This window comes from Mytilus trossulus, chromosome 14, assembly GCF_036588685.1.
Source record: "Mytilus trossulus isolate FHL-02 chromosome 14, PNRI_Mtr1.1.1.hap1, whole genome shotgun sequence".
NCBI classification, from domain to species: Eukaryota; Metazoa; Mollusca; class Bivalvia; order Mytilida; family Mytilidae; genus Mytilus; species Mytilus trossulus.
Genome location: NC_086386.1, coordinates 15,104,919 through 15,177,007, shown reverse-complemented (window position 1 = coordinate 15,177,007; position 72,089 = coordinate 15,104,919). Strand labels below are relative to the sequence as shown.

The 72,089-nt window shown below is 32.6% G+C and overlaps 1 protein-coding gene and 2 long non-coding RNA genes across 3 annotated transcripts; 1 reads left to right on the top strand and 2 right to left on the bottom strand.

Moving 5' to 3' along the window:
* Positions 1-38,841: 38,841 nt before the first annotated feature.
* On the top strand, positions 38,842-43,928 carry LOC134697013 (uncharacterized). The gene is made up of 3 exons (XR_010103052.1): positions 38,842-39,056; positions 41,566-41,658; positions 43,466-43,928. It is a non-coding gene; the product is annotated as an uncharacterized LOC134697013 (long non-coding RNA).
* Positions 43,929-44,976: 1,048 nt separating this feature from the next.
* Positions 44,977-46,416, bottom strand: LOC134696796 (uncharacterized). Its single transcript, XR_010103018.1, has 3 exons — positions 46,084-46,416; positions 45,654-45,731; positions 44,977-45,089 (listed from the first exon to the last, which is right to left on the bottom strand). It is a non-coding gene; the product is annotated as an uncharacterized LOC134696796 (long non-coding RNA).
* A 15,866-nt stretch (positions 46,417-62,282) lies between these two features.
* LOC134696407 (uncharacterized) lies at positions 62,283-64,217 on the bottom strand. The gene is made up of 2 exons (XM_063558186.1): positions 63,259-64,217; positions 62,283-62,991 (listed from the first exon to the last, which is right to left on the bottom strand). Exons 1-2 carry the CDS (start codon positions 63,944-63,946, stop codon positions 62,288-62,290), a joined length of 1,392 nt encoding a protein of 463 aa, XP_063414256.1. The 5' UTR covers positions 63,947-64,217; the 3' UTR covers positions 62,283-62,287.
* Positions 64,218-72,089: the final 7,872 nt, after the last annotated feature.

Genomic DNA, 72,089 nt, shown 5'->3' with positions numbered 1-72,089 from the left:
TAGCTTCAAGGTGTATTGCGTCAAAGTGAATGTTACTATCTTGTTAATTTTTACGAATTGAATAATTTTGTTGTTCATAGTACAATAATAGAAGTGCAAACGTATAGTCATACCAAACACTTATCAAAGCTGGTTTATATAAAAAATAGAGAGACAAGTATTAAAGCTAAGTAAATAAGCATCAAATAACAGAAAAAATCATTACAAATTGTAATAACAGTTTTTCAAACGATAAAGACTTTGCTTTCGCTATTCAAAGAAAAAAAATCAAAATTCATTTACATCTACCGCGTGTAATGTTGCACGTTGAAATCACGATCTTCAGTGGGGAATATGATGTTTTGTTCGATGACATGTTGAATATTCTCAACCAATCAAACATTAATGTAGCTTTCAATATATACATACATTGAAATAATATAATAATACTTATATTATCTAAATAATTTTAGTGGAGACTAATCTTTGATCTCGGTATCTTTTCAATTCTTGATGGATTGTTGGCTGGTCTAAGAGACATATACTTTCATATATCTATAGATCGTGTGTACAAAATGTAAAATTAACTTTAAGCTAGGTTCACACTGCCGATCAGATCCACTCGATGAACTCGATTGTCTAAATTTCCACGACCAAGCTCAACCAAAATCTTGATCGGGCCTGTTTACGACTTCTATCCGACCGCCATCCGACTGTACACGACCTTTACTCGACAATTCACGACCCCATCAGGACTCCATCCCGATAACAAATCGATAAATCCGATCCATTCACGATCTTTACTCGACTAGCTAGACCAAATCAACTTTTTCACGATCACAGTCTGATCTTGACCAGACTAGATCGACATGATCGTATATGAGTCGTAGGGATAATCGGGTATGCACAATTTTAGTATAAAAACGTCCGAAACATTTATTCTCCACCGCTTTAGAGTCACCATTACGTATTATCCTTGTCCGTTCGTACGTATATGTGCGTACGTCCCAACAATATTAGTTTCCATTCGCTAATTTTATTTTTCCTAAATCAAATTTTATGAAACGCCGTATACAGAATGATGTTTAACCATAAAACACAGTTCAAAAGCGAATTTGTGTGACCGTTCTAGAGTTATTACCCTTTATAATGTTATATATGATAGCTGGGGTATTTCAGTGTCCTATGGACACATTTCCGTATATTTGGTTATATTCAGTAGGGGGTCCGATTAAAAACATACATTTAAAATATCTACATAGAAATAAAGCAATTGGATTTGTGGGCAAGGTGGTAAGAGCTCAGAGACAGATTAATAGCTGTAACGGAGCGTAGTGAGTAAAATGAAGACGAACAAGAAGGTGTAGACAGCAACGGGCGCCTAGAAATCTAGGTGAGGCAGTGGCTGACACGCCGACCACATGTGGGCAGTATGAGAAGCTTGCACCAACTTAACAAAGAGGAACTCAATGCTTATGACAACTTCCTCGTAGTGGACACTGATATGAAATGATAGTTGTATTGCTTTTGTTTTTAATTGACCCCACAAAATGAGATTTGTCACTAGATTAGTACTTATGTTAGATAGCAATATACCTAAAATTTACCATCCTCTTTTACTTGCTTTCTTACAAATAAAGCATACTGTTTGTGTAATATATGTGCATAAGTATGTAATCAGTATTTTTCATAGATTTGATATCAAGTAGTTGAATGGTTAAAGATACTTATTTTCTTTTTTCTGTATGGCAACAACCTCCATGTATTTGCTTAGACATTTTACATTTTTTTTTACCCAAAGTTGAATTTCAATCCCCTGGAGCGATACCTTTTCTGAAACTATTAACAGCTTGACATATATCTATCAAGGGATTACGAGTGCATTTCTATCCAACCAAAGTTTAGTAAAATATAAACGTTGAGTGCCAATTGTTATAGTTTGTTTAACGTTATCTTTATTTTTTTTATTTTTAGTAGAAACACAAATAATCGGAATTTGCTGACCCTGTTTGAACTGTCAAAAACACTTGCACAGTTTGTTGTTATTTGAACTTATTACGCGGGGAAATAGGTTTATGCAAACTTTGCAAAAGTATGTAAGAAACAAATAATCAAAACATGTACACGCTGAACTGTTTGTAAGAACGAAATTCCCTCCAAATAAAAAAAAAAAATTGTCTTTCGTCTTCTATTTGTGTGAAATAACGTAAAATAGCTGGAATGAAAACAGTAATGTAACTGACCTATAGTTGTTATTAACCCTTTCACGTTCAGCCAAATTGGACTTAAACTTAAGAAAATATACTATCAAAATTCAATCGCATATAGCATTCGCACTGAAGCTCACACAAAGGTCGTTTTGGGTCCATTTGAAAGATAATGGATCAACTATTTCACAAAAATGAGGTTCAAACATGCAATCTTCAAGCTGTTGAGTTGAGTTAAGTAACATTTAATATAGGAAGTTATTTTTTCACCTCCGGCTTTGAGATTTGAACATGCAATCTTTCTGCTGTGGGCTAGTTCAACTTTCCGCTGAACCACTGGAGTACCAGTTTAAAGTATCGAAATTTTAGTTGTTAACTCTTCCATTAACGAAGAGAGTAAACAAAAAATAAGCCCGTTTTCGTTTAGAAATTAAGTCTCGATATAACAAATAATTGTTGTAAATCCCATCATTTTGAGCAAATATAGGATGATATCATACTTAAGTCTGTCATGATTTTATAAACTTTTACTGGTTCCTATATTTCAACAAAAGTGTTTTTGGCATTTCCATAACCAGGGACTTCAGAAACAATGTTCTGTTACATCAATTATAACTTCTCGTCATAAATCATGATATTTGTCTTTTTTGCCTCTTTTTAATTAGTTTGGTAAGAACTGACTACACACTGAGAACTACAGTAACGTCACGCACGCTGTTCCTACAACCCCTATAATTTAAAACAGAAACTTCGAAATTTCCTCCGCAAAACAAAATAAAATGTTAACAAACACTAACCACTATAAAAACTTATTCAGTATATGTTTCCCTTTATGTTCTTATAGCTCTTGGTCATATGCTTAGTAATATCTAGTATATTTGAGGATTAAAACAACAAAGCTATATGAAAAAAACGGATGTCCAACGTTACATTTTAGAACAACTGTTTTATCTCTTATGTATAGTGATCCTATTTATTATTCTCTGATCTTCCTGAAACTTGGCAGAAGCAACGAAGTGTGTCAGTTCTTGGTTAGATTAAAGCCGTTCTTTTGTCGAATTTCGTTTGACTCGGTGGCTACATATTAAGCTGGAATAAGAAAAATGTCCAATGACGTTTTTCGTTGACTTAACGACTAAAAGGTAGTTTTAAAAGTAGACATAGCTAAAAATGTCTGAAAAATATGAGATAATTATAACATCTACCGAAAGAACAAACATTTGCCTCATTGTTCGTGAGTTCAAAAATTGTAGATTCTATAAAAACATCTCTACACAGTCGTTTTTCAAGCGGTAGCCATTTTGTCCAAGTTGGTATTTCATTTGTCCAAGCAATTATTGCGGGTTTTTTACTTGATATTTCAGTAAGTAATTTATAATTTACCAAAACAAAAGTTAGATACACGAAAAGAACATAAAGTCTAGATTCTTTTTTTATTAACTGCATGTTTGAGTCTTATAGGAATAAAATGCTACGAAACATTACAAAACGGTAGCCATTTTGTCCAAACGTCGAAAAACGTCGAAAAATCCAAACAAACGTTTTTTTTCGACGTTACATGTGCAAAATTTGTTCCATTGTATATTCCTGATACTTAAAAAGAATCGCGTGGTGAAACTTAAAAAAAAATGCTGGTTGCCGAAAAAATCGTTTCCACGTGTATAAAAAACGATCAAAAAGTCGATTTTTTTTATAAATCAAAATAACAGCATAACATAACACAGACAACTACTGACGAGACTCTTGACTTAGGACATCTATATGAGTATGACTCTCCATCAAAAATCACAATTTGTAGAAGTTAATCATTATATATCAAAGTATGGTCACATTTTATTTCAGTAAATCATTATAAGTCAAATAACGGTCTTCAATACGGAGCCAAGGCTCACACCAAACAGCAAGCTATAAAGGGCACACAACATGACTAGCATAAAATCATTATAACATGATATAAGGATCCACTTTGTACAAAACAACGAATGAACAACAGGTCCCTATTAATCTATTGAACCCGCTGCATTTGTTTGCACCTATCCTAAGGCAGGATTATGATGTGAAGTTGTTTTCGTTTGATGATAGGGTTCATAAGTGTTCTCGTTTCCCGTTTTTTTTTTTAAATTAGACTGTTGTTTTTTTCCGTTTGAACGGTCTAAACATAGCCATGTGTGGGCCATTGATAGCTTGCTGTTTGGTGTGAGCCGATGCTCCGTTTTGAAAACCGGTCTTTGACCTATAATGGTTTCCTTATACAATTTTTTATTTGGATGGAGTGTTGTCTCATTGGCACTCATACCATATCTTCTTATATTTTATTAGAAAACTGTTTGTTAGAGGTTTATGACAATTTTCATTCCGTGAATTTTACTATAAATGACAGTTGAGATGATAGGATGGATAGCCTTGTGTTCACAAATATTATTATTTTTATTTGCCATGTGTTCCCGTTTGTAAAATACGTTTGTGAACACCTTTGATAAAGGAATGACTTTTTGCAGGATCGATTAATTATGAAATAACCAGTACAAGAATTGGACAAATATTCAACGAGGGAACGCAAAATCAATTATTTTATAAACGAACGCGCAGTGGTTAAATAATTTTGTCGATATTTTAATTCTTAGATTTTCTTTTCTTTTCTGGTTTGTTTTTACATGGACCATGGATTTTTAAAGACAAATAAGAAAACAAAACAAGGATCTTTATCTTATCTTTGTATTCGCAATTTAGGACTGCTGAGACGTTATCGATATTGATTTGACTACACATATTGTTGTATGAAATCCGAAAAGATAACTAATCGTATTTATTACATCCGTCAAATCTTAGTTTTTTTATTCAATTAGACAATAACGCTGTATTTCATTGTATTTGATCTGGAATCGAATTAAATTTACTATAATTGTTCATTATAACGCCGACAACACTTCTTTCGAACCGCAAAATTCTATGTAATTTGAAACTATCAACTTGCTTATAAATGTTTGGTTTATGTTTCAGTAAAGGATCTTCGTTTTCGTAAATCCTGCTGTTACATGTCTAATATGTAATATTGTTAGTAAAAGAACACTTATAAATGGCATGCTTCAACAGCGCTTCTCGGTTTTTAGCTAACTCTGCTTAACTTGAAACGGGTGAAGAGCTATACGACCACAATAGGAGTCTAACTTAGCCTCGTAATTTCCTGGCATATATAGAAATTGTGTTTTCATATATAAAATAAGAAGGCATTGGTCTCATTTGTTTCTTATGGAGTTTATTTTAACATGAGATGTCAGATGTATTTTTCAGTATGTATTTATGATATATATATATTAGAGCTCCTTTTGATGTGACGCTTGTAGATGCTTTTAATCTGGGTTTAATCAAATGACTTTTTTTCACCAATTAAATATATGCCTATCAAAAACAGTTCTAAAATGTCAATATTTCAGTCTATACTCACTATTCTGATTACCATTCGCAGTTGTTATTTTCTCCCCTACGGAAACCAAACAAAAAACTTTAATAATTATAAATAATAAGTCCTTTTCCTTATTCTGTTGTATGTTTTCATCTTAAATCGAAGAGTGTCATTTAAATGTAAGCCGTTGGTAGGTCTTTGTGTGATATTACTTCGATAAGATAGTCTTAGGCTATGGATAAGTTGATAGTACCCGATTATAGAAGTTAATAGTACAATAACATTTGTCTTCTTTATGCATTCGTTTAAGCCAAATTTCGGCATTCAATGTCGACATACGGAGATTCAGTTAACTAACCAAACATGATAATTGCATTTAACAACAGAGCAAGGGATATAAACAAACAGATCACCACGCGATCTCCAACATTATATTGTATAGCAAGTAATAAACTACCCAGGATACCAAAATGTGAACAGATTACGCGATTGTCGTTTATAACATTACAGAGCTCTTTAAAACCAGCAACATGTTGCCTAAAGGCTTCCGAAATTGGAAGATACGCATATAAATGTAGCATTTGTAGCTTTTAAAACAGCAGATCAGTAATAAGCATATAAAATCTAAAAACATAAAACTATGCCATAAGACAAAACGTTTTCATAATTATTATTGTACTGAAACCATATTTGCCGAATAAAAATTGTATTTCTAATGGACTACTGTATATGTTTCTCATACTATCATTATAAAACGTTTGACACTTTCTCGAGTCCTTGTTTATCTCTTGCTCAAGTTTTATTCATAGATATGATGTGGTTTCGATACTTGTTATCTGAGTATTCTTCAAGTTAGTGATTATAACTTTTCAGCAAAACTAATAGGGTTTTCTTTTGTTCGAACGATACCGTTCAACTTTCAGCCATTTTTTTTTCAATTTAATCTGATCTTAATTTACACTGATAACCAGTTGTCCGACGATCAATGGTTCTCATGCTTCCTTAACCAATGACAAATATCTACGATAGCAAACAAACAAAGTAGACATATATCAAGCCACTGCACTAGCAAAATGATCAATTCAAAAAAGTAAAAACACGTTGTTTGATTATAATCAATGTTGTAAAAAAAAGTTTTATGGCTTATGCAAAACCCAATCTATAATTAAACAAGCCCCACGTCCAAAAACAAAATTGAAACATTATAGCCAACAAGATATACGTACACAGCTTGTCCTCAGTGGGGATTTCTACACATCCAAGTACATTGTCACAACTATAAATATTAAATTAAGCAAAGTCTTTCATGAACAAAATAAGAATTATTTTAGCAGTATGAAACATGAACATCAATACACGTGTTTTATGATAAAGAACAAAAATGGTTGAGTTAAAAGTATTATATATTGAATCATAAAGCCCTTTGACCTACTGTGTTATATACGCTAAATGTAGACAAAATAAATGTGTGTGTGCATAATCTCCAGAAAACACGGATATGTACATACCGAAAAAAGGCCTGCAGTGGAATTAAAATTAAACTAGAGGCTCTAAAGAGCCTGTGTCGCTCACCTTGGTATATGTGAATATTAAACAAAGGAAGCAGATGAATTCATGACAAAATTGTGTTTTGTTGATGGTGATGTGTTTTTAAATCTTACTTTACTAAACAGTCTTGCTGCTTACAATTATCTCTATCTATAATGAAATTGGCCCAGTAGTATCAGTGGAAATGTTAATTAAAAATTTACAAATTTTATGAAAATTGTTAAAAATTGACTATAAAGGACAATAACTCCTTAGGGGGTCAATTGACCATTTCGGTCATGTTGACTTATTTATAGATCCTACTTTGCTGAACATTATTGCTGTTTACAGTTTATCTTTATCTATAATAATATTCAAGATAATAACCAAAAACAGCAAAATTTCCTTAAAATTACCGATTCACGGGCAGCAACCCAACAACAGGTTGTCAGATTCATCTTCCAATTACAGGGCAGATAGATATTGATCTGATAAACAAATTCACCCCAAGTCAGATTGCTCTAAATGCTTTGGTTTTGAGTTATAAGCCAAAAACTGCATTTTACCCCTATGTTCTATTTTTAGCCTTTGTGGCCATCTTGTTTGGTTGCCCTGGTCACGCCACACATTTTTTAAACTAGATACCCCAAAGATGATTGTTGTCAAGTTTGGATTAATTTGGCCCAGTAGTTTCAGAGGAGAAGATTTTTGTAAAGATAACTAAGATTTATGAAAAAAATGGTTAAAAATTGACTATAAAGGGCAATAACTCCTAAACGGGTCAACTGACCATTTCGGTCATGTTGACTTATTTGTAGATAATACTTTGTTGAACATTATTGCTGTTTACAGTTTATCTCTATCTATAATAATATTCAAGATAAAAACCAAAAACAGCAAAATTTCCTTAAAATTACCAATTCAGGAGCAGCAACCCAACAACCAATTGACTGATTCATCTGAAAATTTCAGGGCAGATAGATCTTGACCTGATAAACATTTTTATCTCATGTCAAATTTCCTCAAAAGGTTTTGGTTTTTGAGTTATAAGCCAAAAACTGCATTTTACCCCTTTGTTCTATTTTTAGCCGTGGCGGCCATCTTGGTTGGTTGACCAGGTCACGCCACACATTTTTAAAACTAGATACCCCAAAGATGATTGTGGCCAAGTTTGGATTAACTTGGCTCATTAGTTTCAGAGGAGAAGATTTTTGTAAAAGATTACTTTAATTTACGAAAAATGGTTAAAAATTGACTATAAAGGGCAATAACTCCTAAACGGGTCAACTGACCATTTTAGTCATGTTGATTTATTTGTAGATCTTACTTTGCTGAACATTATTGCTGTTTACAGTTTATCTCTATCTATAATAATATTCAAGATAAAAACCAAAAACAGCAAAATTTCCTTAAAATTACCAATTCAGGGGCAGCAACCCAACAACCGATTGTCCGATTCATCTGAAAATTTCAGGGCAGATAGATCGTGACCTGATAAACATATATACCCCATGTCAGATTTGCTCTAAATGCTTTGGTTTTTGAGTTATAAGCCAAAAACTGCATTTTACCCCTATGTTCTATTTTTAGCCCTGGCGACCACCTTGGTTGATTGACCGGGTCACGCCACACATTTTTTGAACTAGATACCCCAATGATGATTGTGGCCAAGTTTGGTTTGATTTGGCCCAGTAGTTTCAGAGGAGAAGATTTTTGTAAAAGTTAACAACGACGACGGACGACGGACGCAAAGTGATGGGAAAAGCTCACTTGGCCCTTCGGGCCAGGTGAGCTAAAAACAAAGAACAGATTCAAGTCCATGGTGGCTGATCCTATATCAGACTAGGTCTACAACTCATTTGGTCTCTAACAAAGTCGGCCACACAAATTGCACCTTTTAAGAAATCGGCAGTTATATATTTAAAGAAAAAAATCAGCGTATAAAAAATCCTCAAACTATTAAATGTACCATTAAGCAAGATGCATTACGAATTTTTGATTTTAATCTGCAACTCAAAACATATGTTTTATTATGTAGGTGATGAACCAACACGGAAAATAATGTCTTACCTCCACCTAATAGCGCTCCATTTAGGCTGCGCAGTTGTGTGATTGTGCATAATAACTCCAAAAAGGTATATTGTCATATATCAGTTTAAACGAGAAATATATCAATGATTTGAACAAGCTAACATTTTGTCTTGGTTGTGTTTGACTAAGTAATACATATGCAAGAAAGTAGCGATATTCGCTATGATAACATTATAAATTAAGTGCTATTCTTATCCATTATGTCATTGCTGTGTTTATAAGCATCGAGTTTCTTTCTTTTTTTTTTTTTATAGAAAACCTTTCAATAAAGATATTTTCGTCAGCTTTTTCTTAAAAAAGCACGACGAATCCAATTCAAACCGAACGGACAATTCACATTTACCTACTGTGTAGATGACTACTTTATTCAACAAAGCGCACACAATATATCTTTTCTATTTACTCATTAAAGCAATGTGTGTTTTTCTTCTACGAATTGCATTTCCATACAATGCATCGTCAGAACCCGGTTACGCGATCTAACGGATTTACGTTATTGATATCTTTACTGTTAGTATTCATAAGCTTTTGCATTTTATTACCGTTCATTTCCTGAGCAGTAACATTGATATCCACAATTTTCACCGTATTGATTTTCCGTACATTGAAAACAACTTTCTGTCTTTTCATCTGTAGTATAACCTTCTGGACATGCTGCAACAAATGAATAAATCTTACTAAAAAGTAATGCATTGTGATCTATTTAAAATACACTAATCCGTGTTCATATATCATTTAAAGTCATATGAAACGAGTAACCGGTGTACAATAATGTATTTCAATTCTTGAACCAATGCATACAAACATCATAAACTTAGTCATCTGTGCACGATTTTATCATTTTTTCGCATAAATTTCGTATAATCGTCACCTTTTTTTCATTCGGTCTGTGTTGTTGTGAAAATATGGCAGGTAGTTAAATTTGTGTTTTGTACCCGAAGTTTAACGTTTGTCACCTGTTTGTCAACAATCAACAAAAAAACATGGATATTGAGCACGTGTTTAACATGTATAATCAGATAAAAGCTTATTTAAGGACATCCATGCGTATTGTGATCACCGGATTTTTACGGGATGGGTTGGTCACACTTAAATCGCTTTGCATACGGAAAATATGTCGGGGAATTGCTTCCTGGAAGGAAGCAATTAAAATAAAGTAAACTTCTTCTAAATACGAACAAATAAAACAATGTACATAAGTGTTATAATGAAAACTATTTATAGAGTTATAAAAAAACATATGCATTATTTTTTTTAATTTGAGGTTCTTATAACTTTAAAACATGATCAATCAATACATTCTTTTCCACCAAATTCGAGTTGCAAATGAAAAACAAATATAACGAAAACATGTATGTAACAAAACAGTTTGTGTACAAGTTCGAGGAGTGGTTTTGCCCAATGAAGTATTCTTTTTTTTTTAATTTGAAGACGTGAGATTCGATCTGGTTATTTTAACGTCATCAAAAAGACCATTCTAAAAATATGTTATTATGTGTTATTATCAAACTTTAAAAAAACATAATGATTATTACTGACACAAGGGATACAAATAACAGAGGTAAAAAAAGAGGAAAATTGAACCCTGTGCAATACTACTTGTTCATAGTTCAATACAGAATAATTCAATATGGGGACGAAGTCCCCAATAACAGTAGAAAATTCAATAAAGAAAATATTCAAATTTCCCGAATTTTTCATTGTACTAATGATCTCAAAATCGTTCAATTTTTGTATGTCATGTTTTGAAACCCCGGACCTGCGCAGACATCTACAATGTACGTCCTTTTTCCGGTCTCGTTTGTATGAAACTTTGAGTAAAATATATATTTATCAGTCTAGTATAAAATAGGAAGGAACTAAATACCAATTTAATTTTATAATAATTCCTTAATATGAAAAAAACGTTACCTGATGAAAGCGTTCCTTGGTTTACATTGCATATGACGTCATAACTTAAATAACATCACAACTAAAATCCCTATTAACAGAACCATAATCGGAAACGTTACGGTATTTCTGTTTCTTCTTTTTTTTTTACAAATATTTAAGTTACAAACAAATAATTCATACAGACTTCGTCCCCATTTACAGGTAATGCCTGCCTTATATTATTTACATTACATGTATATGATATGGATCATATGCGTATGGTCATAAGTATATGCGAATATGTCGTGTACACGTTGTGACTTTGTACATATCATAACATGTACAAATATCAATTGTACGTGTTATATAATGTACAATCCACAAAAACAAGTTATAGTACCTCGCACAAGTTATAATAATAGTACAAAATATATGTTTAAATTTGTTTTAACTTGTATAACATTTGAAAATAAAAATATATTTATATCATTGCAATACATGTCATTAACCTCAATAATACTTTTATTTTTTCATTGAGCATTCGTGTTAGTGTGTTTTGTCAATTAAAATACAGTTATTGACCAGATGATTAGTTTTAAAGACTATCTATCAAGTTTTGAAAAACACATCGCAGTCAACAAATATTTATTATGAGTGTCTATGAAACAACTCTCAATCCAAGTTATCATTAGTAAAATGCAAACCATTATAGGTCAAGCTATGGTCTCCAACACGACACATTGGCTCACACAAACTGCAAACTATAAAGCGCATCACCACGACTAGTGTAAATTCATTCAGTTACTGAAAGCTTGGTAAAAGCCAATAATAATGTATAATAAAAAGTCATGCATCAGAGACTAAAATCAACTAAAGCACATCAATTTATAAATGATGCAAACGCTGTCTATTGTTGATTAATCCATAAACTTTTGTTGCGATTACGAGATGCAGGTAATGCTACATTAGTCGGTATCTTCTTTTACCCTATATCGACTCCCCTAAATGAAATGGAATTCGCTTAAACTTTTAAATAAAATTCGAATCACCGCCTCAGAGCTTTATGAGTACTTTATATTAGGGTCCGTTTTACAGATATGTGTGGAGTAAATACCGTCATCATTGTTATGCCATCATTTCAAAACACTGGTTTGTCTAATGAAAACAAAAACTTTTAATTTTGATTTGTTTTTAGATCTTATACTATACCTTATACTGTCGTACTTACGTTCACACGTTCCTTTGCTTTGGATGGCATTATTACAGCAATAATATTGAACTCTGAATTGTGTTCCTCCAATGGTATCAACCCTAAATGATGCAAAGTATGACAATACATAACTTCTCTATAATATTGGGATGTATCGGGTAACAACTTTGTGTGTTCAATTGTTCTTCTGTACAGATAGTTCATCAACCAGAACCACCCTACAAGTCTGTTTTAATATCCCAGTAGATAACTCTACACTGTTCAAGGTACAAAAATTAATACACAATTGACAAAATGTGCTTATAAAAACATTTTGTTCTCCTGATAATCACGAATGATTTGGGACGATGGTTTTTGTTAGTAATGAAGATCTGGGACAACACAGTAAATTCACACAAGCAAGGAATTTTTCAAACCAAGTTATTTAAATACAAATACAAAATCAACATGAACAATATCAAAAATTTACATTTAAATGTTCAATGCATACATCAAAAATTAAAAAAAGTCTATTTGAACATTAATATATTTTGGAAGTATTAAAGATAGAGCAATAAGAAAGAAGCTGTGGTATGATTTCCAATGGGATATATCTACTCTAGAGACTAACAGACAAGGGTATAAAAATATATAAGTCACAAGAAGATCTCTAACGACAAACCAAATGTTTACGGTATAAAAGCTATGGTGAAGGACTATCATTACAAAATATGAAATAAATCGAGCAACAAAACCAACATACTGGTCTATCGTTTATGGGCACTAAAATGTTGTCAATTTTACTCTTCACAATAGGGTTATTCGCCTTTTCAGAATATAAAGGACAATAGGTAATCTCGTTGTTCGTACATCAAAAAAATATAACTTTATGTCATTGGTTGAATTTTAATTGTTTATGACGTTTTAACTTATCACGACGAGTTGGTGAATATATTTTCCAGAATGCATTACATTCTGATACGGCGAATTGCGCAACCGTAACACATGCGTTGTTAGAATAATAACACCTTATGTAAGAATCCTGGGTTTTGATTGGTTGATAGCCAGTGTATTTTTCACCAATTCACCGTTATCAAATGAATATCGTTCATTATTTAACGTCGCCGGTGTATTTGCCAAAAGGATATGCCTTTTTACCCTTTCTGTTGTGGTATTTGCCAAAAAATACTCTATCCGACTGGACGCTTGTAACGTCATGATCATCAATGCGTTTTGGAATATTAACATTCGGTGTAATTAAACAGATATATCATGTTCTTGAGGGGTATTTGCGAAAAATACCAGTCTTGAGAATGAATTTCTCTCGCCTCACGGCTCGTGAAAATTAACATTCTATCGACTGGTATATTTCGCAAATACCCCTCCTTAACATGATATATCTGTTTAGAAACTGTTAAAATGATAAGTTGAAAAATGTATGACTAACAATAAATAAAAGGAGCTTAGTTAGTATAAATTTTGAAAATTCTAATTATGCTGGTGTAGCAAGTTCAATGTCAATTGCAAAAAATACATGAAAAACGTTTTCCTCTGTTAGTGCTTTTGTTAAGAAAATTTGCTTACTAAAAATTCGTATTTGAAAAATGTCTTTAATAAAGCTAATAAATTTTATTGTAAAAACAATGTATAAGATAGTGACGTTTGTCTTTCGTTGTATCTTATATTAAATGGTTATTGTATTTGAAAATGGTTCAAAAGAGTGTAATTATAATAAACTATCCATAGTTAATTAATTGTCCTATATATTTCTTTTTTTATGATATTGAACAGACAACCTGATCGACAAACATTGGTGCTACTATATCGTTTATAATCATTGTAGTTACGTTCTTTGTTATATATCGTAACAATTCTAGCAAAACAAAAAAACAGGTATTCTAGTAAACGTATTATTTCTTCATTTGTTTTCATTGCGGATTATAAATCAGAATTTGCAAACAATTTCGCGTCATCTTTAATAAAACTTGAGAATGGAAATGGGGAATGTGTCAAAGTGACAACAACCCGACCATAGAGTAGACGAAGATTGAAAAATGCAAAAACCGATATCAGTTGATGCCATTTCTTCCACGTTAATTTTTCCAAAATAAAAAATAAAAACATACCTTTTCCGTCTATTGCAAATGTCTGAATTGTTTTCATATACAATTAAAAAGGATATCAATAAAAAGAACACATGATGTAAAGCCATCCTCAATCATATGATAAGGAAATATACAAAGGTGAACAAATGCCAATTTATTTGGCATATACATTTATATTAAAGGAAATACAAAGTGTGTCATAGCACTTAAACTTTTGTAAATTGATAACAATTTCCTTTCCCATGGACTTTGTTGAAAATTTATACCTTCACAGTCAACAATCAAATACAGTGTCAATAAAAAATTCTGGCATACTGGTCAAGTGTTCCTCTGTGTAGCATGTTTTACCAATTGATAAAATATGCTGCCATTATAATATTGAAAAGCATTGTAAATTATTTCTTTTATGCGATGTTTTTTTTCAAAATTTTACATGGGGAATGGTGGTAAACCGTGTTAAAAAAAATCAAATTTGACAGAATTCATTTCAGATAATGATTAATATTGGAAATAATTCGAGCAGGCGAGTTGAAAAATATACACGACATACACACGGTTTACTAGAAATGATCGGGGTCGAAAATATCGAACAATAGGGAACGGAATATTTCCCGTTTCTTAACAAGAGTTTTCCATGGAAAACTGGATTATCAATTTTTGCCAAAAGAACAATTAGAGATAAATATTTCGAAGGATTTAATTAGGTAAATCTCTTTGTATAAAGTGTCAGTATATAATGTCGGTAATAAAGCAAGATTAACGGCACGTGTAATTCATATAATTAAATTGATCTTTCCAGCGTTTAACAATAAACGATTCATACATGATTTTTACAAATCTTCTATTAACGGTGTTCATATCAATAAATTACAGTAATCGAAGATAGAGTTTTTTGGGTTTTGTTTTTCGTTGTATTAGACAAAAACACCCATGATTGAGGTTTGGGCATGACTTAAATACTACCGTATATAGTTTTTATATTGTATTGTATTGTTAAACATGTAAATTTAAACATAAATGTAAATGACTGACGGAGCATATCCATGTATAACAAACAAAAATAGACATTTTACTAGTAGGATGTCTTTCTCTTTTAAAAATCACAAAAATACTAAAATCCGAGTCAAATCTTAAACGGGAAGTCCCTATTCAAATGTAAAATCAAATGATAAAACACATCAAACGAATAGACAAAAACTATCATATTCCGGACTTGAACAGGCATTTTCAAATGTAGAAAAGGGTGGATTGAACCTGGTTTAATAGCGCTCAACCTAGCACTCAGACGACAGTTACATACCATTTCATTACGTTGACAACATGAACAAAATGTCACAAAAAGTGGTACAATAAAAACACGAGTCCCACCAAAAACTAGTGGTGATTCCAGGTGTTGCTTCACATGTGGCACCCTCGTGTCTCTTATGTTATCACACAGCGGGTAAATAGTCTTAGGCTCCATGTTGAAGGCCGTACATTAACCTATAATGGTTTACTTATTTTTAAATTGTAACTTGGATGAAGAGTTGTCTCATTGGCACTCACACCACATCTTCCTATATTTAAATATTCGGTAGGTCACATTCTTGTATATTTACAACGATGCGTGACTAAAAATCAGACATAATAGGTAAAATATTCACAATTTGGTTACAGCTGTCATCACAGTGTCACATGTACAATCGCAAAACAAACAAATATTAAACTTTTAAAAGCACAAAAAAGCATCTATTAAATTTAAACACCACATGCATTACTTCGCGGGTTTGATGTCAGAAAATGTTAACGTCACAAGGAAGAACTATAAAATAATTTTGTCGTTCGAAGTATTTTCTAAACAATTATAGTTATACATGGGGAATGGTGGTATACAGGGTTAAAACATCAAACGTTTAAAACATCAAACGTTATATTATAATTATTTTCAAAAACAAACCGAGATTAAAAATTGTTAAGAAGTTCTTTAGAATTTGTAAGAATCCACATATTGGTAATACCAGTACGCGAGTAAAATAGTTTCGATGTTCAAAGTATATTCAAGTTTATAATAGAACAATTACATAATGGCATATAATAGAACAATAACATATGGCGAAAAAAATCAGAGTCACGTCATATGAACCAAAGAAACACGTACAAAACACACCAGCTAAACACAAAATAATACAAACACATTGGCGGGATGTATAAGTACCAAGCCACGTCAAATGGATATCTCAGATAACAGACCAAATAGTAAAATTAATATTAATAAAAGAACAAAGACAAATGAAAGAACAATATAACACGTTGCTAAGATGATAAACAACGTCAGACGCAGAATCTATACATCAAGACTATCATGTATCATTTGTTAAGTTGATATGGAATATTTATCAACAAAGTCTTGGTACCTTCTGATGATCTTTTTTAAGAACAGAGACGAGACGTTCTTTGACATACTCCTGTTCTTTCAACTTTCTAATTAGACACTGGTGACGTTTTACAAAGTCTAAGTAAAATCTGAAAGCTTTTGATTATCGAATAAGTTGGAAAATGTATATTCAATATACAGGTGAAGTTAATAAATTGCTACTAAGGTGGCTGAAACTGATTTAAAATTTAAATCGTCTCGTTTGTCATAGATTCTGGTACTGAGATGACTGTGTATGTCAAATTCGACGTATAAATCTACAAATGAGGAGGAGGAAGCCGTGTATGTTGTTTCTTTAATTTCTAGTTCGGGGGATATATTAATGGAACCCAAACAGAAAAGTCTGATTGTTGATGAAAAGAACATCATCAATATATCTGAAAGTGAAATTAAATAATATAGTTTCATTTGAAAATAAGAGGAGTTCGGCAGGAGAGGCACACAGTTCGTTTCCATAAGAATGCCGACAATTTATTGAAAATGTTTACCTCCAAATTCAACAAATATGTTGTCTATAAGAAACTTCAGCATACTGATCACTTGTTTCTCTGTGTAGCATGTTTATCCTTTTGTTCAATATTAACAAAATATGCCTGACAATATCACAAAGTAATTAATGTATAGTGTTTGCTACTGTTTTTATACTGAAAGGCGTTGTGGATTATTTTTACCGGTATATAGGGTTAAAAATCAAAAGGTTTGATAGAACTTATTTCTGAAAAGACAGACATTAAAAATTTTCTGGAAGTTCTTTAGAATTTTTAAGAATCCACATATGATTAAAAAGACTTTTACATTTTTTCTGGAGACCCTCTGTTACTGCGGACATAATTTTAGTCATTCTAAGGGACAATTTTTTAGTGGAACATGCACATGAGCCGGCAATGTACCGTTGTTTGTACGGAATTTTGTGCGGCTTAGGTATCTATTAACAACAAGGTAAGTCCTCCGATTTGTTTTGTAATGGTAATATGTTCATTGAACCAATGAAGGACTTATAATTTGCAAAAATCGCATCCTTGTCAATTGATATGTCTTTGTATGTTGGATTACCTGAGTGCTCATTTATTCATATTATTTTACAAGACATTCGTAGTAATACGATTTGCATACAAAGACAATAGTATTTGAAGCTTTGTCAGAAGGAAAAAACAACATACTTATCATGCACAAAATGATAGACACTTTGTCTCTGAAAACGGACTTTGGTCGATCATTCACAAAGTTCTTCAACATATGAATGCAACGTTTTATCAAAGACCTGATAGTTCTGATGGAGTGGTAATACAATTGAAGTATTTTACTTTATTTAACATAATTTAAAAAATCATTTGTGTAAATATCGTTTTAAATGCGATTAATTTTAATTCAATTTTTAGACTAACACGGCTGGTAATCTACACATGCAGAACATTTGGTTCTGCAATGAAAACCGTGAGAGGATTTTCCGTTTGTGCTTGAGTGGAGTAATAGTCACCGCTTTAAACGGTATGTACATTTCTAAATCGCAATTTTCTTACATTTATTCGACTGATCAAAATATTGGAAATCGGAGAATGCTATGCTGTGGTGAATACTTTAACGAAGAGATACATGTATCATTTACTGTTGTACCTGGAGTTGAACTCCCACAAAATCAGTTGCCGCACGAGAATTTGCCCAAAAAAGTGACATTTAAATTTTGAAATGGTTCTAATTACAGACCCTCAAGTTCAAATTTACTTTTTATTCGGTCAATAGGTATGAATGTCGTTTTGGGCGGCGTGTACGCTGTCCGGTGTTGATCGACGTCTTGAAAAATCCAAAAACCTCATATTTTCATTATGTCATGCGTGAGGGGATCGGTTCTGATTGAGGACATCGTGAATGCGTGAGGGGACATGAAATCATATTATATCCAAACTATGAGTATTTGAAAGTTGCCTAAATGTGGTCAGATTGTTCATGAAAAAACACATTTGTGTGCATAAACAAAATTAATAAGATAGAACTTTGAAATACATTGTAGGAAAACAGGTTTTACGAGCAATAAAATGACAAATTTTGTCAACGATTTGTTTCTAGCTACATATAAAACCTAAAAAAAAATACACATCAGCCCAGTATATATTTTTTACGAATAGAGTTAACTCCCCTTGTATCGCGTATTTTTTTTAAAATTGGATTGCGAAAACACAAATTTTGATATTTGTTAAAATATATTGATTTATACAATACATCATAAAGTTTTCTGTATATGAATAAACAGTCTAACTAATAAATTGCAAATATGTCTCCAATAAAGGCAACAGTAGTAAACCGCTGTTCGAAATTCACAAATCGATTGAGAAAAAAAACAAATTCGGACTACAAACTAAAACTGAGGAAAACACATCAAATATAAGAGGAAAACAACGACACAACAGAAACACAACATTAAAATTTAACAAACACAGAAACGAATTACAATTTAACAATGGCCATTTTCCTGACTTGGCACAGGCTATTTTAAGAAAAACTGGTGGGATGAACCCGGTTTTGTGGCATGCCAAACCTCCCGCTTCTGTGGCAATGATGAATATAACATTTAAATGACAACATTACATGACAGGACTACAATACAAATACTTTTTTCTACTCGCAAAAGTCACAAAAATAAAACGCTCGCAAAAATAAGTTGGTTTACAGTAAATGAGAGAACATATAGGACAGATACACATTCCAATTATAGCTAATAAAAATGACCAGGTTTAAAAAAAATTATACGTCAAACGCGTCCTTCGTCCACACAAGGCTTACCAGTGACGCTCAGATGAAGAAAAAAATCGAAAGCCAAGACAAGTACATTGAGGACAAAAAGTTCCAAAAAGTTGTGCCTTATACGGCTAGGGTTTCTGCCTGGAATAAAAACATCCTTATTATTTCGAATAATTCATAATTTTGCAATCAAAGTTGTTTTATAAAATGACTATATAATAGATATACATGTACACGATAAAATCGAAGTGGTGACTAACAACACAATAAAAATGGATACATAAAGCAACCTTAACCAGCAAATAAAAATCCACAGCCGAGTTTGCCAAAACCATCAACGCACAACGTGACGTCACATATCAATTTCTTAAAACAATATCCCAAAAATAGGATAGACAAAATTTAGGATTAGATTTGCAATACTGGTATAACATTGATCAATAACAATGAAAATTACAATATTAATTAATATCAAATTGTGGTAGTAAACTTTACCGATTATTTGCCCAAATCCACGAATTTGGAGACATATTTGAAATTTATTTGTAAGACTTTTATTCATAAAAAGAAAAGTTGGTGATTTATTGTTATTTCAAAATTCTATCTCATAACTTTTATTTATGCATACAAATTTGTTTTTTCATAAACAATCTAACTATATTAAGGCAACTTTCAACGAATGATAGCTTGTATATAAAGATATGATTTCAAGTCCCCTCACGCATTCACGATGTCCTCAATCAGAACCGATCCCCTCACGCATGACATAATGAAAATATGAGGTTTTTGGATTTTTCAAGACGTCGATCAACACCGGACAGCGTACACGCCGCCCAAAACGACATTCATACCCATTGACCGAATAAAAAGTAAATTTAAACTTGAGGGTCTGTAATTAGAACCATTTCAAAATTTAAATGTCACTTTTTTGGGCAAATTCTCGTGCGGCAACTGATTTTGTAGGATTTCAACTCCACGTACAACAGTAAATGATACATGTATCTTTTCGTTAAAGTATTCACCACAGCAAAGCATTCTCCGATTTCCAATATTTTGATCAGTCGGATAAGAAAATTGCGATTTAGAAATGTACATTCCTATTGAAGCGGTGACAATTACTTTACTCAAGCACAACCGGAAAATCCTCTCACGGTTTTCATTGCAGAACCAATTGTTCTGCGTGTGTAGATTACCAGCCGTGACTAAATGCAAAGTTATGAAACAATCAATAAATGTCGCTAATAATATTTAAAAATTCTGAACATGTTACTGACTTCTGTGTTGTCAAAAAAGATATGACATGTAAGATAAGCATTTTTTTTTTATGAAAACAGATATCTCAATTAATTGTACACACTCTGTTGATCGAGCAATCAAAACAAAAGACTTATTTTATTTAAAAAGTAGAATTTCAACTTTAGAGTTAAAAGAGTGGACATAAAGTTTTACATTTTGGTGAAAACTCGATAATTAGCAGTTTTATCGATGAAACGTTCAAAGGACAGCTGTAAATCTAGGAATTGGCAGGGACATTTGAGCGAGTCTTTTTTTCGCGTTTCAGGAGGTACCGCTAACAAAGCGAACATGAAAGGTAAGCAACAAAATCTTAAAAGTTCTTTTAAATCAAATTATATATTATTCTACACAACAGAGAGTTAAATAGTAAGTAGTCATTTCATGTCATTGTCTTATTTCAGCTTAAGTATCCTACATAGCGCTTTTCATCTGGAACGCTAAAAGCCGAATATTATAAAGCCACAAATGTAAAAACGAAAGAGTTCAATATCTACGTCAACATGCGCTATTCGTTCAGGTAGTCTCTATTGATGTCCCTTTCCTCAATTCCTTTAGATCTGCCAATATGAGAAACTTTAATTAACAGCGCATCGATCTTGACTTAGATCTATGCATAATTGACAGTTTCGAAACTAAAACGTTTCCACATATGAGGTTAAATGTTCAGGATTCGAAGTGAGATTATTTTTGGTGTAATTTAACATACCCCGAAGAGCCCTTTGTGATTATGCTACTGGAGGCTCAAAATTGCTTTTTTTCTCACAATTTTTTTTATACAAATTAAGTTATTTGCACTCGTTTCACATGTGTAGGAACTGCACAATTCTAACGCATTTTTTCTATGGTTCGCTCCTTATCAAACCAGGACAAATGGTCAAGCTCATTCACTTGTTGCAAAATTGAAACATTCTCGAAATCCCCCATAGAGATTGTTTATGTACTGTCATAGGAAATATCGACTCATACCAAAATCCATAGTTCTGTGGGTTTTTTTTAAATATTCTGGCGATATGTTGGTTGTTCTTCGGTTTTATTTTTTGATTACATTAATGTATTTTGTTTCACTTCTGAAAGAAAATAGAGTTGTTTTGGCATGCACTTATATCGCAATATTCATTAATATGGAATATATTAAATACATACAATTGATTTCTTTCTGCATACCTTCTCTGGCCCACATATGGATAAAACATCCAATTTCAAAATAATTGTTTCCACTGGTAATCTGATTTTTTTCAGCCTTAAAAACTAAACATAAATCATTACTATGATTATTTCTCAGAAACAAGAGTATAATACACCCAGCACAAATAACAAATGGTCAACAGGTAGAAACGGATGTCATTTGGTTTAACGAGAGAAATTATCATGAACGGATATCTAACGGTGGTCAAGTATGGCGAGACGACCGTGAAAGCTCTGGTAACGGATCGTGAAAGAAATAAAATCGCGAAGACATATGGAAGGTCAATAAATGATCTAATTTAATTAATTACACAGACATATTACAACAACAAAAAAACTGTCTGTCAAAATTGTTCAACTTTATGATCAGTATGTGAGAATATGTTTCATATTTGACACCAATTGTATTTGATATATTGAATGATAGTCGGATGTCTATGTCTGGCTGTCGATCAGGGTTCATATACTTTTTACCTTATGTTCCGAATTAATTGGCAAAACCTGACTTTTACATTTGTCAATGTCTAAGGTACTGAAATTGGGATCGGAACACCTATATTTGGTGTACGGGATGTTTGTAGAGATCAGTATGCCATGGTTCATCTGATCTAGATTCCTGTTTATGAACCATTCACACTCTTTAGCGTATTTGCGCTGCTAGTAAAACCCTAAATATTACAGACGTTCAACAAATATACTTGCGCTCTGGTATTCCTTAGTCTGTAGTATTTAAACCGAATGACACCCGTGGTAGAGGTGAAGGTGACACGATAAAATATTATTTCAATCGAAGCACGGTATATTCAATAAGAATGACCAGTTATAAATATCTTTAGTGTCAGTTATATTGATTAAGTAGAAAATGACGTATTTCTTTTTTTTATATCATTCCTTGAAAGCCATTATATTAAATCAATTATCCCCCAATTTGTTTGCTTAAATTTGAAAACACAAATATGTCTGTATTAGAATATTTTTTTCGATCGCAGATCAGAGTATTTACATTGTGTATCACAACCGGATGTATAGGTACCACTGAAGTGATGTGAAAAAGTGATGTTTAATATATTACACGTTTAGCTGACAAATAGTATTGTGATAGTGATTATCATAATGTTGATATTCTTTATGGATGATTATGATCCTTGGTTGACGATATCTCGATCTTTTAAAATTGTTAGAATCGGATAGAGTGTACCTGATCATCGACGCATGATCACGCATTTGACAAGTTCGGACTCTGTTATTCTACAACACTTCATTTGACGTTTTTGTATAATAAAGTTTATCATAGTAAAGCTTGCAAAACTTAGAGAAAATAAAGAAGATACATTTTACGGCAGCGGCAAATAGGTTTTTTTACCTTACGGTGAATATCATTTGTTCCTTGCTTTGGGTACGTATTTCAGATGGTGATGATACACATTGATTTAAAGCAACTAAAAGTTTTGTCTTCAGAATACAAATAAATAGTTGCCTTTATACATTAACAGACAATTCGTCTTTTTTGAACATGTGTTAAGTTGTAAACCTATTAACACACCTGACACTAGAACTGATACATTGCATAACCGTTTCTTGAAAATGAATGCAGAAAAACTTCATTTCGATTAGTTCTATTGCATTGTCTTCATGTCCTTTTAAGAGGGATCAAGGTATAGCAAACATCGATATCCGTCACTACATATATTTGCACACTAAAAGCGGTATTTTTAGAAGAAAAAAAACCGTTTAAGTTGATTTATGCCACAAATAATATTTTAAAAACCCATGTTTTATAAATAGAATTATCTAGGTTGTATAAATCTGATAAATATTTAAATATGGCAGCCTGTCTTGATATCAACAAACATTCCCTTTTGACGTAAATTGGAGGGCCATATCAAAAGGATAAAATATCAAAAAATATACAATACCAAGATCATGGTGGTGTAATAGAAAGGGGGTCTTTGAAATTATTAAATGGTTGATTCAAGTTGTTAAAGCGGTATGTGTCTTCGTGTTTAAACTCTCATATTATTTTATTTACAATGCTTATTGTGATTTAACTTTAACCTATTAAGACTTTTAGATACAAAGAAAATCAAACGAAAATATACAGAGACAACAATCAAGAGACAAAAAGCTATCAAATTATTACAGACGACTCGGCAATGATAAAATCAATGGTACCGGTTATAAGATAACAAATAGGGTCTTTGAAATCATAAAATGGTTGATGTCGTATTTATGTGTTATTGTAACGCGGTATTTGCGTATGGTCTTCGTTACCCCTTCCTCACTTATTTATTTCATTTATGTATTGTATTATTTCTCATTTGATTTTATTTGTACTGAAATACCAAGACGTCGAGATGACAAGGCTCTTCATGTGTACGTATTCAATGCGATTTTAACCAAAAATTAGCATTGTGCAAACATACAACGAAAATCGAAAGATAAAGGAGGCATCGATCGTTTCAAGAAAAAATTTCAGATGATTGCAGAAGACCCAATCAAACTGCAATGTGTTTTGAGTCTATAGGTTGCATTTCTGTAAATAATGACAATGCAATTTCCCATAGGAACTCCTTTTACGGATAAAACTGTACCCATTTTACTATGAAGTTTTGAAAAATATCTTATCCTAGAATTAAAAGTTCATATGCACTATATATTTGTTCAAAAATCAAAATATAGGACTGTGCTGCATATTTTCAACGTTTATATGCCCTGAACTTCTCAGAGTTTAAATTAACACCAATTGCTCAACTACACCTACCTCGAATGAAGGTTTACCATAGATTGCAATATAAACAATATGAAAATGTATATTTATATTTCAAAGTTATGTCTCTGTGAGATTGAACACAGAGAGCATAACTGGGAACCAGTATGTAAACAAAACTAATTCCTATGCATAATCAAAATCTTCCCCAAAAAGTCGTGTTTTGAAAACAGCTGTATTTACTAAGTGCAACCTATAGATATAAACTGTAGTGGAAAAGGTTAAGCCATGTGTGACGTGTAATCTGCAGCGAGCATTTCTCGAATTTCAAGCCGAGTACAAATATTTAAGGACACTTTACAGTTACTGATTTTATTATTTAAGTACATGTAAGAAGTGGTACTACCTTTACACATCGCTTCAAGTAGTTAATGTATATTTTCTGCAGAGTGATACATTTCGGGTTAAATATTAAAGTCATGAGAAACCTCAAATTAAAAAAAAATATGCATATGTTTTATATAACTAAATGGATAGTTTTCATTATACAACTTATGTACAAATACTTTTTTCTGAGGAAAATTCTTCAATATAGTGAAAGCAATCGGTATGAATAAGCTAGAAATGAGAGGAACAAGGGTTTGTCCAACATCATATGATAATCGTGTGTCTAGGGAGAAAAGTCCTGTCGTAGCCGGTAAAAGCGATGTCAATCAAGTGAATGGACAATCAAGAACACAACCAACAAATAATAATTCTGGACGTGGTAGAAATGTTGGCGTCAGAGGTCGAAATGGTAAACGAAGAGGGTATTAGGTTAAATGTGGATTTTGGAACTTAAATGGCTGGAATACTGATTGTAAACGGGATAAATTTAACCTTTTAACCGATATCATCGCACAATGTAATCTGCATATAGTTGGACTGGCGGAAACACACTTAAGAGGAAATGATTTTATTGTAATGCATGGATATCAATGGTTTGGCCACAACAGAAATAATATACATAAACGTGCGAAATGTGGATCGGGTGGAGTTGGTGTTTTAGTCAGGAACGATTTCGCTGACCAGTTTTCAATAGAAATTGTCGAAAGCAGTAAAGATGGAATCATGTGGATTCGATTTACTGAAAAAAACTGTGTCCAAAACTGTTTTTATGTTTGCGTGGTGTATTTGCCACCAGAGAACTCTACTAGAGCTGTAAACGCACAAGAATTTTTTGATAATATTATCGGTGATATTTATACAATTCCGAATGAAAATATGTTTTATCTATGTGGAGATTGGAATAGCCGATGTGGTGATATGCTAGACTATATACCAGGCGTAGATTCCTTACCAGAACGAAATGTAGTTGATTTTAAATGTAATACGTATGGAAGTATATTTTGCGATTTTCTATCTGATATAAGCTGTTGTATACTTAATGGCCGAAATACGATTCAAAACGACTTTACGTACGTATCTACTCGAGGATCTAGTGTAGTAGATTACTGTATAGTACCTTACGAAAAGTTACAAAATTTTGAAAAGTTTAGTGTAAGTCGTGCAAGTACCTTAGTCGACACTGTAAATGGCATCGGAAAATATGACTTAAAAGGAATTGTTCCAGATCATTCTATGTTATCATGGGAGATGTCACTAGACTTTTTAGTGACTGAAATAACACGTGAAAATACCAAACAATCTGTTAAGACGAGGTACGACACACAAAATATACCTCAGGACTTTCTTTTAAATTCGGAAGCTATTTGTGACTTAAACAAACTTATTTTAGACCTTGAAAACTCAAATAAGTCACAAGTCGATTTAGACCAGATGTATTGTGAATTTGTTAAAGTGGTAAAATCAGAGATGTCAAGTAAACTTTCATGTAAAACATATATAACGGATGGATTTAATAACAAACGCCGTAGATGCAAAAAACCATGGTGGAATGACGAACTAACCGTTTTATGGAATTGTGTTTGTAGTGCAGAAAAAATATGGATTAAAGCAACCTGTAATAAAAGTACGTTACGTCATAATTATGTCCAAAAGAGGAAACATTTCGATAAAGCGTGTCAACGTGCCAAACGCCAATACTGGTATAGTATGCAAGATGAATTAAAGAATTTAGAAGATAACCCAAAAGAATTTTGGAGGAAAATCGGGAAAATTGGAGTAGGAAACAACAGGCAAAGTATTCCAATGGAAGTGAAAATGGAAGATAATTCAATATGTACCGATCCGAAAATTGTTTTAGATAAATGGAAATGTGATTTTTCAAATATGTTGAATTCTGGAAATTTATATGAAACTACCGAAAAAGATGTTAACAGTTGCATAATAACCGATGATATTCTTGATAGTGAAATAACCAATGAAGAAGTTGTCAAAATTTTAAAATTGTCAAAAGCGGGAAAATCTCCTGGTTGTGATGAAATTCCGATGGAGATGTATAAGAATCAGACAGCTATAAACGCCCTTACTCAAGTGTTCAACATTTGTTATAATACAGGAATGATACCGGAGCTATGGAGTAGAGGAATAATCACCCCGATACCGAAGAGTTCGACTTCCGACCCTCGGGACCCGATGTCTTACAGAGGAATAACATTGGCGCCAACTTCATATAAACTATATTGCGGAGTACTGAATTCAAGATTAACTGTAAAGCTTGATGATCTAAATTTTATACATGATGAACAAAATGGTTTTAGATCTAATCGTAATACTATTGATCATTTGTCAACAATTACAACTATTATTGAAACAAGAAAAATGTGTAAAATGTCAACTTTTGCAGCTTTTATTGATTTCAAAAAAGCATATGATACTGTAAACAGATTTTTATTATTTTGTAAACTTGAGTCAATAGGAATTAGTAGTAAAATGTTGAATGCTTTAAAATCTTTATATCATAAAGTACAGTCATGTGTTAAAGTTAATGGGAATTTAACCCAATGGTTTGATGTTCAATGTGGTTTAAAACAAGGGTGTGTGTTATCGCCAATTTTATTCAATATTTTTATTAATAATTTAGTAAATGAGGTTAAAAGTTTAAATGTTGGTATTCCGATAGAGGAAGAGAAAATATGTATTTTGCTCTATGCTGATGATATTGTTTTACTTGCTGAAAATGAATCAGACTTACAGATGCTCTTAAATGTTTTACATATGTGGTGTCATACAAATGATATTAGTGTTAATTTGAGTAAATCTAAGATTATTCATTTTAGACCACCTTCTTTTCCAAAGTCTATTTATACATTTATGCTGGGTAATGATAATATTGAAATTGTAATACAATATACTTACCTTGGTTTACATCTTACAGAATTTTTAAATTATGATTTAATGGCAAAAGCTATTGCCAAGTCGGCAAGTAGAGCTCTTGGGTTATTGATCGCAAAATGTAAATCAAATGGTGGTTTTTGTTACTCTACTTATACAAAGCTTTTTGACACACTTGTATGGTCAGTCATCGATTATGGTGCTTCAATATGGGGAACAAGAGAATTCTCTTGCATAAATGCTGTTAAAAACAGAGCGATGAGATTTTTTATGGGTGTAGGAAAGTATACACCAAACTTATCTCTGTATGGTGATATGGGCTGGATTCCATGCAATGTAAAGCAATGGACAGCTGTTTTTAGATTATGGTCCAGATTTTGTAAAATGGACAATGATAGATTGAACAAAAGAGTATTTATATGGTCATATAAGTATGGAAATAAGCCAATTAAAAACTGGTGCTTCAGAGTGATGACTAAGTTTAAAGAGTATAATCTTGAACCATATTGTAACTGTGATATATTGTTAACTAAAAATGTAATTAAGGATATAGAATGCTTAGCTATTGATTTATATAAAACTGAATGGCATAATAAGTTGGTTTCGAATGAATATGCCAAACTTCGTACTTATAAATTATTTAAAACAGAATTTAAGGTAGAAAATTACATTTGTAAAACTATTGCAGGGAAATATAGAAGTGCTTTTGCAAAATTTCGTTGTGGTGTTGCGCCCCTAAAAATTGAAACGGGCCGGTATCAGAACTTACCTATTAATGAACGAATATGTTTTAGTTGTAATGAAACCATAGAAGATGAGAAACATGTAATTTTGAAATGTCCACTATATGCAGATTTTCGTGCTGTGTTGTTTAGTCATGCTAATTCTTTTTGTCATGATTTTAATTGTATGTCAGATGATGATAAATTTGTATTTTTATTTAGTGATGAAAATGTTTATTTTTACACTGCCAAAATCTGCTATGATATTTTACTGGAAAGAAAATGTTTATTATATTCTTAAAATTTGTTTACTTTTAAACTGTTTTATGTTATTCTTAACATTTGTATACTTTTAATTTGTTTTATGTTTTATGTATGTAAATATATATATGTAAATGTATATACCTTTTTTATAGTCTCTCATAACTCTTTTTAGAGTGGCTCTTGTTTTATATTGTAATATTTAAATTGTAATATTATGTAAATGTTTTAGAAGAGGTGAGACTCAAATAAAATATTGTCTTGTCTTGTCTATATAATAAAATATAGAGATAGCAGCCTTGGATTGTCTTAATTAAATCCTTTGGTCCTCTAATTATCAAGTCACCCTCTGGCCAATGTAATTATGACTTGTGTATATTTAAAGAAGTGTAGCGACAACGCGTCACCCTATTCAGTGCTAGATATTCAAATTATAGTAAAGATAACATTAAAACAAGAAATGGTAAATACAAAAAAATATTTTAAGATTTTGAAACGGGGGGGGGGCTCGCTTTAACCCCCTAAATCCGCTAATGATGTGTGAGAACTAAATAATTCAGTTAACTTAATCATATGACTCTTAAGCCCGTTCTGCCATTATATATATATTCTTTATTGCCTCCAGGAGGAGAGTGAAAATAATGAACATGATAAACACAATAATTAAACAATTGAACAAAATAAACAATTAAATTAAATCAGAAAATGTCATGATCAGTTGAAGTGAGTAAATTGTCAGTAGCGGATATTACAGTTATATTAATATTGTAGTAAAGTCCCAAATTTATGGATATATCGAACGCATATAGCTTGGAATGTCTCTAGTTGGTCGGTTTCTAGTAGAAAATTGTCCGAATTACAAGAAAGTAAATAATAAAATAGTTCTTCATCCGACATGTTTGATAGGAAGATACTAAAAGTAATTGGATCGATGTTTATAATTTCACACCAAAAGTTCTCACGTGTTTCGTCAAGATAGTCACACGAAGAAATAGTATGAACTATTGGATCTAAAAACATTTTACCACATCTGTCACATAGAATGTATTGCCTATTGTCATTGTCTTTTACTATACAGCAGACAGAAATGAAGAAGTGTGCTTGTTTTCTTAGGTTAGGACGCTTCAATGCTATAGTCCATGCAGGGTGAGGTGTATAATCTTTTTTGATCATTTTAAAAGCAACAAAATCATCATCAATGTTAATACGTCTTGTCCAATTAACAATTTCGAAAGCGGCCACTGCAGTTTTGACAATGCGCTTCCATATTAGAGGTGTTGGAAAAAGTCCGGTTTCACAGAAATCGTTAAAATATGATGATAACTCATACTTCCTCAAGATGTTTATTATATCAACAGTAAATCCCAAATTTGAATAGCTTCCGTCGTTGTATTTAAAGTCGTTAACTCTACGAATTAATATACGGAAAGATATACTTTCGCACGGAAGATTACATATCCGTCCTAGGAAATAAAGTTTCTTTTCGTCCACATAACTTTCAATGCTAAACCAACCGATCATCGGAAGGCACATATCACTTCGTGTGCGCCGTGGTAAACCTTGAATGTTTTTGCAAATGTAGTGCTGAGTTCTTTCCAACATTAACCATTCAGTAGAAGTAAGTTTGCCCCATAATTCACATCCGTACAACGCCTTCGGATAACACACTTGTTTTACGAATTTTGAACAAACAATAGGGTTTAAAATAGCTGGATGAACACCTAGACGGATTAAAGATATGACGGTTGCACGCAGTGTTCTGCAAACGTCTATTGTACGATCCATCGTCTTAAGGCACGTATACAGATTAATTCCACAATGTTTCGCCATCTTAACTGTCGATATTGGTTCATTATATAGAAGCACATCGGTTCCAGTTGTAGGTTTACCAAAATGTAAGAGCTGACTTTTTCCTGCTGAGAACGAAAAGCTCCAACGGATGCTGTACTCTTCGCAAATTTTTACCATAACTTGTGAAGATTGGCGATCAGTTGCGATTATTGAAATATCGTCAGCTTGAACAGGCGTGCTGGCGTTGAGGTCATGTATAAAAGCACCTTGTTGGCTGGACTCTAATTTGTCAATGAGGTCGTTGATAAAAATTAAGTACAGTTTTGCTGAAAGTATACTTCCTTGCCTAACACCACGATGCAACTTGAACCAATTTGACAACTTTCCACCAGAGAATACCGCACTCGTGAGATCAGAATACATATTATCAAGAAGACACCATAATTTTGCGGGAATGCCATATTCGTACAATTTGATGCGCAAGCCGTCGTGTGGGACAGTGTCAAACGCCTTAGTACTGTCTAATAGAACGATTTTGACGGGTCCGCCTTTTTCAATGTGATGAAATTTAACTTCTTGTAAATTGTATGATGCATTCATGCTACTCAGTTGTTTTTGATAAGCAACTTGCTGGTGATTCGGAAAATCGGGTCTCAATTTTGTAAGTTCGTTCTCAAGCAGTTTTTCAAATATTTTAGCGATACTTGGCACTAGAGATATCCCACGATATGAGTTAGTATCAGTGCGAGGTTTTTTTCCACCCTTAAAAAGGAGGAAAATAATGCTTTTTCGCCACTCACCAGGTATATATCCGCATTGTATTATCATGTTGAACAAATGATGTAGATGTTTCAAGAGTAATTTTCCTCCGTATTTGATGTGTTCATATGCGATACGATCATGGCCACACGCCTTGTTGTTTTTCAAATGCGAACAAATGTTAATGACATCAGAGTAACTAAATTGTAAATCATCCTTCTCGTTGAGAGTTCTATTTGTTTCACGAATGGTTGATACGCGGTCTGATATGTAGGTTTCACGGTCTGGTTCACTGTACACAGATTGCGAAAAAACGTTTTGAAAATGGTCATACCATATATTCATTAGATCGTTACTATCCGTAAATAAAGTGCCATCTTTCTTTAGAGCTGTACAGGTGTGTGGCTTTTGTTTCCGCTTATTAAGAATGATCCATACTGACTTTTGGTCAACGTCAATGTCATTTTCAATTTTCTGAGCAATAGCACTTTCATATTCGTCAATTGCGGATCTTTGAGCATCACGAAAAGCCTTTTTGGCCTGCTTGTAATGATTGAACGCATCGCATTTTAAATCATGGCAGTTACAGTTGTTTAACCATTCGATTCTTTTCAAACGCATCGTGTCGCGCAAATGAGTAAGACTTTTATTCCAATATGGCTTTTGATAAGGTTTGAATATAGAGTACGGCAATGTCTCTTGTTCGGCTTGCTTAATTGCTGACACTATCTTATCGTAGTAATCCTCAATAATCAGTTTATTAATTTCGTGTCTTGGAAATTCGGACGTCCACAAGTGTTGTGATAATGCGAACGAATAGTCATTTATGTAACCAAACTTGCGTGCACGATCCCAAGAAACGGAACGAGTTGATTGTTCACCTTCAGTATGAGTGGGAACTGAGTTTTCTATTGTTATTGAACATAATATTGGTCGATGGTCAGATACTGAAAAAGGTTGACTGTCTATAACTTTTGCATTTGACACTTTTCCAATTTCTGATAGTGGCATAAGAATATGATCGATACAAGTAGACGGACCATTATCGTATGATTGAAACGTTGTTACTGGTCCATGGCAAAACATTTGCGTATTTACTGAAAACAATTCGTACTCTTGTATTAAGGAATACATAAGCCTACTTCTTTCGTCGGGGTTAAATTTATAACGCGGGCCTTGAATCTTTGTATTGAAGTCGCCCATTAGTATGATAGATCCCATATCTTTATATACAGAACAAATTTCATGCAAAAGTTCAACATTATACTGGTACAGTTGATGAGGTTGAGTTGTAGCTGGTAAATAAATTGATAGAATAATGAAAGTTTGTACGTTAGGTAAGTTAACTTGGATGCCTATGATTCTGTCACTATCAATGTCTATTTCAGTAACAAATGAAACAATGTCTTTTGACACTAAGAAGGCTACCCCACACCGACTGTTGCATGACATTGATTCAGGATTATGCATGTCCACACCTTTTGCTATGGAGACAAATTTATTATCTATAGTGTTAAGTACATGAAGCTGGTATGTACGTAACCAATGCTCGGAAATAGCACAAATGTTAACTTTGTATTCAGCTAATAAATCGGAGAGACATGATATACTAGAAAAAAGTCCCCTACAGTTCCAGCACATCAAATTTAGATTGTTACATGCCATTGCGTCTGTAAGATGATATCGAATGCTCACTCACAAATTGTTGCCAGGAAAGCCATGGTTTAGTAAAAATTCCACTTGGCCAGAAATATGGATCACAAATATACGGTTCGTCATCTGATATGACGTTTAGCTGTGCGGAGGCTGTCCTTTTATTAGGTCTGTCAAAATAGCGAATGAAAGTTACTTTTACGTTTCGATCTTCTAAATACTTCCGCATAAGTTTCTCAGATCCGTTACGCTTATCGATACCACCGACATAAAACCGACTGACTTTTTTCTTATGGACAACTCCTTTGAATGTTGAGCATACTGAACTCGGAAAGTGAACCGGAATTTTATGTTGACTATTATTAGTGTTTTCAAGTGGTTGATCCTTATTGAGTACATTTTCAACAGAGTCTGGTGTAATGTTTGAAGACGCAATGACCGATGCAAATGACTTTTTATGTAAGAAGCCTTTTTCAACGTTTTTCTTAGGGTGATTGACATAAACAGGTTTAACAATTGAGTCTCTCAACAGTGAAGAGTCAGTTTCATTGTTTTCATTTGACATATCAACATGAATCTCTGTATTTGTCGTCAAATCAGTAGGTACAGGCTTTGAAGTAGCAAGTGCATAAGACATTTGGTTGGAACATGTTAGTTGCTTGACGTTTTTCTCCAACGCGTTCATACGTTTTCGGAGTTCTGTTACAGATTGGTTGTTGGACAACGTATTGTTATTAAAACTAAGAATGGAAGTATTTATCTCTTTAAGTTCATTAGACATAATAGATACTTTAGACTTGAGGTTACATAATCCAGATGCACGACTGTCGCTAATCTTTGTAATTCTGATTATTTCAGAATCAAGTCTGGATTTTGTTTCATTGGATAATGTAGTAGTTTTATCTAGTTTGGTTTTTATGTTGTTGATCTTATTTTCATTTTGACCAACAACTGACTTAAGATTGTTCATTGACTCGATGGTGCCACGCATAGTGCTTTCGTTGTTTTTTTGATATTGGGATAATTCTGTTAGATTATCAATATTTGTTTTCTGTGTCTTTTCAAAATTGGCAACAGCGTCATTCAACATACTGTTTTTTGAGCGAATTATATTCAGCTGACTTTGATAGCAGCCTTGGATTGTCTTAATTAAATCCTTTGGTCCTCTAATTATCAAGTCACCCTCTGGCCAATGTAATTATGACTTGTGTATATTTAAAGAAGTGTAGCGACAACGCGTCACCCTATTCAGTGCTAGATATTCAAATTATAGTAAAGATAACATTAAAACAAGAAATGGTAAATACAAAAAAATATTTTAAGATTTTGAAACGGGGGGGGGCTCGCTTTAACCCCCTAAATCCGCTAATGATGTGTGAGAACTAAATAATTCAGTTAACTTAATCATATGACTCTTAAGCCCGTTCTGCCATTATTAAGAGTCGCAAAAGAACGGAAATGTATGATTTTAAGATTTGGAAATAAATGAAATTGGTGTCACAAATGGTATGTCTGCTTGTATTTAAAATATTTTATAAATAGATATAAATAAATGCTCATATACATAATTATTAACGGTTGTTTTACTTCGCTTATTTATAGCATTTAACAAATAACTTCGTATTCTTATTTTCGGCATCAACTAAAAATAATGGAATAAATATATACAACAAAAATAAGCGAAAGGAGATGTGGTATGGCTGTCAATGAAACATCTTTCCACAAAAGTTAAAAATGAGGAAGATGTCAGAAATTCCAGTCATATTTACAGTCTAATACATCGAAGGGACTAAACATCGACCTATACATATTTATAATTTGTATATAAACATCGAATCAGAAATATGTTCCTTTCCTAAACATGTTTAAAAACATTGATGTGATAGTTATCAAAAGTACCAGGATTATAATTTAGTACGCCAGGCGCGCGTTTCGTCTACACAAGACTCATCAGTGACGCTCAATTCGAAATATTGATAAATGGCATAGTTCCTGACATTAGAAAAATGAATGAAGTATTGGCAACTGGACGTTAAGCAACCAAATATCAATCCTCACTTTTCCGTGAAGTGTTCACAATTATTTGTCTTTTCAAAATTAAAAGGATGAAAAATTCCCAAACTGAAAAGAGTTGAAAATACGCTATTACTTTAGAAGTAAAAAATATAGCAGACAGAATAAATACGACAGAAACAAACAAATGTAAAAAATAGAGAACAATTTGAAATACCATATACTAGTACATGTTTAATCAGTATACTAGCAGATTATTCACGGTTCAAGGTTGAGCGAACATGAATTTCTACCGATTATACTAAAGGTGACAATCAACTTTTTGAGGCACGTGTCGAGAAAACATTATAGAAAAGATATAATTTAAAATTATGAAAGGAGTAGGTCCGGTAAGGACCGATTTTGGCCTCAAATTTCAGGTTCATCTGACGAAAGATTTTGACCACTTTTGAAACACTTCAGTGTCTATTTTATTTGATTCTATTAGTGTATGTGGAAGATTTTCTCTGATTTTGTCATTAAAAACGATCCGATTCAAGCTCAAATATGAAAAATCCACCAAATATGCCGGAAAATGTCACTTTACAGATGGTTTTTGCCATTTAGCATGACTTTATGGTGCTATAGTACCCGATATATGTGCCATGTATTGTCAAAAACAGCCCATATTTATAAAAATATAACTAAAAAATAACTAAAAGTTTACTTTTAACAATTTTGTAAAACTGCTATATTTTGGGGTCAAAAAGGTGTCTTACCGGACCTTCTCCTTTTACAAAGTCTATTTCTATATGCCATATCCTTTGTGACAGTTGTATCATTCTATCAGGACTGGTCCTTAGTGCACATTTTTGTTCTTCGTGCACTAAGGAGGTCCTTTGCGGTGTTTCTACGGACCCCATATATTTGAAGCTGTTCAAAATTCTATACATTATAGGTACGTGTATCAGATCGGACAATTATTGTCATATATATATAAAAAGAATTACTGTATAAGTTATCTAGTATGAAATATGTCCACTGGACCGACCGTGCAAGTGCCATATATATTATATCATATATATAGCCAGTCAATATTAAAAAAAAGATGTGGTATGATTGCCAATGAGACAACTATCCACAAAAGACCAAAATTACACAAACATCAACAACTTTAGGTCACACAATTTTAAAAACTGCCATTTGTTGTTGTCCCCTGAAAATAAGTTCATAAAAACACGAATCCCCGTTTACTCAATTCCACCTTTATTTGTTAATATTTCTTTATCTTTTTCTTTTGATTTTATCATATCTTTTTTGTGAAATATTTGTGTGGTCGAACATGAAATTGCCTCCGATGCTACAAAGAAAATTTGTTTAATGTCATCTGTTGCAATATATGCTAAGTACTACACGTGGACAGGATGTTCCCCAGAAAATAAGTTATACACACCCCGATATAACCCGAAGGGCACACGCTACTGTCATATGGAAAATTACTGGGTCACCTGTACGATGGTAATCAGCCATGCAACTAATTAGGTTACTGACCATGTCACTTCAATTTAAAAAGTTTATCGTTAGATAACAAAATGATAAATTCATTTTAATTAAAAATGTAAGAACTAAAGGATTTATCATTATAATGAAGTGAAATAATTCAACCAAACTCGTATAAAGATTATTTTTTTAATCTATGCCGGAAAAAATTGAAAAACTGTATTTATAATTTTTTATTTGTTTTATAGAAATCTGTGTAGGTTTCATGAAATGGAACTCACGCATGCCTAATTAAGATTTTTAAATTTATTGAAAAATATAACAAAAATTTAGGTTTGATATTAAATTAAAGTTACCTTTCCGCGCTGTAATTTATTTGATATGACATGAATCAAGCAATTTTTTTGAGGGATTTATGGGTTTGTCCATACAACGTATAAAAAAAAGAAGTGTATGTTATTAGTATTTCACATGCCTTGTTTTCGCCTTGAAGCTCATTATTCAGAGTGTTTCAGACAAAATTTTGAAAATAACGTGCAAGATACTTTTTTCGATCATTGTGAAGAGACAATTTTAATTCCCATTCCTCCATGCACTCTACCCCTGTTGAATTGTATATTTATAATTCCTCGTGCTTTTAATTAGCCCCCCCCCCTTTCGTGGTTACCGTTATGCCAACAAATACCCGGGGCTTGATCTACATGGAAATTCATGGGCGGATCTAGCCATGATAAAGGGGGTTCTAACTACATGTCTCCATTAAATAAGGGGTGTCATTGCCGCTGGGTTTCTGTTACCCCACCCTTTTCATATAATTTAGATTTCAAAAGTGTATACCTTATTCATATATTGTGTAGGTTAACTTAAAATGTTATCTTTTCCCATATTGTTTGCGTTTTGATTGGTGTGTAATGCAACAGTGCAATACCTAAGTGTCAAAAGAGAGTTTTTCCCGACCTGTTCACATATTTTCAAGGTTCCTATATTAAAACTTTTCCTGATGCATAGGTAACCTATTCCAACGGATCGTCCTAGATCACCTTGTATATTGGAACTTGAGAGGATTCCCGAGATTATCATTTATGGAATAATTGCTCACAAAAAGCTAGGGGAGTCCAACCCCGGATTCCATCCCCTTCGACCTGCCACAGAATACAGATATAATTGATGATTGTTATTTAAAAGTCATATACTATAGCCACTATATATCTGGGAACAGTATATCTATATATATATATACTAGAACCGAACACCTGTTTTGGGTTATATATACATACACCACATCTTCCTATAGATATAGGAAGATGTGGTGTGAGTGCCAATGAGACAACTCTCCATCCAAATAACAATTTAAAAATTAAACCATTATAGGTTAAAGTACGGCCTTCAACACGGAGCCTTGGCTCACACCGAACAACAAGCTATAAAGGGCCCCAAAATTACTAGTGTAAAACCATTCAAACGGGAAAACCAACGGTCTAATCTATATAAACAAAACGAGAAACGAGAAACACGTATATATTACATAAACAAACGACAACTACTGTACATCAGATTCCTGACTTAGGACAGGTGCAAACATTTGCAGCGGGATTAAACGTTTTAATAGACCACTTTCGAGTTCATCCGTCACCGGAAAAAACTCGTCAATTATACGGGCCTTTATCATCGTCATTTGTGCGTTTAGGGGCGTCGTCACTTCCTTCCAATGTTGAGCGAGTGGTTGGAAAACTATAATTCTATATTGTACGAATTATTCGGCAAATTGAATTCTCAAAATTGACAATCAACACTGCTGTCATTAGGGAAATGTCAGTAAGTACATACAGAGCAACCATTATTTCTAGTTTATCCTGCACAAAGACGATCACTAAGACGCTTGATGAACGTAAATAGTGCAGGGATACAGGCGAGCCCCTCGATCTGGTAAATGACGTCATAAAGGCGTGTATAATTGACGAGTTTTTGCCGGTGACGGATGAACTCGAAAGTGGTCTATGGGCCCAAACCTTCTCCCTTTTTCTAAAACAATGTCTATATAGCTGATTTACCGTAAATAACTGCGTGAAAATGAATAAAACACAAGTTGATAATTGTCTCTTCTCTGCTAGTTTTAATGTGCATGCAATATTCACTCTGATTTACTTGTGAGACCACCGACACTAATAATAATTACCTACAAAATAATCGGTGCTCCTTTACTGGGAAGAACATTTCGGATCCGATCATTTTATTGGTTCCCTTCCCCCATTCTACACTTCTCCTCAGAAAAAAATGCCTTGCAATGCGTCATAATTATCTGGACTACTAACTTACTTCCATAGAACTTCGAAAACAGACAATAATCTATTTCACTGGATGAGATTGGGCTCACGGATTTTTTAATGGATTGGTAATTTTTATTTATAGCACAAGGGGTCAAGGTTACCAAGCAAGACATTTTCACCCTACAAATCAAATGGTTGCCTCCTGACTTACACCTACACAGTACACTGGCTAAAAACATATTCATATGAACATTTGGTATCATTTATTTTGTGTGACAAGTCTTCACCAATGACCTTAGTGAAAGGTTGACGGGCGGATCCAGAACTTTTCATTGGGGGGGGGGGGGGGGGGTATTTTATCAACAAAAATGTTCACACCAAAAGGGGGGCAGGGATTTCTCCTTAATAAGAAATCTCTATTTTCAGCATAAGCTCAAATTTGCCTTTTGAAGAACTGAAATTAATATGAGACGGCTAATGATTTTTCAGATGCTTTACATTTAAATACATCCATGTGACATACACAATTATATATAGCATGTATAGATCCAAATTTAAAAAGCTATTTTTTTTCAATATTTAAATAATGTACAATCAAATCTTGATACTTGTATGTAGTTGAAATTGTTAGCTTTAAACATTAAAAAATGAATACCCAAAATTTAAACATAAGAGTGACCATGTAGTCTTTATTAATGTATGCTATTGCTATGAAACTAGGTCATTGTAGGTAAACTGTCATCTATTCCCTAAAATCTTTGTTCCCAGTCACCCCAAGTTTGATTTAAATTAGTCAAGTATATCTACTCTATTAGCATGATTAGGTCTCTGGTTTGGATAGTTAATAACTTGCAAATTAAAATCATACTACTACCAAATTTATATTTCTTTAAATATTATGGATGAAATAGCAAGTAAGGGATGAAATTAAATTGGATGAAATGTGGCATTTATTTTTGATAAAGTAGTATGTCTGATGTGGTCAAACTTAATTATAGACCCTTAAGGGGCGGATCCAGTCATTTTAAAAAGGGGTGGGGTGGGATTCTAACCCAGGACAAAAGGGGAAGGGGGGTCCAATTACATGTCCCCATTCAAATGCATTGATAATCCAAAAAAAAGGGGGGTTCCAATCCCTTGAACCCCCCTCTGGATCCGTGCCTGCCCTTTAAAAATAAAATTATCCTTATTTTGAGTTAAAGCTTATAGATTTTTCTATAATGCTGCTCAGGGGGGGATCCAGCCATTTTCAAAGGGGGGTCCCAGCCATGAGTAAAGAGGGGTTCCAACTATATCTCCCATTCAAATGCATTGGTCGGTAAAAGAAAAGGATTCCAACCCTCAAATCTATGGTCAGGTTGTTGTCTCTTTGACACATTCCCTTTTTCCATTCTCAATTTTATCATGTAGTTGTCGTTGTCCCAGGACATTTAGTTTCCGCTTAATTACTTTAGTACAAGTTAATAGAAATCTGTGAAATTCAAACACAAGGTTTGTGACCAGAGTTTTTGTTCAGAGTTTAGGAATTACATGAATTAGGGGCCAAAAGGGGCCAATATTAAACTTTGTTTGATTTTATAGAAAATTGATTTATTGGAGTTCTTTGATATATGCCAAATCTAACTGTGTATTTAGATTCCTAGTTTTATGGTCCTGTTTAAATTGGTCTACCTTAAGGTCCAAAGGGTCCAAAATTAAACTTATTTTGATTTTAACAATATTTAAATTCTTGGTGTTCAGATTAATATGCTGAATCTGAATATTTACTTAGATTTTTCTATTATGGACCCAAATTTCAAGTTGGTCCAAATCGGGGTCCAAAATTTTACTTTGTTTGATTTCAACAAAAATTGATTATATGGGGCTCTATAATATGCTGAATCTAACCATTCATTAAGATTTTTTATATTTTGGTCGTTATCAAATTGGTCCACATTGAGTTCTAAAGGGTCCAAAAGTTAACTTTATTTGATTTCATAAAAAAATGAATTATTGGGGTTCTTTGATCATGTTGATATGCTGCATCTAACCATGTATTGAGATTTTGAAAATTGGGCCATTTTAGAGGTTAATTGTCAATTAAATTTTTTTTAAGTACTTGGACCACATTCATTCTGTGTCAGAAACCTATGCTGCATCAACTATTGAATCACAACAAAAATTTAAAATTCAGAGTTGTATCGAGCTTGAATGTTGTGTCCATACTTGCCCAAACTGTTCTGGTTTCAACCTGTTCGTTTGTATCAAGCTGAGCCATGCATAGCATTTTTATTGGTTATTTATATATATATATATTAATTTGAAATTTTTACGAGTGAGACACATACAGATTATACTGTTAACAATATTTAAGAGTTTAACGTAGTCAAGCGAAACAAATTATAGAAGAATAGTTGAATCACCATGTCTTTTTTGTCAAATTTATGAAAAATTAGTACGCACACAAAGAAAAAGTATGGGAATGTTTGTTTTTTAAACTATTGACCAGGGTGAAAGTCTTTGAAAGTCATGACTGGCAAAAAGTTTATGAAATGAAATAGCACAAATACTCCATTCTTTTTAAATATAACTGCATATAAAGAAAAACACAAACTGATGTTTAATAATAGTTTTTACCCTTTTTATGTTTTATAGGACAAGAAATATAGAAAAATAATGAAAAATATAAACAGTTACAATTGAAATGAGCGCAAAACAAGATAAACAGAATACAACAAGGCCTAAATGGTAAGACCACTTCTATATAGAACATTAGGTGAATGGGAAATGGTTTTGTGCAGGAGAAAAGTATGCAATTAACCGAATTATGCTATTAAGCGGTATGCAATTAAGTGGAATCGACTGTACTGTAAATTCAGATTTTTCAGGGAATGGACAACTTATTGTGATTACAAAAAAAATCTGCATAAAGATCTATATATGTTTCTGTTATCAAAATATGATTTCTTATTTTTGCGATACTCACCCAGTCACATTATTCACATTACTAAAAAGTTCGGATAATTTCTGAATTACAGTAATAAAAGAAATTGCCTTTGAATGATGACTCATATAAAAATAAGAAAATATGGTATGGTAAATGAGTGACTTATCCACCAGAGTTCAATGAAGCGGATGCAAGAAATTAAAGGCCAATCATGGGCCTGCCTTCAATAATGAGAAAACACTTCCTTTATAGGTCATTCATTAAAGATCTCAACATATAAAGATTTAAACAGTCCAATTTAGTTCAACATGTTCAAAGGCAATAACTATTACTGTGCTTATCCAGTGACCTTTGGGGTATCACATTAGCAAAGACTAAAACAGTTTACCAAATTGCAGCTAGATTTCTACTCCAACTAACTGATCAACTGGTAAAATATTTTAGCAGATTGCTCAAGTGAAATTTTGTTAGTAAGAAGTGAGTGCTGTAAATTAAAAAGTAATACTTACCATCCACAACCAGTTAGTTGATACCTTTTCAATCATTTCTAACACAAATAATATCTTACTATAGTATGAGTCACTGAATATAAATTATTTCCCTTTAATGCCAGCAGATCAGTAATTTGTATAGAAAATGTTATTTGAATCACAATTGCACAATAACTTCATCTTAGAAGACAAAGCTATAAAATATACACCTACAAAACAATGTTTTGAACTATTCATTTATAATATTTATTTATGATAGAAGTGTCCATGTCAAAATTATACCTTTTTATTCAGTGACTCATACTATAGTAAGATATTATTTTTGTTGGAAATGATTGACAAAGGTATTATTAACTGGTTTTGGATGGTAAGTATTACTAATTAATTTACAGCACTCACATCTTACTAACAATATTTCACTTGAGCAATCTGCTAAAATATTTTACCAGTTGATCAGTTAGTTGGAGTAGAAATCTAACTGCAATTTGGTAAACTGTTTTAGTCTTTGCTAATGTGATACCCCAAAGGTCACTGGATAAGCACTGTAATAAAAAAAAAATCAGGCCTAATATAAAATATTGTTTGTTTCTCCAATCCCGACCAACCCTGTAAAAATGGCCCTTCTCATAAAATTTTATTGTCAAAACTAAGCCAAATATTATTTTATTCATTTCTGATTTTTCGGGCTTGCCGGATCATCCGATAATATTCAGGCTTTTGGGAAAAATAAAATTATTTACCTACCTACCTACCCACACCTGGCTTGTCAGAATAGGGATTAGTGAAACAAACAATATATTAATTTAGGCCTCATGTCGGTGAGCACTTAACCTGACCATAATATAGGACAGTGGTTCAATTATTAACACAACATATGAACATTCTATAACAACTATTGCAAGTGGCTCAACTTTAAATATCACTGCAAGGCACTAAACAAAGAATATTAAATCTTGGACACAAAGCACTGAAATAAGATAACTCATAAGCATGACAAGTAAGAATATCAAATGAAAGTTTCTCAAAATGTTCATTAAAACATGATAAAATAAGCTTATTTATATTGCTGTTTTTTTCTCAATTTATAACATTTTTTTTTTATTTTGTGTATTTATAGGTCAGATATCTTGGTTTTTATGATCATCAACAGGTCCTGCAGGTCTATACTGAAGAGGAATTTTAATTGTTAATACTTTTCTACATAATGTGCTAATTGGATTACTGATGTGAAATGAACTCAACAGTGTGTTTTTCTGGAAAAAGAAATAGAAAAAAATCCTACAAAATTGCTATAAACAAAATGGAGTACTATCAAAGAACACAATTGTGTAAAATGTAACAACCTACATTCATATTCACTGATGGATTATGGAGAAATTAAGAAAAATAATAGTATCTTTGTCATGTTTGTTGTCGAAATAAACACCTGCTTTATCTAATCATATCAAATATACAAAGAAGATGTTTGAAGAACATGTTGCCAAAACTTATTCAACAAATTGAAGGAAGATGTCTTGTGGATTGAATTATTTATGCACTGAACTGTTATGTAGGGGGTCGAATACACAGCAGCTGTAACAGAAGACAAGTTTATTTGACATGAAAAGTATTTATTTTATTTAATATTCAAATATGAGCACAATATTAATAACATCACAAATGGTATGATACCGTGTAGCGGGTTATTTTCGCGGGGTGTAAATTTTCGCTTATTTTCGCGGATAGAGCAAAATCACCAAAATAAATTCCGCCAATTTAAATGTGTACATGCAAAGGTAATGTTAAAAATGTTGAATCCGCCAAAATAATAACCGCCAAAATTTTTTGTATACCTTATTCAATGAAAATCGCGAAATTTTACACCCGCGAAAATAACCCGCTATAGGTGTAATACCACCATTGATTTTTCCCTATTAGTCTTTGTTAAATTGGTACTTTTAAAAAAAATGTACAGAATTTACCTTTATTTCAACCAAAGAAATACTTTGCATGAATAAAGTTTAATCCTTTCCAGTGCTACAGTGAAAATTTCACACTACATTTCATTGCATATAAGAAAGTAACCTGCACCGGAAGTAAACAATCACATTTTTACCAGGTTATTTACTGGTTACCTGCTTTGGCAACTATGTAACCTTAACTTTCCAAAATATTTTATAAGACCATCAAATAAAAAAAGAATGATGCTTTCAGACACCCAACATACATGTTTATGACTCAGAAAAATTTAAGTGCATTGAAATGCAGGGTTAATTTTCTACAACTGTCAAATTCAAGGGAATATTTTTTTAGACCTACTTTCGTATGCAACCGGATGTGGCGTATCATGATTTGGTGGTATTACACCTAAAGAACACCTAAATGTCAAATAAACTTAATGTAATTTTTTTCCCTCCAATTGCAAGTTATTTCAAGCATAACTGCCAAGTTTTGTCTCAGTCAGATCTATAGTTTCAGAGAAAATCACTATAATGTAAGGCCATATCCTACGGCAATTTCAGTCTAATTTCTTCGACAAATCCAAATTTCAGTGTATCATTATAAAATGCAGTGTTGACTAATATCTGATCAAAAACTCATGATCTATGCATTCAAACAATTAAATAGAATACAAAAGACAACTTTTAGATGATAAACAATTTTATTGCACCTTTTAGAGTTCATTTGAAGGTCTGTTTTGGTCTGTTTTGGTCCATTTTTCCTCCTTCCTTCCTTTTTCATCAAAACTTGATATCTTTTGTCTAAAAAATAAAACAAATGTGATTATTTCCCCACAAAAATGATATAAATGTAATGTTAAATCAATAATTAAAGTGTTTTAGCTGAAAGAACTGTCTCTATAAATGTTAACAGTCTACACGGAAGTTTCTAGAAGCCCTTATGTGTAACTCGAGTTTTTAGTCTGTTCGCCTAGTGTGACAAATAACGGTTCCCTTTCAGTCAACCATTTATTGTTACTGGTATCAAAGTCTTTTTATTTACTCATAACAGTATATTTCTAATAGATTTACACAAAGTGTCCACTTTCTTGTATTTTACATTAGAAAATGGGGAGAAAGAGTAATAAAAAATACCTCAAAATGTTTTTAAAAAGGGTTATGTCCCTTGGAATGCTGGTACAAAAAATATTTGGTAAGAATTATAAAGTTTAAGTATGTGAGACTGGATTCTGATGTGTATAAATCCAGGGCAAATAAGTGTTTAGATGATTTATTGTCTGTGCAAAATGTAGATGGCACAATGGCAAATTGTAAACTTTTGCGGCCAAAAAAAACACAAAAAACATGATGATAGTTGATACTTACTTTAATGCTGAAGTGTCATCTGCAGACCAATTCACATATAAGATTTTTCAACAGATTGCTCTTCAGAACATGTGAACACTGAAATAAAAAATTCACATGTTGTATAAACAAAACTGTTAGGGTATTATTTAAAATTAAACACAGTAAACTAAATACAGCTTTGTCTGTCCACCCATTTGACTTAGAAAACACCCGTAAACCCCCATTTCAAGGCAATTTTACCTCAAACGTGCTTTCTGTGTCTCAATCCATTCCGAATAGTCCATGTTTACAATGTATGAACTGGTTTATTAATAACTTTTAAAAATGAAAGTACAATAAGGACACGAGTGCACATGTAGTTTCTCTAAATAGGTGTAATACCACCATTGATTTTTCCCTATTAGTCTTTGTTAAATTGGTACTTTTAAAAAAAATGTACAGAATTTACCTTTATTTCAACCAAAGAAATACTTTGCATGAATAAAGTTTAATCCTTTCCAGTGCTACAGTGAAAATTTCACACTACATTTCATTGCATATAAGAAAGTAACCTGCACCGGAAGTAAACAATCACATTTTTACCAGGTTATTTACTGGTTACCTGCTTTGGCAACTATGTAACCTTAACTTTCCAAAATATTTTATAAGACCATCAAATAAAAAAAGAATGATGCTTTCAGACACCCAACATACATGTTTATGACTCAGAAAAAATTAAGTGCATTGAAATGCAGGGTTAATTTTCTACAACTGTCAAATTCAAGGGAATATTTTTTTAGACCTACTTTCGTATGCAACCGGATGTGGCGTATCATGATTTGGTGGTATTACACCTATACGGTATTCATAGCGTTTTGCTTATTATCAGATTATTGTATTGTCTTAAACATGCTAAACAGTCAGCCTTTTGTTTTTGTATGTTAAATACTCACCATGAAAATTTGTATTACAGTAATAAAGTTTTAATTATCTTTTTTATCAATAATTCAGTCTAGGAGAAAATATATTAATACTGTTTGTACTGTAATGAGATTTCCATAGAGGAAAAACATTTCCTTAAGGGAAATTTGATGTTCAGAAATTTCCCTAGAGGAAATTTGAAGAACAATGATTTCCTCAGAGGAAATTTGTTGTCTTGAATTTTCCTCCAAGGAAAAGTGTTTGTCAAAAATTTCCTCACAGGAAAAAGTATTTCCTCCAAGGAAAATTTGAAGCTACAAATTTCCTCACAGGAAAAAGTATTTCCTCAAAGGAAAATTTAAAGCTGCAAATTTCCTCGAAGGAAAATTTGAAGCTGCAAATTTCCTCAAAGGAAAAAGAATTTCCTCTAAGGAAAAAGAATTTCCTCTAAGGAAATAGAATTTCCTCGAAGGAAATAATTATGCAGCAAATTCCCTAAGGGAAATCTTTTTCCCTTGAGGAAAAAACAATTTCCCTTGAGGAAAAATCTTTTTCCTTCAGGGAAATTTGATTTCCCTTGAGGAAAAGTACTTTTCCTCTGAGGAAATTGTTGAAAAAAGGGGCATAACTTTTTCAACAGTGGTGCTAGAGCCAAAATTTTTTAGGACAAATATCAGGGAACTAATACCAACCAAGTTATCAACTTTGTTTTGACTTAACTCCAAAAATTAAGGTGACAACTTTTGCACTCAGCGGAATTGCAAACTTGTCCCGGAGACTGTTATTGGTTCAAAAATTGGACAAACATTATTTTTCACCACTCAATCGTTTCATATGACTTTTAAGTAAAGACACCCGATTGCCGGCTAAAGCGCTCATTTTATGACGTTATTTTGTACCACCGTAAGAAAGCAAACCTAACGACCTCCAGTTAAATCCCCGTAGCTTGTCATCTTATATCTGAGAATTTTAGATTTCTTTATCATCTATATTTTTAATTTTTATAAAGTTTAGTACATATTGCACAACGATCGGGATCGTACCGGCCGTCCATAATATTTTCTTCGAAAAGCTGAAATTTCCATTGATGGATAAAAGACCAAGCAGGACAAAATATTTAGTACACTATAGAGTGTAATATGAGTTAAATTTGATCATAGGGTTACCATAAATAATTTTGTTTATAACAATGGTCATTTATTCTAAGTTTCATCAGTCTGAAAAACGAAGCAAAGTTTAAAAACTGTAGAGATTTGTTAATCGTGTAATCTCCGTTGAATGGCCAATTCTTAAAAAAAAACATCAATTTTGAAAATAAATTTCACGTTCAACAGATCAATATCGATGTCAACATTAAATTTTAGTAAAACTCCGATCGTTAGACAACATATTATGGTTCATAAATAACGAAATCGTCGAAATGTAACCTCCGTGGAATGTAATCTCCGTTGACATTTTGGTAGAGAGTGCTTACTATCACATCCGCACTTTTATCGAGTATGGCATGCCAAATAAACATATTATATAGTTATAATGGATGGCGGATATATATATCACTTACAGATCAATAATATATTGTAATTCAGACGACATAAGAAGACAACATGTAACATTTTTTTTATAAATTAACTGTTTAAGTGTAACAGAGTTGCTTCTTTCTCAAATCTAGTTGAAGAAAAAAAAGAACCAGATGTTTTTATATCAATCGTAATGCATGTAGATAATTTAGACCTGTTTTCAATATTCAAGATATGAAGGTTTATGATTAATATAGATTTGATACCGAACTCAATACGATTTAACAAATATGCAATCGCAAGAAGCCATAAAAAATTGCTCTTTCTTTAAGCAGAAAAGCTTATAATCTCTTTCATCAAAATTATGACGTCGGTTGAAAGGGCCTGATATAAATTCCGTTACATTAATTAACAACGCCTTGTACAACATTCTTTTCGGAATTATTATCAGTTAGATAGATTAAACAAAACTATCCGTCACAATGCTATATATATACATTACGGTCTGTGTTAGGGGAGGAGATCTAAATTTCTGAATTCTGTAATTCTTTTGACCATATTTCTCTATTCAGTTAGAAATATATGCCCTTCTCTGTAAAATTATTGGGTTCAGTTCCTGCATTTGAAAACTTCCGTATATTACATTTTGACAATATATATTGTCTTGTCTGTATCAACAACATACGTATGACGACACTTCTCCGTATAGCCCCTCTTTTTTATTCGGTCACTGTACTGCATAAATGATACCACGTTTTAAAATAAGTATAAAACTTTGAGAAAAAGAAGTATTTCAATTTCTTCGAAATTAGTTGGATAGTTGAGATAATAAACAAACGTAAAGATGATATGAGGTATATTTTATCATATTTTCCTTGTGATTCGAATTCTAGATGTAAGGAGCTGAACGTTCAGTTTTATAACAGTCACAGTATCGGTAGCTAACCGACATTAAGAGAAATCTGAAATCAGATAAAATAAAAATTTGATCACCAAAAAGATTTTGTCATTGATTAATCATCTGTCCAACAAAATATAGAAAAAAAACATTGCTTATCAATCAATTTTTTTGGTGAATAATGAAATATATTTAATTTATGTTGGTACTTTAAAAAAAGTATACCCTAAAAAATTAAAGACAATGTCTTCCGTCCTCGAGCATCAGTATGAACATTTAAGACGTACGAAGTATGACAATGTGTTGGTTCTGCATATCCTTACAATTCCAATCAATGGTCAGTTTATATACTTTGGAATTATACAGATATCTAAGGTTTTAAACTCCATCAATCTATGTTACATTCGACTGATTGGACTATTTTTTGTGTGTCATTTTCGTCATATAGCTCATCAACTCTTTCTATTCCTACGTATCTTTGGATTTCAATTACTTGTCGCTGGGCGTAAACGAAGAAGATGAATAACATATAGTGCTCGCTTCGGGCGCATGGATTTTTTTTTTCGACCACTATTGCAGATCTTTGTGTTGCTAATCGGACTATCGTGGTCTGACATCTGTCACGAACTATTTTTTAGCTCACTTGGCCCACAGGGCTTAGTGAGCTTTTCCCATCACTTTGCGTCCGTCGTCCGTCGTCGTCGTCCGTCGTCGTTGTCCGTCGTCGTTAGCTTTTACAAAAATATTCTCCTCTGAAACTACTGGGCCAAATTAAACCAAACTTGCCCATAATCATCATTGGGGTATCTAGTTTAAAAATTTGTGGCGTGACCCGGTCAACCAACCAAGATGGTCGCCACGTCTAGAAATAGAACATAGGGGTAAAATGCAGTTTTTGGCTTATAACTCAAAAACCAAAGCATTTAGATCATATCTGACATGGGGTATAATTGTTTATCGGGTCAAGATCTATCTGCCCTGAAATTTTCACATGAATCGGACAACCCGTTGTTGAGTTGCTGCCCCTGAATTGGTAATTTTAAGGAAATTTTGCTGTTTTTGGTTATTATTCTGAATATTATTATAGATAGAGATAAACTGTAAACAGCAATAATGTTCAGCAAAGTAAGATTCACAAATAAGTCAAATGACCGAAATGGCCAATTGACCCCCTAAGGTGTTATTGTCCTTTATAGTCAATTTTTAACAATTTTCATAAAATTTGTAAATTTTTATTAACATTTCCACTGATACTACTGGGCCAAGTTCATTATAGATAGAGATAATTGTAAGCAGCAAGACTGTTTAATAAAGTAAGATTTAAAAACACATCACCATCAACAAAACACAATTTTGTCATGAATCCATCTGCTTCCTTTGTTTAATATTCACATATACCAAGGTGAGCGACACAGGCTCTTTAGAGCCTCTAGTTTAAAGTGAGTACAATTAAATAATTGCTGACGCAATGCACGAAAAGGATGTAAGGTTAAATTTGCCTACAATAAGAAAAGAAACTCGTGCAAGATCGTGATTTTTGCGAAAAACAATGATGATTATTAATGTATAAAATTTGCATCGCTTATTTCATTTGACCAGTTGCGTTTACAACCAATTTGAAAGATCAACATTTCTTTCGAAATGATCTACTAGAATATGTCAATAATGAATTTAATATGCAGAAAACTTAAAGTTTCATTAATCTTTAAATCATTTATTTCTTTTATTTTCCATTCACCATATTCTTAAGTTTCAAAATCATTTTTTAATCGATAAACCACCTCCTATATCTTCAGTTGGATTATTTCAAAAAACTAAAAAAAACGTATATGATATTCAAACGGAATACGATGCATAGTACTATTAGATCTACAAAAAGAAGCTGTGATCGTTACTGGTTGTCTAAAAATCAAAGTTGCGAGATTAATAGTCTACAACTAACCAAAGAGGTTGAATAAAATATCTATAAAAAATGATTAAATATTTTATATTTTGCTGGATCATTTTTTTGTCGTGTCTCTCTCATCATTGTTTTGTTTTTTGGTTTTTTTATTGAACCTTTTTTAATTCTTCATCAACGACAACACATAAAACATCTTATTTATTTTTTGAATATTCTTCTCCCGGTCATAAATGTGTATGAAATATTTGCCACTGTACATTCAGAAAACATCAAACAATAAATCAAATCTCCTCTTAAATTGTATTATTATAGTACTAACTGTAAACATTATCAAATAAGTTTTGATTTTAGTCAGATATTTTCTGTTACACAGTGTGTAAGTGACTTAATACGATACATACGTGGTCAGTCAATTTCATAAGGAATTTGGGCGAAAATAGAACCTCATATGGAATTAACTGACCCTGTATATATCGTATGAGGTCACTAAAACACTGTGTAACGAATTTAACTTGCCGACTATTTTCATTAGTTGAATTTTAGACTGGAGTATCATTTGCAATCATACCACATCTTCTTACTGTTATTTTAACGTGTTCAAGTGTTCAATTTTAAGAAACATACTTCCATTGGTCTGCTTAAAAAACGAATAGACACTTCTCGTCTCTCCTATTTTTTTCCGTCAAATTTCCGATACAATGAACAAAAAGGTATTAAGGAAGATCAAAGGAAGTAAGTAAACCATCAAAGATACAAGATCATACAAGGGTTGTGCTTAGGCTTGGAAGGAATTTTTCAAAACAGTTCAAAGCAAGAAATTCATGCGTTATACGCCATACTTGTGCATTTTGAAATTAAAACAGTTGATTTATATATTTATATACCAGACAATATCTGAAAAAGTCTAGTTTTTGGCAATAAGAAAAAAAATATCTTACGACCCAGTATTTTAATAGCACAAATCAAAGAACACACATTGGGAATCTAGGAACTGTTGTCTGTAATTCAAACAATTGTTTTATAAGGAAACAATGGCAATTTTAAAAATTATACCCAAAAAAAATCTACTTCTTTCCTGTTACCGAAGTGAATCAATTTTAAAAAGTTTCTTAAGGGAATAAGGAATAAGTTTAAGACACTATTTGTGGTTTACTAGTATATCCTGTAATAGTTTATCAAATGCCAATTATTGAGTTTAGCATTTGCAATACAAAAGGTTTAGAAATATACTTAAAATAGTCAGATATGTTAGTAACATGAAAGAATAATGAGTAACAGGACAACGGTAACAGGACAGAGTTGGTAACAGAAAGGATTTTTCTGCTTTATTTTAAAGTTTTAGAAAAAATCATCATTTAAGATTGGTAACAATTGGAAGATAACAGCAAACAATGTCAATAATGTTTTAAAACTGTATTTGCAAGATAAAAAATCTGCCTAGGTAATGAAAAATTCTAAAATAAATTATTCCTTTCTGTTACTATCTACTATACTAGAATTGCATAAATATTCTCTGCTGTTTAATTAGTTTGGATATTATTTGAATGATTTAGTTTTAAAAAAAAAACACAGGTGACAACATGATTTTAGGGGGGTTGAACATTTAAATTACAATATTTTATCGGAAGAAATATAAAAATGATTGTTTAATTGGCAGGGGTTGGTGCATTTTGTAATTTAGTTTACACTGAAACTTAAAATTTTCAAAAAAGATGGTTGAATAAAAAAATAATTGCTGGGGAAGTGGGGGACATGGAAACGCTAGAATTTTTCAGATATTGTCTCATATATGTCAGTATGTTTTCGATATCGATATGACCACATCATGATTGATAATTCATGGTAACACAGATTGGTAAATAGGATGATGACGATAAGGAGGAGGATTCAGTGGCAAATTATATGCGTATTCGTGTTGAAAGCATGTTTATACGATTTTATTATTTATTATTTATCCTGCTTTGTACAAGACTGGAATGCTGAGTCGATTGTTTCTCGTATTAGTTCGCACAGAAAAGGTTAAATTGATGATTTATCACCTTAATTTGTGTTAAAGAGATAAAAAAAAAAATGATAATGCAGACATGACTGAATATCATTCTTAAATTTCAGTTAACAATAAAAAGTCATAAAAGTTTACGTGAATCAATAAAAAAAAGTTTTTAGCATTTTCGCATTGAAAATCACGACGCCAAAAGAAATAAAATGACGTTAAACGGATTGTTTTATTGTTTTTTCATCTAAACTGTCTCGACCATTACAAACTAACGGTAACACATTGCATGCTACAATTTATAAGGTTGATAGAATACACTATGAAGATGTTTTATGTTTTTTATAAACAAGTTTTGCTGCAATTTATATTTTATCATTTTTTACTCTGACATTGGGCGCTTTAACGGAGAACTAGTGCAATGTGGATGACAAACCGTAGACCAATCGTTTTGTTATTTCACTATATCACTTCAACATGTTCAAGTTTAGGCCCATATAAAAATTTCAGTATTTTATGAATTAACGTCCCTGTATACAGCAATATTGTACATTTATCTACTGTTTAATAGCAACATACATGTACTACGACAGTTTTGTTTTAAATTTCCACACACTTTTTCTGCAATAAATCAACACTGAGCCGGATATGCTAATCTTCGACGTCAATAGACTACTTTCGAGTTTGTTCGTCACTGGAAAAAAGCTCGTCAATTATGCGTGCCTTTATGACAACATTTACCAGATAGAGGGGATTGCATGTATCCCTGTACTATTAATGTTCACCAAGCGTCTTTATGATCGTCATTGTCGAAAGTTGTCTATTGGATTCCCGAAAAAGATGACATCATATATATGTAAATGTATGCTTCACCACTGTGTATCATCGCCACCGGAAATTGGGTACTAACGAAGCGGAGAGAAATGGAAAAAAAAAGTAAACAAGTTAAGAATTCATTCAATTTAAAGCATTTCCATTCATTTGATGAGGGTGCGGCTTAAGAAATAATTTTCTGATATAGAATTCTTTAAAGTATTAGGCCGATAAGTACAAAATTAATATAAGAATTTGTGTAATACTCCAAAACTTGCCACTTAGTACCGGAAAATTTTGAGGTCGATCGTCCTCTGTCGCCCCATTCTCAAGATATTGAACTGTTTTACATTATTTGTTCAGACACGTTTTTAGATAATAATAGTGTGACATCATATTTACTGGAATTTGTTGTCAAAAACATGTTTTTAAAAGAATATGGACGTGTACGGCGAATAGACCACTTTCGAGTTCATCCGTCACCGGCAAAAACTCGTCAATTATACACACCTTTATGACGTCATTTACCAGATAGAGGGGCTCGCCTGTATCCCTACACTATTAACATTCATCAAGCGTCTTAGTGATCGTCTTTGTGCAGGATAAACTAGAAATAATGGTTGCTCTGTAGGTACTTACTGACAATTCCCTAATGACAGCAGTGTTGATTGTCAATTTTGAGAATTCAATTTGCCGAATAATTCGTTCAAGATCGAATTATAGTTTTCCAACCACTCGCTCAACATTGGAAGGGAAGTGACGACGCCCCTAAACGCACAAATGACGATGATAAAGGCGCGTATAATTGACGAGTTTTTTCCGGTGACGGATGAACTCGAAAGTGGTCTATTGCAGGACGTTGTACGGCGAATTGCAAAATAACAACTTTTGTCTGTACGGCGTCTTGCAATTTATTATGATGTTAAGAGGAAATTAATCACTGTTTAGATAATATCAAGTAACGATATTTTGTAAAACGAAAAGGCGTCGCGCAGGAAGGTGGTTTTTATGCTTGTACGCATAGCAATATTTTAGATTAAAGGCCAAAAATCATTTTAAGATATGATTTAAAGGACACAAAGTAGTACTTTGGTTCTAAAAAATCAATTGTCATTGATTAATATTTAATAATTGTCATATAAATTAAGTTATACAACATTTTAATGAATATTAGGGGAATACAGTCTGTTAATGGGTTGGACAATTTTAATCGTGTCAGTTAAGAGTTATTTAGCCACGACAACAGTCTTACTACCTTGAGTTTATATTTTCACATTGAAAAAATGAGATGTAGTAATGACGAAAAAATTACAATACGGTGCAACAGTATCCTTATAGAAAGAGCACTTTTATTTTAATTTTTTTTCTGCATTTCATTAAAAGGGTGTGGCACTTCAAATAAGCGTTATATGGACTGATTGGCCGCTCGAATTCGCATGCATTTATTATTTACGCCAAGTTATCAATCAGCCTTATTTTTTTGTCTGTTCAAAGTATGTAACAGCTATGAATCTGTCATCTTAGGAATAGATTACTTTATGCCGGCGTCACACATTGGCGGATAGACCAGAGTGCACTAAACGTACAGATAAAACTGACAAAGTCGGTATATGATAGTTGCACGCCATTGGAACGCTAAGCAATTGTTCAAAGGGCGTTGCATACGTTTGAATTACGTCGAAATACAAAGGTAAATTCGAGAAAGGAAATGGTGAATGTGTCAAAGCGACAACAACCCGACCATAGAACAGGCAACAGACAAAGGCCACCAATGGGTCTTCAATGTAGAGAGAAACTCCCGCACCCGTAGGCGTCCTTCAGCTGGCCCCTTAAAAAATATGCATACTATAGTACAGTGATAATGGACGTCATAATAAACTCCGAATTATACACAAGAAACTAAAATTAAAAATCATATAGACTAACAAAGCCAAAAAGCTCCTGACTTGGGACAGGTGCAAAGTTGCGGAGGGGATAAACATGTTTATGAGATATCAACCCCCTTTACCTCTAGCCACTGAAGGAAAGTAAATACACTTGAAGAACGCTAAAACCCGAAGAAATTTTTATGCAGCATAAAAAACATACAACATACGCCAACATACGTTTCGTGAACGCCGGATAAACGCTTACCCTTAGGTACGCCTCTAGTACGCCCAATACACGGTTAAAGCATATTGGCAGCGTAAATGATTTTTAAAACGACAGGAGCTTTACGCTGATGTGCGACGCCGGTATTAGTTGTATTTCCTCAATGCTTTTCAACTTTGTTTTTGGCCTTTTAAGCATTTTTTTTCGAGCGGCACTGATGAGTTTTTCGTAGGCGCAAATATCAAATTTCAATCCTGGTATCGATGAGGAGTTTATTTCCGGTATGTATTTTCCTTTGTACCGAGTCATCATTCTCATTTTCTTCCGCCTAAGGAAATGTCTTTACCAAGTTCTAAACCTTGATTCTAAACAAGAAATAGACAGTAGTAAGGTTGTTTTTTTTTTATATTAGTGTTGGTTGCTGATTTAATGTGTAACAACAAGACAATTTTATATTCATGTAAATCACAATAAATGCATAATATTTTTTTTTTTTTTCGAGTAATGATGTATTCCTATGATATCGTACATTTTTTTGTAAGTCATTTAGCCGACTCGCAGTCCGCAAACGTGCTTGTTTTTTTTACCTTCAAGGTGGTGTAGAGAGAAAGGTTGATGTTGAAAGGTTTGTCTATATTTGTTTGCATTATAAACATATTTCAGTTCATTTGATAAAAAAATCAAAAACATGACGAAGTTCATCTCTGATTTATGTACTTTTTAACTATGCAAATGACAAATTGGTGCCATTCATATCTATGAAACAGAATCCACATGATATATGCGACCATTCTTTGATGAAATTAATATTACTTTGATTTTACACTTTTTAAAATCATTTCTATCAATTTTCAGATTCCATCGTCTAAACTTATGTTTCATTGTTCATGTGCTGTTTCCATTTATTCTAGCCACTAATCTTGAGCCTATCCCTTTATTGAGATAACACCCCATATAGCAGTTAAATTATACTAGTAATGTCATTCATAACTCTTAACAGACCAATTAACAGACCGAGTTTTATACATCCGACCCATTAACAGACCATATTTTTATCAAAAATTTATTTATGTCACCAACATACAGTTTTTTGTGTAGATTTTTCACATATTGGTGTTAATATGTTAAACAAATATAATGCCAGTCTTTTTTCGATGTTCAAAAGATTGCATGCAAGTAAACTCAACCAACTTGTCATATTTGTGTACATTTTGTGTGTGTAAAATGTGTATAAGTTTACTGATGAGTAACTCGCCTTTTCATTTTATAGATCCTGTATTGAAGCTAGAAAAAAAATAATTACACCTCTGGATTCAGTACTCCAAATCATTTTGTCAGACATGAATAGTTTTTATGATATAAATATAATTAAGAAGTTATACAATGAAACATGCTGACCTTGCACTGATTTTCACGATAACACCTGATTAACAGACTTTAGCCAACCCGATTAACAGACCTGCTGTTCGGTGTGAGCCAAGGCTCTGTGTTGAAGGTCGTCCCTTGAGCAATAACTGTTATACATTTTTAGTTGTATGGAGAGTTGTCTTATTGGCACCCATACCACATTTTCCTATATCTATTTGTGAAGTTTTGTCGAATAACTAACATGAAAAAACGTAGCTATATATCTCTTCCAAATATGTAGATTTAATATTGAAAGCAATGTCTAGCTAAATAAAATATATGATCGGTCAGCGCTGATTAAAAGTAGTGTCTCCTTCATGACAGGCTTGACTTACCTGATAATGGTTTACTTTTACAAAGTGTGACTTGGATGGAGAGTAACAGTTGTCTCATTGACACTCATACCACATCTTCTTATATATATATTGATCACTGTAAAACACAATATTGAATGTACGACTATCATTTTCAGTGTTTGGTACAGGTTTACTGTCACTGGACACAACACTTCAACATAGAACCCAATGCGGACAACCAGAAAACTCTTTTTGTCAGAAAACACTGTCAAACATCCAACGGACTATTCACACTGATCTGTGTCCACACTTGTTTGTATAGAAAAATTTGTAAGGGTTCCGCGGAACCCAGTGTCTCGCCTACTTTTGCTGTAAATCGCAGGCTCAACAAAAATGAGGAAAGAAATCTATAAAAATATTCTTCTTGATACTATCTTATGATCGTAAGAAGCTTCTGTCCAAGTTTGGTAAAAAATTAGGATAGTTAATGAATCTAATAAATGTTTTAAAAACTTTAACAGCTGACTGTATGTAATGTTAACTGGAAGAAAATCTAAGTCCATTTAATAGTCTAATACAGAAAAAATGCAGTTATCTTTTTACAAAATTTACTTCTGGATACTATCTTAAGATTATAAAAAAGCTTTTGTCTAAGTTTGTTACAAACCCAGGATAGTTTAAGAAAGTTATTCAGATTTTAAAAACTTAAACCACAGAGTGAATGTAATGTTTCCTCGCAGAAAAACTAAGTCCATTTAAAAGTAAAATACGGAAAAAATGGATTTATTTTTTTACAAACTTTACTTCTGGATACTATCTTATGATCATAAACAAGCTTCTGTCCGAGTTTGGTACAAACCAAGGATAGTTTAAGAAAGTTATTAAAACTTTAAAAACTTAAACCACAGAGTGAATGTAATGTTTCTCCGCAGAAAAACTAAGTCCATTTAAAAGTAAAATACGGAAAAAATGGATTTGTTTTTTTACAAACTTTACTTCTGGATACTATCTTATGATTATAAACAAGCTTCTGTCCAAGTTTGGTACAAACCAAGGATAGTTTAAGAAAGTTATTAAAACTTTAAAAACTTTAACCACAGAGTGAATGTAATGTTTCCCCCCAGAAAAAACTAAGTCCATTTGTAAGTAAAATACCGAAAAAATGGAACTTTATTTTTACAAAATTTACTTCTGGATACTATCTAATGATCATAAACAAGCTTCTGTCCAAGTTTGGTAGAAATCCAGAATAGTTTAAGAAAATTATTAAAATTTCAAAAACTTTAACCACAGAGTGAATATTTGTGGACGCCGCCGCCGACGACGCCGACGACGGAATGTAGGATCGCTTAGTCTCGCTTTTTCGACTAAAGTCGAAGGCTCGACAAAAATTGTCACCGACTGATAATTTTACTATCGATGTCACAGTTTAAACTTAAACTTGCCTATTTTTGAGCGTATTATTAATTAACAATTCGATAGCTCTCTGTTTGTTTTAAAGTTTTTAATCTTTGTTTCGTGTATAGTATAATAGATGAATGTAAATATTCATGTTTCGATACAATAGTCCCATTTTATGGTAAAATGACACTTTTTACAGTTTTTACTGCATCCGAGCCCTTATCATGTAAAGTAAAGAATAGTGTTTAGTAAACACTATTCTTTATGATGAGAGACATCTCTACATCTGATTACATATCCTTCTTAGTACAACGTGTTTCCATGTAGATCACTTTTTTATATATGTTTATCAAAACTTGCAAGGTTCTCGAGTCATGGTATATCTTTCATAGTAATACCAGATAGATGGCTTGGTATTACATGTATCTGTTGTGGTATACTAATATAAAAAAAGAGTAGTTCAAATACCATGTCAACAACGATTCTACGAAGGAGGGTCTGGATTTGAAGGGGGTCATACATTTCTGTATACTTTAATTTGTATGTACATTTTTATTTATATTTTAGCTTCTTATCAAATGCTTTTCTTTATTTCTTTGTCCTTTTTTCTCTATTCTGTATCTGTTCACCCATTATTCTCTGTTCCGTTAACACCATCCATACCCTCATGAAGAAGATTTTCTATTACTGTATTAGTTATTAAACTTTGTCGGACTATTGGAGTGTCGGACTAATAAGGTGTCGGAATATCGGGGCGACCCCCGTATTTTACATTGAACCCCCTTCTCTGGACGTTATATTTAAAAAAATAAAAACATACTTAACCCTCTACTATAGACCTTTTAATTTTAAAATTCAAGCTGTTATAACTCCTTTTCGAAGCAATTATACTTCAATGAGTAGTTTGTATGTATTTTACTTGCTCAAAAAAGATGTTTTGAAAATTTTATTTACAATGCATTCACCCAGTTCAATGCATCATCCAGAAAATTAAAGGAAGCATCGTCATTGTCTAAATCACGTTCTTTGTCATTAACAATGTTTTGAAATACGCTCAGAAATCCGTGCAAATTATTTGTATACGCCATTAACGAAAAAACGCTGCACATGTTGTAGAAGTTTACCAATTTTACAGGAATAATGTCAGAAGAGTTCTTATTCTGCCATGTCAAACATGTAATTAAAAGAGGCTGAGGTAAATTTAGAAATAGGTGGAGTCTCAAGTAAAAAGAAATAACAAGGCGTTTCTATAATTCTTGAAAATTTAAATAATTTGAACTATTGCAAATGCTATATTTATAACTGCAAATGGTAACTGAATATTAGTGCAAATGGTATTTTAATTAGTGCAAATGCTATAAATATTATTGCAAATGCTAAACTTATTAGTCCAAATGCTACATCTATGATGGCAAATGCTAAAACTATTCGTGCAAATGCTATACTTATAAGTCCAAATGCTATACTTATAAGTCCAAATGCTACATTTGTGATGGCAAATGCACCATTATATACTTTTGAGCCTTTTGATACGTAAGTATACAGCATTTGCTACAAATACAGGTACAATACCTTTTGCTATAATAATTACAGCATTTGCAGTATTTATTATAGCATTTGCACTAATTATATAGCATTTGCAGTATTTAATATAGCATTTGCAATTGAAGATATAGCTTTTGCAACAAAATATACTTTTGACCCTTATGATACGCCATACACCGCCGATATAGCCGCATACTCAATATAGATTAACCGACCTATTTCTCGGTTAGCCGAGTGTCGGCCGTGCATAGGTTAGCTTGCTTGCTTTGTTTATATATTGTACAAAATATGAAATATACAAGTTAAACTATGCCTCATATGATATATATATATATATTGTTTAAAGATGTCAATTTTATTTTCAAAGCTTGTATAAACAACTATACAAACAAAGCAAGCAAGCCAACCAAATTTTTACTTTGCAGGTATAAGAAATGTAATGATTTTATTCAGTTTGGTAAATGTCCGAGCCCGTTAAAAAACGAACAAACTGAAACTACAGTTGCTGATTTCGCTACCTTCAAAAAAGAGGGAACAGTTTGGAAGTCCCCTATACTGAAATGTGAAAAAAATACTTATAGATTTTGTTAACACTGCCATGTATGTAAATATTTCTTCGCCTTTTTTACGAACACAAAATTCAAGGATCCCACATTTGCCGTTAATTATCTATGCGAACATTGCTGTACTCGTGAATATCAGCACAGGATGTTATCGACGGCTTACTTTACACTAGTTAGTTTGTCTCGTGGATAATTGTGTTTTTTCGCTGTTGTTTCGTTGCTGTCTGGTGGATAAATACATAAAATCTCTGTGCCATCATCAAACATGTTAATGGCTATATATCGAGCAATTCAAACCCTTTTTTCTTCGCATAGAAACAAATCTTCGTTAATCTGAGCATGGAGGGAGTACTTTATATCACGAACTATAAATGAGGATACACAAAATTAAAAACTAAGCGAAATTGTGAATCCCGCATTGCACGAAAAAATGTGTTGTATTTCGGTAAATACCACGTGTTCTTGGTTGATTGTAAACACGTAGTAGTCCATCATGCATTTTAACTCATTTAGTAGATTGGTCAAAAACCTAGTTAAAAATAAATTGCGTCACATGTAAATAAACAATTACATGTGCGAGAACATAAGTATGCTAATTTATGCATTTCCATATAGGGTAGTGGTCCTGACCTGTTAAAGTAACTACATTGTACATGTTCCTGTGATCACTGTACACTTTGAGATTATCATAATCAAAAGTTTACCTGTATATTATCTGTATAGATAAGCGTTTAAAATTACCCAGATGAAAACCCCAGTGGAAATGTCGACCAACGTCTGAAAACTATCCCGGTATGTTTATTTGTTTTCTTTTTTGTAAAATATAAGATTTGAACATATGTTTTATCTTAGTATAAAACAAATTTCAAATTATGTTACATTTTCAGTTTGTGCGAGGATACTACTTTCGTTATCATTATACAATTATTGACTTTTGATGAGGTTGATACAATGATTTATCAACCCCAGAAATGTGATATTCACCAAGGCCAACGGCCGAGGTGAATATCACATCTGGGGTTGATAAATCATTGTATCAACTGATATCAAAAGTCAACAATTGCTTTATTATATGACTCTTTAGTTCTCAGTGTCATTTTCATATTTTTAGATTGTGAAATATATCCTTGGTAAGATGGTATTTTGCCTAGACTGTTTTTATTTTATGCTTGGGTTTGATTTTTAGGCATATTTAATTCTGCATAATAAAAACTAGAAGAAAATTGTATCATTTCAATGTTTACAAAACATGAACAATATTGAATACAACAGAATAAAAAAAACTAGATACATGTACAGTATATAGTAAATTTTCACTTAGAACTTCACTTTAAATTGAAATTGATTGTTACATTTGAACAATTGTTCAACACTGGCATCGGAAATCGTTGGTCCATGTAATTGACAGTTCGATTGCAGATACTTTCATTGTCAATATTAACGCTCTGTAGGTTTTGAACACAAGATGAGTTAATGTTTTCTTTGTTGTAATGGTCTGTAGTCATGGTAGTGGAAATATTGTTGTTCTCATCTACTTTTGGAGCAATATCAATATCCAGGTCATTCAACAAATCTTGAAATTGTGAATTTGATAATGGTTTTAGTTCAAAGTCACCAAAATCTTCCCTAACACAGAGCTTTTTAGATGGTGGCTTACGCAAAGTGTCAGATATAGTGTCAGACATATTTTTCTTTATTTCATCACCTGTGTAGCCGGTATAGGTTTTAAGACTGGCTTCACTTTTGTGTCCTGTTACAGTCATTATATGCCGACTTGCGAATTTCCCAATATTATCCAATACATGGACAGAAGTGGCTCTTAATGAATGGTTTGTATAACGCACTGATAATCCAGCTTTTCCAGAAATTGTTGGCATTAAATTACCAATAGTATTATGCCCCATTGGTATACTATCATACCATTTAACGGAGTTCAGTTTTGTGCTAGGACGTTGAAAAAGGCGATCACATTTATTTCCTCGCAAATGACTAGTATATAATCTGAAGGATCTCACTGGGCATAAGTCATCTGCAATGAAAAAAAGAATTTTATAAAAATAGATTTACTTTTTGCAAGAAGTAAGGCATATCAACCACAAGTATCTGAAAAATGCATACATAGTAATTGGTACATACTACGGCTATATATTATTAATTTGTGTGTATTTGTACGGCTCAATGCTATGTAATAATGGATTATTGTTTGGTACATTATGTAGCTGTCACAGGAAATTTACCCCACTGCATTTTAAATTTTTAATGTAGAATAAATAAAATAAATACTATATATACTAACCATCACTTGCATACATTCTGCCATCAGCAGTGTTTTCATCCTGTTGTTGATTTTTTGTCAATTCATCTGATGACATATATATGTACACTCTTCCATCAGCATCTGTTGTGGCTGCGAAATCTGTTATTTTAAGTTCATGAATGTTTTCACGACCTCTTCTACCAAAATACAACATAAGGTCAACAAAGACTTTTTCCTGGAGTTGAACATTGTTATTTACATCAAAATATTCATACAGTTTCTTTAAATCTGACAGTTCAATCGGGGGGTAATGATTAATACCTCCTTTACCCTGACGTTTAAGGTCTTTTGTGGTTGCTAAAAACACCTTGTTGGAGTCCTTGAAATCAGTGTCATGGACAATGTCCTTACCACTATCGAAATTGGATAAGTGTCTGTTGATACCATGTCTTAATGAAAACAAACTAGATTTCTTGTATAGTTCACCGTTCTCCGTGCGAGCCTCAGGATAAAATCTAAACAAAATACTGTCCAATTCATTGTTTGGCAAATTCTCGAAATCTTCAGGTAGATTTTTCTCTCTTAAATAAGATTTAAATGTCCTCACGCTAGAATCTGTTGATCGGCGAGTATTTTTAGAATCCTTTTCTATCAAAATCTTCTTAATTTCCTCATTATTTAACGATGGAAAGCGTTTTTCAGTAGCTACTTCTGCTGCTCCAGCCATACTTTGTTGCCGGAAACATGTAACTGTCGTCTGTTAGATCGAAACGATTTTATGTCGAGAGCGCTGATTGGTTGATATTTATTCGGTCGTCCAATTAAAAACCATTTTATTTATACATCCCTTAAATAGCTAACAAGAATTCCCCGTTTCTATATTTAGGTACACGGACGCTGTTCCAATTCTTATATTAACCTCTCGTGATTTTTGCCGCGGTGAATATAATGTTTTATCAAAGAGGATTTCCTATGCTTTTAGCCAATGAGAAAACAGAAAATTTATAGTCATATAATAAATTCATTGTATGACTGAAGACAGTTTCCTCTTCCATGCAGAGCACCTTTTGAACTGTACATTTGGTCGAAACAAACAGAATGTAAAACTGTGCAAAATAAAATAAAGTTAATTTATGTTGTTTTTTTCCGCAAATTTACCTTGTATGCTTAATATCATTACCCTCAGTGTCATTGAAAAAAAAATCCATAAAGAGTAAATCGGAAGTAAGGTCAATACAGATTCACGCAAAGTCCTTGTTCCAATTCAGGAGTATGACTGCTAATTTCTTTTTGTTTCATTGGTTGACTCTTTGTAACGTTAACGTTGCCAGGCTTTGTAGATTTCGCTCCTTTTTTAATTTACCCTGACATTTGTTTTCACCTATTTAGAATTTTATATGTATAATACTTTTGAAACAAAACTCATCAGAACGGAACTTTTATACGATTAGTTGCGTACAAGTCACAATTGGTCAACAAGACTCGTTGTACAAATATAACCAAATCCGATATTGTAGGTTTGTCAATGTTTTCGTTAAAATGAAATATGAGCTATTCGTAATCTCAAGCGAATTGTTTGTCATATTTTAATGAATAGCTTATTACATTAACTCATGTTTATTTGAATTAAGGGGTAAGAAGTATGGCACATATGGTCCATTCTATGAGGGAAGTTTTCAAAGTACCTTTTGTAGGATGGTGTATTAGTTGCACAATGTTTTCAATCAGTCAACTGTATACAAAGAATGATAAAACATCGACCATTCCAAATCACATAACAAGAGTATCGATTTGATTGTAACGTTATAACTTTAGAATGTGTTCTTAAGTGTTGTCGACAAAAACATGTATAAAGGTAACTGAAAGAGTAAGTAAACGTTTGACTATTCGGTATCTTTAAACACATAAGCTCAGATGAATATAACGACTAAAATCAATTATAGTAGTATATAGAAAAGGATAGACATTAACGGCTATAGTGATGCACAACTGCTTTTAAATTATACTAAATCATAAAAAATCATGCAATATTCACAATTCACCTCTTCACTTATCGAACAAAATATATTAGAATGTGCGATAAGTTTTGTATAGACTTAGTATAAAGCATATTGTAAAAACACAAAAATACTGGAAAATTCAAAAAGGAAAGTCCCTAATGAAATGGCAAAATCAAAAGCTCAAACACATCACACGAACGGATAACAACTGTCAATTTTCAGTTCATAGCGGTCCAACCTCCCTTCATTTCGCCTTTGGTTGTGTATGTCCCAGGAACATATACGACCATGAACAAAGAAGCGTAAGGAATAGAGTGACACATACAATATTATCAAAGGACTTTTGTATTGAAATAAAGTCAAGATGAAAAATTCGAAACACATTCATAAGGTACACACAATGCCACTTCCCCCTTTGAAAACAAACTTTTAACTTGGTCTACATTTGCCAAATGCATTCATGATTTGAAAATGATTTAAAAATGGTCAAACATCCAAGCTTGAAAAACTTTGTCAAAAGATGGAGAACATTTTGTAGAGTTATGTGAGCTGAACAATCTTGTAATGATAAATGGAGGAGATACTTACAAGAAGTGAGAGTAAAACAGCGCGGATGTAGGAAATTGTCATCGTCTTGTCACAGCAAAAATCAAACTGAAACTAATAAGAGCATCAGAACCGTGCAGAATACAGAGTTGACACAGGGAAACTCGGAGAAATAAAAACTAATTATGACTTCAAATTAGAGCTTAAGAACGGCTTTCAAATTTTCATCGTAAATGAACAATGGCAAACAAGGAAAGTAGAGTTTAAAAAGATAATTCTTCGGTTTCACAGAACAAAAATACAAAGAACGAATAAAACCAGCGACCTGGAATCTGGTCAGAAACCGGAAAGGAAAAATAACAGATCTGACATACACTCTGATAAACTGAAAGATAGAGTAATGGATCAGCTCTTCAACAGCAATAAGGAAGTTAAGAAAGCCACTAGAAGAGGTATAAAAAAAGTTTCATTGTCGGGATGGCGATAGACGATGAAAGCAGAAATAGCTGCTTCAGAACAAAAACTGATTGATGTTTATCGAATTACAAAGACACATGTAGCCACATAATACACACAAACATAATAGCAAAAGACAATGAGGATCATATAATAAAATATGAAAGGGAATAAGAGAGAAGATGGATTGAACATTTCAAAGCAGTATTAAATATTCCAAAATCATTAACAACAGCAACGACACATATTGCAGAACATGATCTTGAAGTTAACATAGAAATTCCATCAAAATCAGAGATAAGTACAGCAGATAATATCCTTGAAACAATTAAGCCCCCGGAAATGATATGCTATCAGCAGAACTTTTTAAATCAGATCCAGACTTCACAGCGAACAGTTCACAACCACAATTCAATAACATTTGGCAAAAATCAATATACAAAAATAAAATGGTCAGCAGACAACATTAAAAGAATGACCACAAAAGGTAATCTCACAAACTGCAATAACTAGAGAGGAATCACTTAATTACCCATCCAAAATACAATTTCAGCAAAATACTAATACTAAATTAAATAAGCATTTGACAACAAACTCAGAAAAAAATAGGCAGGTATTAGAAAATGAAACAGTTGGTGCTACGAAACGTTATATAACATGTAAAGTGCACATTATGGCAGAGACAACTAATAACAAAATCATAGCTTTCATACACTACGGTATAATGGATGTAAACGATAAGTCATGTAATAGGCTCGACAACCGGGATAGAGTGCGGGTAAACTGAAATACCACGTGGAAAAAAAAATATATAAAAAATAATAAATCTGGCCTTACGACAGGCTACCAAAGGAACCTTCAAAATGTTCCTATAATAAAAATAGGAGTTCATTGTTTAAAAATAAAACAAATTTGGCAGATAAATGTTGTCATTTGTTTGATAGATTTTGTATTGCTTAAACTAGTAGATACAACATATTTTAATGTACGGTTCCAAATGAAATACTTGGGATAAAAAACATCAATATTGAATTCGGAGCGAGTGACGAAAATTACGGGAACCTTTTCCCTTTATTTATGTCTTGAACAAAACTCAACGGAAACGCATTGTCAACCAGTCACAAAGTATGCTGCACGCAAACTGATGACAAAAGTGTAGTAGTCAGCTGCGAACTATATTACCATATACAAGAATATATATATACGGTTAGTGACTGTATATAAAAAATAAGCAATGGTTATACGGCCAATGAAGTTTGATTGCGCAAATAGCACAGCTGCAGTATATAGCTTCACCAAAAATAAACATTCAAGTAGAAACTCAAAAGACCATTCGATGGAATTAAACAATTGTATTATGCTTACACAGGGTATTTGCATACAAAAATACCGGTTTTAATGTAATCAAATTTCACTCGCTCAAAGGCTCTGGAAATTTGTACCTCTCACCTAGAATTTTTTTTGCAAAAAACCCTTAACTTGTAAGCATAATATTTTTAAAGTATCTACAATTCTGTAGAACAGAACTCAAATACTCTCAAAGCTATATACCCTCTAATGAATTTACAAAATTTAATCAACGAGATGCAGTTTCAAATGTTTACTCTTATTGTATTTGCAGATTAGATCATTATGATCTGCTAAAATGAAGAAAGATTATTATGATTTCATCTGCCTCCATTGCTTGGTATTGATATTTGTAAGTAATATTTCAAATAGCGAAGCGAGTTCTTACTTCTCACAATCATAATAATCAACAACTTAAAAGGAAAAGAAATCATTATAACTTAACAATCCAAGAAAACTGCACGGTCACTTATTTACTGTTAATGAATGTCCCTATTGACATTGCAAATAGATATAAATGTTTGGCATCTACTTGAGTGCAAGTTGAGTATTTAAATAGTTTACGAATTATTTATAAAAGTGGTGATTGAGGGACTTGTTTACGATTAATAAAAAACAAAGTTTGTTATTTATTTAAACATATTTTAATACCCTTTGACATATATGTTGACATATAATTGAATTGAAAATGAACAGTATCTATCTAATATATTCAAAAACGTAAAGCAAGATAGTGTTCATGTCAAATTCTGTAATGTTTGCTTACAAATCATTTTAAGAGGGCAATACGAATACAGCTGTATAAGGGACATTTTAAAGATTTATATTCTTAGTGAATACTTAAAATATCTTTAAGGCAGACTATCTCTAGATCACTACACTACAAATTTAAACATAAATATTTGTCCAGCTGTACTGAGTACTTGATTCAAGATATTAGAATAAATGAAGACAACAAACGACTCCTCAATACGTTGAGTCAATGCACATAGAGTATAAATGGAAATAAAACACGGCTGGTTAAACATATTTTGTGAGATCTGAAACATATCATATACCTTCAGCCAATGTTTAAGATAAATTTAAGTCCGATGTAAAAGTAGGCAACTGATGAAACTAAGTAAAAGGGGGACGAGAGATATCAAAGGGGCAGTCAAATTCATCAATCTAAAATAAACTGACAACGCCATGGCTAAAAATGAAAAGACAAACAGACAAACAATGGTACAAATGACACAGCATCGAAAACTAAAGAATAAACAACACGGACCCCAGCACGTGTTGCTACACTTCGGTGTTGACATGAATATCAATAATGTGTTCATTTTTATAAATTATATGTTTACCAAACTTTGAAATTTTCGAAAAACTTAGGATTTTCTTATTCCAGGCATAGATTACCTTAGCCGTATTTGGCACAATTTTTTGGAATATTGGATCCTCAATGCTCTTCAACTTTGTACTTTTTTGGCTTTATGAATATTTTGATATGAGCGTCATTGATGAGTTTTATGTAGACGAAACGCGCGTCTGGCGAACTAAATTATAATCCTGGTACCTTTGATAACTATTAACACCACTGGGTCGATGCCAGTGCTGGTGGACGTTTCGTCCCCGAGGGTATCACCAGCCCAGTAGTCAACACTTCGGTGTTGACATGAATATCAATAATGTGGTCATTTTAAAAAAATTCCTGTTTACCAAACTTTGAAGTTTTCGTAAAACTTAGGATTTTCTTATTCCAGGCAAAGATTACCTTAGCCGTATTTGGCACAAATATTTGGAATATTGGATTCTCAATGCTCTTCAACTTTGTACTTGTTTGGCTTTATAGATATTTTGATATGAGTCACTGATGAGTCTTCTGTAGACGAAACGTACGTCTGGCGTACTAAATTATAATCCTGGTACCTTTGATAACTATTATGTGATAACGAATCCGGTAAATAGTCTAATTCGGTAGGTCACATTTATGAAAGGGAAGGGATTGTAGTTACGACGTAAGGAACATATCCGATAGTATTTGTGAAACGGTTATTCCATAACGGTCAACCTACTCGTGATGGCGTCCGTTTAATTTACGAAGGGATGATTTCATCTTCACCATCTGGCACTCTTGGTTTATTAGCTTCCGTGTGAGCAGCAACCCTCTTTCACGAAAATTATGATAGGAATTGCAAGCACGGGAATATCGTATCAGAGATATATACCCCGTATGCAGGTGCTGCTGGAATGTTGCTACTTAGAAATAGAAAGTTCAAATTAAAATGACAATACTCAAGATCAATAGATAAAGGACCACTTGCCAATACTGGCAAGACGGGCGCAAGAAATAATACTTGCCTCACTATAACCATGAACAGTATACTTTTACTGGTTTAATGTTTTAAGTTGTTTATATGTTCATCATGAAAATGCAATAAGAGATGTGTCGAATTCGCCAATTATCTCACCGAATACTATGTAACTGAAGATTCTATGTTTCCATTTAAGCTTTTTGGCAGATTTTCCATGTTATTTAAAGCGAACAATTAATTCTCGCGATCGCTAAATAAAATGGGTTAAAATATGGCTCTTAATTGGATTCTACTTCGATTAAACGTCATGTCACAAAATGTCCAATCAATGCGCTTAATGTCTTTCGCCGGGCATGACATCTTCAGACCTCAAATAAACGGACAGCAAAACTGTGTCTCCATTGTATTAAAATAAGGCACAATCCCTACCGTAAATGGTTTTGTATCATATGCATGCCATTATAAATCACACGAGAGGATCTCAACCCGTATCATACAAACAACTTGTTTAAGAATAAATGTGCGTATTTTCGATGCTAAGACCCCATGAGTGATTCAATATTAATTAATTATAGTATGGTAATAGGCGGACAAAAAGTAGGGAAATATGTTGCTTTGTCATTTCCCTCTTTACATTTCAATCTCAAAGCTGGACGCATCACATTTCCACATATATTGTTTTTTTTTGCCTTCTACCATTAGGAAATTGTTTAAAGAGCATTTTTCCATTTTTCCAAACATTTCAAAACTCAGTAATCTCAGCAAGAATACTTGCACATATATAACATAGTTATGCACTTTCTACCATGCAATAAGTTAAGAATATTTTTACGAATTTTCCGTACAGTAAACTTCGTATTTTTTTCAGCAAGACATGCACATGACTGAATCAACTCTTCTCGTAGTTGTAAATCCAGACCCAAAGACTTCATAGATAGATTGCACATATGTATTGAAATAGTGCACCAGCTTTCATGCAATTATTTACATTCTTCCAGACTTTCGAACATTTTATTTTCGTTAAATATAAACTATATTTTAGAGTTTAGTAAAGAATCGATATTGTTTAAGAAACATTATGTGCAACAATTAAATGATATATTGAATGTTTCTTAAGGCCTAAGTAATTTGGAAATGAACTTGTTGTTGACATAGCCAAATTTCATTGCACAAAAATGATACAATGAAAGGTACATATTTCAAATGACCATTCTAGTTTTGATTTCTATTGTGGTTCTATTATACTGACCTACAAGACTTAAAACGATTGCGAAACGGATAAGCACTATGGTTTAATAAATGGTACAAAACGTCTCGTCAAAGATACAATTAAGTACGACATATACTAAACATGAGAGTTGTCAGTCATAATTAACAATGGAGATACGATGTAGCAACAAATAAGTGCAGTTTACTTTTATGATAATTGAAATGAACTCACAGATGTATGTTGTTTTATTTTTAGTTTGTTATAAACCCTTCGAACGCGTTTGAATTTCAATGTCCAAGTTCAAAGCAGTGGATACTAAGAGCGAATTGCCGTTGTTCGATTGCTGACGGTTACATATGTCTGTTTGATGAAAACGAAAATGAATATGAAGAAATTTGCAGAAACAAATCGTATATTCATAAAGCAGGTATTTAACTTCCCCTTATTAGTACATACCCAACATTCTATCAATTCTACGTTTAATTATTTTCATTGGTGTTATTTGTTTAAACTAGTTCCATATTCAAATTTTCCTTATACACTTCTTACATTCTATCTCACAAACCTAAGTTCATTCTTTATTATTGTCAATTACGGTACGTCTTCCTTTTGCGTATTTTTGACTTAAACACTCCTAAATAGGTTGTGTCTCTAATTGTTAAAGTTGTTCTTGACATATAGTTATATACATTTGCTCATGGATATAAACTGTTGGAAGCTTGTTATTACAGATTGTAACTACTGACATCTTAAATTTATGTATATTTCACATTTAAATGTACTTCTTTATATCTGAAATACCTATACATACAATTCGTCAAAACATCAACCCAACAATGTTAGATCTGTAAATTTGCTTTCGCAAATTGTTTGTTCTTCCCTCGCCGGGATTCGAACCCATGCTACTTAGATATCGTGACACCAAATCGCCTGCACTGTAGCCGTCTTGCTAGACCACACGACCACCTGGGCTTCACAAAAATAAAGCTTTCGTAGGCCGTGTGTTACCTTTCC

Bases quoted from the DNA above. Each gene is read 5' to 3' on its own strand.
- LOC134696407 (XM_063558186.1), bottom strand. From the start codon at position 63,946: ATGGCTGGAGCAGCAGAAGTAGCTACTGAAAAACGCTTTCCATCGTTA. The intron at 62,992-63,258 runs GTTAGTATATAT...TTTTCATTGCAG, and splicing joins CAGAATGTATGCAAGTGATG to ATGACTTATGCCCAGTGAGA.